This window comes from Dromaius novaehollandiae, chromosome 27 (assembly GCF_036370855.1).
Source record: "Dromaius novaehollandiae isolate bDroNov1 chromosome 27, bDroNov1.hap1, whole genome shotgun sequence".
NCBI lineage: Eukaryota > Metazoa > Chordata > Aves > Casuariiformes > Dromaiidae > Dromaius > Dromaius novaehollandiae.
The window spans coordinates 490,374-551,981 of NC_088124.1; the positions used below are offsets into that span (position 1 = coordinate 490,374).

A 61,608-nucleotide genomic window follows, 5' to 3' on the forward strand; every position below is an offset into this window, starting at 1 on the left:
CTGAGCAGGGATGGCCCAAACCCACTGCAGGCCAGGGCGGGGGGCGGGGTCAGATCACATCTGAGCTTTCTGTTCTCCGGTTTTCACTTTTCTCCCGCCCTGGGAAATGGGCTGCTGATGGGAAAGAGGCTGCTGCGGGCAGGCATAGCAATGCCTGCACTGTGCACCTCCTGCTCCGGGGAGAGAGAAGGGAAAGAGCCCTGGGGCCAGAGCCCACTGGCTTCAAGACCTTCCCTGCAAATGCCTCCTTATCTCTTTCAGGCTCTTGGGATGGACGGCGTGGTTGTCTTTGGCAACCCTCAGCCAATGGAGTGGCAGAGCTATGGCTGCACTGGCCAGGTATTTTCCCCAGCTGCCTGGCTGGGGACAGACGGGGGCTTGGTTTTCTGAGAGCAGCCAGAGAGGATCCTGGCAGAGGTGCCAGGGAGGTTTCCCGCCCATGGGAGTTTAGGCAAAGTTGGACGAGTGCGCAGGAGCAGTGAAGCCCTCGGCAGCTGGCTGGCTGAGCACCTCACCATGGCTGTGGGCTGCGGTCTGCACAGGAAGCCTCTGGCACTGTGGGACTGACAGCAGCTCTTGTAGGAAGGAGTCTGGGAAGCCAGGAGAAAGGGCGGTGGTACTGAAGGATACCCTGACCCCCAGCTGTGGCACTGAGACTCAATGACTGACAGGGGTGTTGTTAGAGGGAACGCTTCCTGTGCCCAGGTGCTTGGGGATAAGAAGTCAGCAATGCTTATGGGAGTCCATCAGGGCTGTGCCCTCCCAGCTGAGCCATAAGACCTCAGATGCTTGCCACTCTTGGAGAGGAGCTGGCCTTTCAGAAGACTGGGGGCAAGTGGGACAGCTCCTACAGCTGCAGCGGGGAAGGTGGAGACACCCGCCTGGGGCTAGGGCCCTGATGCCTCCCAGGCCCCCTCCCAGCTGCAGGGAAGCAATCGCAGGACCAAGCAAACCCCAGCGAACAACCACCTACATGTCCCTTGCAGCTAGTGACTCAGGCAAACTCTTCAGGGTAGTTCCTCGTGGAAACCTTTCCCATGCCTTCTGTGTCCACAGTCTTCTCCAGGCCTGCTGGTGGGAGAGAGCCCACTCCAGGCAGACAGCAATGCCTGCGCTGTGCACTGGGACAGAGAGGGAAAGAAGCCCTGGGGACAGAGGCCACTGGCTTTGTGGCTTTCCATGAAAATGTCTCCTTCTCTGTTTCAGGCTCTGGGGACCGACAGCCTGGCTGGCTGCAGCCAGCCTGAGCCCATGGAGTGGCAGAGCTATGGCAGCAGTGGCCAGGTACTCCTGCCGCAGCCAGCTGGACAGCCACAGATCGGGGCTTGGCCCTTCCTGTTCCTCCCAAGCATGTCATTTGAGGCAGGCCTGGAAGAATAAGCCAGGAGGCCTCCTCATGACACTGTGATGCCTTTGCCTGTAGATAACCAATCAGCCTCCTGCTGCAATCACTTCCTGGGCAGGAGCACTTGGGAACAAGCTCTCAGCAGTGCTTGCGGGTGTCCCTCATTGCTGTGACCTCCGGGGTGGGCAAAAAGGCCACAAGCACTAGCCACTCTCTTGGAGAGGAGCTGGCTGCTCAGAGGATTCAAGGGCAAGGGGCAGAGCTCCCATGGCTGGAGAGCTGAAGGTGCTGAAACGTGCCTGGGACAAGGGCCCTGCCACCTCCCAGCCCCTCTCCCAGCTGCAGGGAAGCAACTGAAGCAACTCATCGGCTGCCACACAGGACCCGGCTGTGGGCCAACAATAGCCGCGCCTGTGCTGTGCACCACTTGCCCTGGGCGGGGAGAGGAAAAGAGGCCCCGGGGCCAGAGGCCACTGGCTTTGTGGCTCTCTCTGCAAATGTCATCTTTTCTCTTTCAGGCTCTGGGGACCGATGGCCTGGCTGGCTGCAGCCAGCCTGAACCCATGGAGTGGCAGAGCTATGACTGCACTGGCCAGGTATTCCCCCTAGCTGGCTGGCCAGGGGCAGATGGGGGCTTCCCCCTTCCCAGTCCCATTGCTCCTGGGGCAGTTTCCATGAGCAGCCAGAGGGAATCCTGGCAGAGGTGTCAGGGAGGTCTCCCAGGCAGGGGGCAAAGCTGCCCAATGCGTAGGAGTGGCAAAGCCCTTGGTAGTTGGCTAGCTGAGTACCTCTCCCTGGCCATTGGCTCAGGTTTCCACGAGAAGCCTCTGGCACTGTGGAAGCAGGCTTCCAGCAGCTCTTGCAGGAAAGAGTCTGGGAAGCAGGGAAAGAGGCGCTGTTAAATGGGGCGCCCCCAAGCCAATCCTTTTCACTGCAAATGCTTTCTTTCCTGTTGCAGGCCACAATGTCCTTCACGCTGGCTGCTGCAAGGAAGTGCTGGCCTTCCCAAGGCATCCATCCATAGCTGTTTCTTCAGTTATGCAGTTACAGTTGTTTTTGTGAAGACCATGTATTTTTTTAAATATAGTTTTATGTGTAGTTCTTTAAGTGTTGTATGTTGTTTTGAAGTGAGCTCACAGTCCGTATGTTTTTTTGTGACTGAAATACGTCCCTTGAGCTTTGCTAAATAGCCCCATCATTTAAACCATCCTTTCAGATACCACGTGCCAGTTAGGTCCAGACACAAGGTATCTGTAGAACTTCACACTCATTTCCTAGGGCTGCGGTCTGGCTTTCCCATCCCTTGCCGGATCCGGGTTTCTCCCTCTCCTTCCTCCCGACTGCTGGTGGGTCTCGCTGGCTCTCCAGCCCGCGCCTCATTCCTGAGCCACCTCTGATTTCCTCTCCCAAAGAGCTTGAGGAAGGGACGAGCTCACAACTGCAGCCAAACGCCGGGCGAGGGGAGCTGGGGGTTGCGAAGAGGCAGCCCCTGTCCTGAGAGCTGTTGGCGGAAGGCAGGTTCGGGGAAGGGCGAGAAGATGAGGAGCTGCTAGCCAGGTCTGAGTTTCCCCCCGTGAACTACCCTCCCCAGGGCCAGGGGGAACCTTCCATCTCTCCAAGGGGCCAGGCAGGAGAAATGTCTCTGCAAGACCATCACAGCTGCACAGGCTGCAATGAGCTGGGCAGGTCTGAAGTGCCTTTCTGCCTCCTCCTCACGCTGGGCAGGGGCACGGGCACAGGCTGCAGCCTATGGGGCTTGCTTTGGGGAGCTCTCAGGACAGGGCAGTATGTCACCTCCCCAGGGCTGCAAGCCCTGACTGTGGGAGTCTGGCAGGATCCCGGACAGATGCAACCCAGACATGCTCCCCCCGCCCCATCTGCCCAGAGCCCTCTGCCTCCTGGGTCAGCGTGGGGAGCAGATGGCAGGTGGACGGAGGGGCCCAGCGTGCCAGCAGGTGGAGGGACCCTGCCAGCTCCCGCAGCACAGCCTGCTGCTGAGGCCACATCACAGCCAGCCAGCTCTGGGATGAGAAACATCCCTGCTCCTTCCCGGGACACAGAGACGGACACGCAGCACAAGAGGCTCCCCGGGCCGGTAAGCCCTGAACCAGAGGGGAGCGGGAGGGGGATCCTTGGCCCTCCCTTTCCTGGCCCGTGTCTCTCCCCACCTCCACCCAATCCCAACCTGCCCCCCACACCCAGTAAATACCCTGCCCCCAATTACTTTTTCCCCACTGGCCCCAGCTCTGCTACATCCATACCCAAACTGGGTATTTCCGATACAGTTCCCTAGGCAGCCTCAGCCGCCTAGGGGATTTCTCCCATGTCCTCTTTGAGTTTTTCACAGACTTTGGCACCACTTGGAGACATTCCTGGTGGATTCACCTCCTTGCGCAGGAGGCAGTGGGATGCGGGCAGCGCCCCAAAACGCCCAGGCTGGCTCCCCTGCCTGCTGTGGAGCCAAACCTGGCAGGTCCCCTGAGGCCTGCGTGTCCTTGCAGCCCCTCCACTGTCACAGGGCCTCCCCTAGGCACGCGAAGCACTGCGAAAGGGCCCTTGCCCTGCACGGCCTCGCCCACACTGCTCCATGCCGCCGGTGGCCCCGCAGGGCGCGGGGAAGGGAGTGCTCCCCCCGCCCGGCCACCAGCCGCGCCCCGCCGCCGCGCGCCGGGACTGCAGCTCCCAGCATGCCGCGGGGCCCCGCGCATGCTCCCCACCGCCGCGGCGCGGCGGGACTACAGCTCCCAGCATGCCGCGGGGCCCCGCGCATGCTCCCCACCGCCGCCGCGCGGCGGGACTACAGCTCCCAGCATGCCGCGGGGCCCCGCGCATGCTCCCCACCGCCGCGGCGCTTGGCCTGGCAGCGGCCGGGCGGTGGCGCAGGAAAGCGGCAAGGCAGCACTGCACAATTGTTCTGGTGGCACTGCTGGCTGGGAGACCGGCTGGGGCCGCCAGAGCTGGGTGCTGCTGGAGCGAGAGGTGCCAGCGGAGGGTCGCAGCTCCAGGAGGACTCTCGAAAGGAGCCATGGAGTACTATCTTGCTGCTGGCGCCCGAAATATAGATGGAGTGCTGAGCGCAAAGGAGAATAGGGGTGAGGTGCGTAGCGGGCAGATGGAGAGGGCTTAGCTTGGGAGGTGGCGGCCGTGCGGGCCTTCTCTGGGGCATCCAGTGTGTGTGGAGGAAACCAAGAGTGAGAGAAATAGGGTGAGGCCAGTGGAGGCGCTCAGGGAGTCCTGTCTGCCTGCCCATCCTGGATTCCAGCTCAGCAGGCAGGAGGGGTGGTGTGAAAGGACGTCAGGTTTGGTTTACAGGGTTTGGAGTTGCAGGGAAGGAGGTGACGTAGCAGAGAGCTGCTTTTGAATAGGCTGCTCTTTGCGCTCTCCCTGTTTGGAGTGTTCAAAGAGCATTTCTGGTAAGTGCTGCTGTTATGGAAAATTAGGCTCGCCAGCCACCGTAACAGGGTCCAACCCTAGGTTCCCGCTCAGGCAGAAGTCTGAAGCCAAATCAGAGTGAAATAAATTTTAGTGACACACATGCAGTAATTACATCTCGAGCTGGGTGCCTCTGAAGAGGGACCCGATTTGAACAAATCCCTGGGTAATTATACCCTTCCAGTCTAGTATCCACCCCATAGTTCTGAACCAATCATGGTATTAGAGTTCAGGGTCTTCCAGCTCCTGGCTGGTCCTTTCCGTAGTTTCCAGGTGTGTTCTTTACTTCTTATCTCGCTTCTGCATAGTTGTTGGTGGCTCTTTTACTCCCTTATCTTGTCCCTTGGAACCAGTCTTTGTGGTTACTTACTTCTGCGTAGCTGTCTGGCTCTTCTACTTCCTTATCTTGTCCTCCAGAATCAGTCTTGTGGTTCCTTTATTTCTTTCTTCTGTGTCCTAGGTTCAGATCCCTCTCCCTGCTGATGCTCATTCATGCTAAATTGCTTTTCTCTCTCTACAGCTGTGCAAGAAGGCTATTGAGATGGTGGCCTGAATGCCCATGAGCGTCTCTGTCTTTCTAGCTTGAGTGCAGAAGACAGCAGGTGTAGTAAGATGTACTGAGCTGCTGGACATCCCGCTCGGGGTCAAAATCCCTTTGTTGCCTGGCTCCCACCCTGTCTTCTGCCAGACCAAGCTGGGGGAAAAGGTAAAAGCAGTAGAAAGGGGAAGGAAAAGAGATGGGAGATAACCACAAGACTGAAGCTGTAGGCCCTGGGCTTTTCCTCAGCTGAAGAGTCTCTCAAGCAGAGAAATCTTTCCTTTGGGTAAAATAGGGAGCTGAGCTAAGTGCTGAGCCAGGAATTACTCTAAAGCTCAGAGGCCTGAAAAAGCTACCCTATGGGCTGAGGAAGCTCAGAAGTGTCTTTGCGTCTTTCCTGATTCCTTCCTACCCTGCTCATGCTGTGGACGATACATTTAACACTTCACCAGCCATCCGGTTATTTTGCTTTGGGAGATCCACACTGTCACTTGCTGAGCACCGAGTACAACAGTCTGCACGACCTGCAGTCATGGGCCTACTACAAATGCAAAGATAACCTCCAGACACTAAAGAGAGGAGGTTACTTCACCAGCGATGGCAAAGTAGGTTGGACATCAGAGTGTTTTTCTCACTCTGCCCTCAGGCAGACCCGCTCTGGGAATTCCCACACCTGCTCTTCCAAGGCTGTGCCGTGCTCTTTGAGCACTGGCATAGCAGCTGGTGGGTGGCCTGGCAGCAGAGTGAGGAGCACTGCTCCCCCTGGGTGGGTGGGAGCAAAGGCCCCAGCTGCTGGGGAGGGCAGGGTGTGCAGGGGAGCAGCTCTTGCTGGGTTATTGCTGTTTCTGGGAAGGCAAGCCACATAGTTAGCGTGACAAGTCTTGGTGATTTCTCCCCTTGTCTCTCCACAGGTGGTTTGCACTCTGTGGGAGTTCAACGAATACAGGCAGTATCTGATGACACTCAAAACAGAGGCTGACAAAATGTGCCAGCGAGAACAAGTAAGTAAAGTGCAGTGTTCATAGGCCTGCTTCATGGTGCAGAGGGTTGGGGCTTCACTTATTTTATCTCAGCACGGCATGAACTGAAGAAGCAGCGAGGCCTGTGCTGGCAGGCCGGGCGTTCAGCTGTAGAAACGACTACCTGGTCCGAGCTGCGATAGTGCAGGATGCTAGGGGTGGGGACAGGCAGGAAAGTCGTCCCTGAGTGCCCAGAGTGCCGAGGGAAGCCCTTCTCTTCTGCCCCGGGTGTATGGCTGAAGCGGAGCACTGCTCTGGGCCAGCATGAAGCCTCAGCATGCAGCGGTGTGAGAGCATTTCGTGGCAAAGGCGAGCTAAAACTTGGTGTCAACTTTCAGAAGGTGCTTCGATGACTGCTGGCAAAATTAAAGGATGTCCCCGAACCGCCAGAGGGGATGGACATTTCTCACCTCTGAGAGTGGCTGCTGCGGGAGCAAAGAGAGAGTTTGAGAGATGCTGAGAGGGAGATGAGGCACAGGTCAGAGACAGGACAAGCAAGGCTTGCTGTAGGAGCGGGCCTGTGGCCTGTCAGCGAGGTGCTGGCTGGAGCCTTGTCTTCCAGGAAACACCACCAGATTCCTGCGTGACCAGATGCTAATTGTGCCTACAGTGGCGCAGTCTGTGTTTGGAGCCTGGCAAAGCCAGCTGGAAGCTGTTTGGGGCACTTGAGCCAAGAACTCTGGAGCAGGATGATGGCAGTGGCTAAGCAGAAAAAGCTCTGGGCAAGACAGCTCCAGGTGCTCTGTTTCAGCCATCTTCATTTGTCTTTAAAGGTTTCTTGCCATGACTGTGCAGAGGATGGAGAAGCTTGAGGCCCTTGAAGAAGAGAAACGCCTCCTCCAGCAGGCTGAGCGAGACCAGGTGTGCCAGGTACTCTTCGTGGGCTCTTGTGCTCACGGACTCCCATGCTTAGCATAAATCCATTAGCTGCACTAAGTATTCCCAGGGTCCCTGTTGCTGCTTTCTTGTGTGGTGAGCAGCCAAACATGGAGCATCCCTGAAGGAGATAGTGCCAGTGCTTAGCCATTCATGGGTTGCTTTCCTGCTGCAGGAGATCAAAGATTAGCTTAGAGGAGAGCCTGCTGTTGCCTGATTCTCATTAGCGGAACACATTCAATGCTGCCTGGCTCCATCAGGTGGAATGGCCTCTCAGAAAGCACGACAACAGCTGGGTGCTCCAGGAACAAGGATTTTTCTTTTTTCTTGGTCTCACAACTAGCATTCTTCACATCAGTACTGGGAGAGGTGCAAACGAGCCTGCAATAAGAGGCAGAGGTGTCGTGAGAGCAGGCAGCACCCATGATGGGAGAGGAGTCCAGAGCAAAGTGTCCAGCACAATAACACAACCTCCGCCATCTCCTCTATCCATTTTGTTTGCCATTCACTCATCAGTTCCTCCTGGTTTCTGATACAGAAGTCTTTACGTGAAGAGCTGCATAGTGAAATCCGGACTACGCTGATAGGGACTACAAGGACAGAAGCCCAGGAGCTGGAAGAGGTGGCTGAGAGCATGCTGGAGGAAGTGCTGGAGAGGGTGAAAGAGCTGGATTGGCTAGTCCATGTTTTAAGGAGGGCTCCACTGGCAATCAGTGGAAGGTTGCTTGCTAGTGCTAGAAGGGCAGAGCCTTCTGAGACGACATCTCCAGATCTCCAGGAGGAAATTGGACTGGTGGCTAGAGAGATTGTAGCAACCGTTACTGATGCCTTAGGGAAGCATTTGGTATGCAGTGCATCAGATGCCTGTGAGCCCAGGCTGTCGGCCGGGCAGAGGGAGCCGTACGTAGCCGCACGAGCCAGGTGAGCTGGCAAACTGGAAGAAAGCAGGCTGAGGGCAGCTGAATTACCAGGCTATAACAGCAACTTCTCTGGCGTCTCTTGACAAAATCGCCAAAGATGCTGTTGAGAGGGTTGGATCCACCTTGGAATCTTTTGTGGCTTTGCAATTTGAACATCACTTGCACTGTCAATTTGCTGAAATCCTGAAGCTGCCCCTTGAGACTATTTCTAAGAGACAACTGCAGGCATGCCGGACACCTTTCTCAACCCGAGCGATGAAGGAAGTAGAAGCATCATGTAGAGCATCCAAACACTGGACAGCAGAAGCCACAAGGTTGCCCGTGTTGCAACCATTCCACAATGTTGCTGCCGTATCACGAGAGAGTAGCACGCTTGCAAGGCGTAGCATCCAAAATGCAATGTCCCAAGTTCAGCAAGTCCATTCAGAAGGAAATGTGTATGCTGCAATTGTTGTCCATGATGCTCTGGAAACCCTGAAGCAGCAGCAGCAGAAGTTAGAAAAAGACATGAATGCAAAGGCAAGATCCTTCAAGGACACTTCAGAAGAAAGCACCATGGAGAGTGGGCTAGTGGAGTTGCTGTTAGATCAATGCGGTCAACCTCTGACTGCTGTTGCTTCAGGAGTGAATTGTGGGAGGCAGGTCGCAAAGCAGCCCAGCCCAAGAGATGGGGATGAGAGCTATCCGAGGCTGGGCTTCCTAAGGCCAAGAGGAAAGAGAATTCCTGCTAGAAAATTAGAGAGGAGTGAGCCAAGAATGAAGCTCCCACCTATCTGCATCCCTGGAATGGTCATGCCTTCAGAGGCAGAAGCACACTTTGAAGAGGACCTGCCATGTAATCTCCTCCTGTCTGTTCTCCGAGGCTCTGAGCAAGATGCTCAGGGCCCACCAGAAGGCATTCAGAAGCCTCTGTGTTACCCCTCAGCACTCACATCGAGACCTTACACTCCTGTGTTGGAACCCCTACCTGAACCAAGGCCAGGAAGCATGTGAGACACCTTCCCGTCCGTGGGCCAACAGTTTTCCAGAAAGCCAAGCCCTCCATTGGCTCCAAAGCTCCCTTCCTGTAGAGGATCCTGGAAGAGACGCATGCGTGTGAAGCTTGTGCCGTGCAAGCTGGAGCAATGGGCGTCAGGAGCGAGGGCATTAGCTGGGAGGCTGATGCTGAGAAGTCACAGTCAGCAGGAGAAGTGAGGGAGATGCTCGGACTCTTGAACAGTCAGTGGGGAAAAGAACATGCAGGGAGCACATCGCAGAGGACTGTGCTGCACACCACTCCTGCTGCCTTTCCCAGGCAGAACTCTCGGCACCCTGTGCTGCTCATGCCCCTGTCGCTCCCTGGCTCCCTCTCAGCCACTGGGGCTGCTACCGGTACCAACTTGCATGTCAGCGGAGAACACGCCTCACTGTGTGGCACAGCCCCTCTGGCTGCCTGCCCAAGGGTCTTCCAACAGAGCTGCTGCCCACAGCCAGAGAGCCCCCAGGGAGGGCCTCCCCCCGGCCCCTCATCCCCACTGAGAGCTTGTCTGGCCTCCCAACTTCAGAGCCACCACCTCCTGCATAAGCGATGTGGAGAGTCTGGCCACCTGCTCCGTCTTCCACCTGTTGTGGGCACCGCAGAGGTTTGGCCACAGTGGGGGCAGGGACACCGGCATCCTCTGGGGCTGGCGCCATGCCCAGCAGCTGTGGCCACCTAAGCGATATTTTCATGTGGCTCACAGACCTGGGGAGTTTCATCTGGCAAGGGATGTCAAGGAGAACAAGAAGGGCTTCTTTAAATACATCGGTAACAAAAGGAAAAGTAGGGGGAAAGGTGGGCCTGCTGCTGAATGGGGAAGGGGCCTTCAGGACAGAGAATACAGAAAAGGCCGAGGTACTGAATGCCTTCCTTGCTTCAGTCTTTAACATTATGCACAGGCCAAGAAACCAAAACAACAAAGCTGTGCAATGCAGACCTACACAGAAACAGTGTACAGGGACACCGGGGAAAAAGACATGACCCCTGATGTGATCATGCAGCCCTTGGCCTCATGCTAGTGCAGAGCTGACCCCACAACACAGCGCTACTGCTCTGTTAAGGCACTACTGACATGCCCCAGATGAGCACAGTGTCCCTGTGGAGATGGTGACCCCCACACTGTCCCTTCAGAGGCATCCCCTCATGACCCTTTAGGACTCACAGCTGGAAACAGAGATGAGATGATCCTGGCCTCTGCTCCTCCTGGCATCTCTCCTGCCCCACAGCCTCACTCTTCAGTGCCGTCCGTAGCTCTAGCAGCAGTGTTTCTTCCAAACGCTCCCCTCTGGCCCCAGTCTCACCCAGGCCCTTTCTGCAGTTTCTCTCTTCCTCCCATCGCTAACTCCTCCCTCCATCCCTCTCTCTCTACACCTCTTTTTGCTGAAATCCCACAGAAAATTAATGGGGATGGGGGAGGGGGGGATGACTAGGACAGGAGATAGCACACACTCTCACCGCCCTCAGCTCTCCCTATGCCTCCTGAGGGAAAAGTTGACCAGGAAAACCTCAGGCAGAGAAGGCCCTGAGGGCCTCTGCCCTTTCCGTGGGGTTCAGTATACTGAATTATTAACAGATTTTGCCTTTCCATTTTTCATTTCTCTGCAGCAAAAAATAGTGCACTCAGCTTTACACACTGCATTTATGAGGCATCATCTCCTCTCTGAAGTCTGGTTTCAAAGCTAGAAGTTGTGAATGAATACCTTCCTTTTGGAAAAGCTCTGAAGCAGGGAGTGTTTGAGGTAGATTAATGCATGGGAGAGGAAGAGCTGCAAGTCACTGAACACTCTCAGGGTGGGAGAAATCTTCACAGCCCTTGACACGGTAAGATCTCTGGCTGCAGGGAAATGCTACTGAGGCTCCTGGAGGGATTTTCTAAACCCATTCCATCCCATGAATGATAGGATTTTTAGCTTCTCTCTCCTGGCTTCTCAGTGGAGAGGAGGAGGAGGAGTTGCTTCAGAGCAGGGATTCCCTGCCGCAGCTTCTCAGGGACAGGACAGGCTGTTGCCTTCTCCCAGGGAAGCTGCAGGGGTGAGAAGCTGGGGTGTGCACCTGGGTCATATATTTGCCATCAGACTCCTCCACTGAAGATCGTTTTCTAGAGAAAATGGGTAAAGTAGAAGGTAAAGAAGGTACGAAGGTAAAGCAGAAAGGAAACGTGGGGGGTTCTATGAGAAACAGAATGAGTTGGGCTCACAGAAGCCTGATCTAACTTGTCACTGTCTTTTCCTCCTTGGACAGTCTCTCAAGTCCAGAGGAAGCAAATGTCCAACAGCAGCTCCTTCAATGAGTTCCTCCTCCTGGCCTTCGCGGACATGCGGGAGCTGCAGCTCTTGCACTTCTCACTCTTCCCGGGCATCTACCTGGCTGCCCTCCTGGGAAATGGACTCATCATCACAGTCGTAGCCTGAGACCACCGCCTCCACTCCCTATGTACTTCTTCCTCCTCAATCTATCCCTCCTTGATCTTGGCTCCATCTCTACTACTGTCAGTGGGGATGTATGGAGCGCTGCCTGAGGAGAGGTGAGGGCTTAGCTGAGAGCAGGATTAGTGGACAGACCAGCAGGGGTGACATTGTAGTGGGTGTCTGCTGTTGACCACCTGGTCAGGAAGAAGAAGTAGCCGAGGCCTTCTTCAGAGAATTGGAAGAAGCTTCCTGTTTGCAAGCCCCGGTCCTCATGGGGACTTCAAGCCCCCTGATATATGCTGGAGACACCCCACAGCAGGGCACAAGCAATCCAGGAGGTTTCTGGAGTGCACTGATGACAACTTCCTAACACAGGTGATGGAGGAGCCAGTGAGGAGAGGTGCTCTGTTGGACCTCATACTTACAACAAAGGAAGAGCCGATTGGAGATGTGAAATTCAGGGGCAGTCTTGGCTGCAGCACCCATGAGATGGTGGAGTTCAGGGTCCTGTGAGGAGGAAGCAGGGCAAAAAGCAGGATCACCACCCTGGACTTCAGGAGAGCAGACTTCAGCCTGTTCAGGGAGCTGCTTTGGAGAATCTCTGGGAATACAGGAGGGAGGAGGGGTCCAAGAGCATCTACCGATATTCAAGGATCACCTCCTCCAGGCTCAAGCATGGTCTAGCCCAACAAGCAGGAAATCTAGCAAAGGCTTGATCGAGAAAGTACTTGAAAAGAACGGCTTAGAGCTGAACAGAAGATCGAACTCTTCTCCATGGCAATATTGATAATTTTTATATATGTAGAGTTACTGAAACAGTTTGTTTAAAGAGTAAGCTTCTCTTTTGTTACCTTTTCTTCACATGCTAATGGTCGCCTAAAACTGTCAGTGTTTACATGGCTCAAGATTACCAGTGAACCTTTTTATCTTGTGCTAAAATGGGAAAGTAAGATTTATTTAAAGTGACTTTGGCCTGGAACATTTATGATGAAGCCTGTACCTCATGCTACCCTGATTATTCTATTGAAATTTGTTATGAGGGCATCAATGAGTCAGTGAGTCATCAAGCTCTAATGCCTTCCTCAGTGAACAAAGAAACTGTGTCTGGCAGAAGACAGGGCTGTGACTGAGGACATGATGGAAAGAGGAAGTTTTGCATTAGTTTTGTCACTTTGGTGTGTCTCCCTTGGGACACTATTGTCCTTTACCCGTGTACCTAGTTCATCAGATTTTAAGATGAAACAATTCTGCCAAATGGAGTTGTCTCTTTGTGCTAGCACAGATGTCTGCTCTGGAGCTTTCTTCTAGGCTCTAAGGAGACAAGAGATGTGCTAGGGACATGCAGCGTTATAGGGAACACATTCTCATGATTCATTTATTTTACCTTCATGTGAGCCATAGTTTCTGGTACTGGGAATCATGCCAGGGCTGCTAGGGAAGACACCAATCCTAGACAAAGGTGCAAAGGCCTGAAGAGGTTGCTTTTTAGGGATTTAATCTCTTTGGAGGCTTACATGCTCACATTTCTATTCATTCCTGGTTCTGAAACAACTTTTCAAATGAGCTTAATGGTCAGATGATAAAGTATTTGAATAGTTTTTCTTCCTATTGTGAAATGTTTTTTCTCCAGCTGTCATGAACAGAATTTAAGACTGAAGTTACCACCCTTGGGTGGTTTCTGAAGTTATGTTTCAATATTTAACATCTGTGAAATGCTCTGTCCATGCTCTGCGATGCAAACATGGTCAGCAAGGAAGCATCTTTGGCTTGATATGAACTCACTAAGCATGTCTGCCTGAGCCTTGCACAGCTCCGTTTTGCTGTGAACATCCTGACTTTCTTGTAAGAGGGGTCTGTGGAAGTGAACTTCATATTAGCTCTCTGGCATTGACTGCTATGGTGCTAATTATGGGAGAGAGTCAGCTGCTGCTGCCAACTATAAATGCTCCCTGCTATAACCAATGAAGATCTGATTAGGCATTGAGATAGCCCTAGATAAATATGCAGGACCATCAGGGAAAGAGTACTGTGACAACTCCCAGAGAGATTATTTAGAATACTGTCTAAAAGTGACAGAAAGACTTTTTTCCACTACTGAACAGATTTCTTTCTCTCTCTCCTGTAAGTGGTTTGTGTCTCGACCCCTTCCCCTCAAACTTGTTTCCAGCTTGACTTGATTAAAGTCAAACTGGGCTTGGAGCATTTGGTTATGACAGATCCCTGGGCAGTGCCGTGTGAGAGCTGGTGGGTATTTGAGGCACCTCAGCAGAGCAGGCAGATGCAGTGCAGCACTGATGTCGGCCTGCTCTGCTCTCCAGTGGCAGCGGCAGCTGTAGGCCGGGTGAAACTCATGGCAGTGCCCCAGGTGACCCTGCAGGGCCCGATTTTTTTTCTTTCTTTCTTTCTTCTTGTTTTCTTTCGATGCTGTGTGGCATTGGAGGTGCCCTGTATGTCCCACTCAACTGACCCTGCAGGGTGGGTGCATTCCCAGTCCCCTGTCCCATCGCCGTGTCCCGGTGGGCAGTGGCGTGCCAGAGAGGGTCTGTGAGGCACCAGCCGGGCGGTAGAAAAGGTGCTGCTGATGCAAAGAGAAGGGACCTCTTCATCAGCAAATCAGAGCTGAAGTGGAAGTGGCCTCAGCTGGAAGCAGTGCCTCCGTGCACGAGAGGTGAGGGCAGGGAGGTGCCATCCAATGCAAGGGCCCCGTACCAAGGCACGAGTGCTGCTCCAGCCCCCGTGGGCCCCACTGCCTGATAGACCTGCCCTCTCCTGCCCAGGAGCCATGGAGACCCCCAGCCTCAGACACAGACCCGGTGCTTGGAAAGTCCCTTTAAAACCCCACTGGAATTGTGTTGGTGACCTAGACAGGTTTTTCTGCCAAAGAGAAGAGCGACTGCTACCCCTTCCCCACACTCTGAATACACATGATCTGAATTGAGGAGCTGGTTGGGGGGAGGGGGGCGGTTGCTGGCGGTTGTCTGTGTTTTTCAAAAAACATCACTTGGCAAGCATCTGGGCCTGTATTTGACAGCAGTGGAAAAAAATCAAGCACCTGCTTAGGCAATGCCATCTGTGCCCAGACGGACGCAGCACCTTAGATCTCAGAAGACAACGCTCCAGCGGCATTGCCTGCCGTGCTGGCTCCAGGGAAAGAGCTGCCGTGCTCTAGACATCCTCTTCTGCAGACATCAGGTCCTGGAAAAGACGGAGAAGGAAAGCTTATGACAGCATCACGGAGCAGGCCCTGAGAACCAGGCTGCATTGCAAACTCTACACGCACCTTCTGGCCTGCCCTGCAAACAAGCCCGCACTGGGCCCAGTGCAGTCCTAGCAGGAGGGCACAGTCCCCCAACCCTGCTCAACGAGGTGGGCAGGGGCAGGGAGGTCTGCAGGGCCAGCGGGTTGCCTGGCACAGGGTCTCTGCAGGCTCCCAGCACTCCTGCTGGGAGTGCTTTGTCAGGCCAGTCTGGGTGGCTCCACACACCCCTGCTGGCTCCCTGGGGCTGCTCTGTCCTGCAGACCCTGCTCCCAGGGCTCGGCCCTCACAGAGCTGTCTTGCCCACTCGGGCCCTTTCACAGCCACTTAGCCATGTGGCTCTTTGGCTTGGGAAGGTCCCTGCTGCCCACTCTCCCCAGCTCACAGCCCTCTGTGCTGAAATGTGAGCATGTCCACAGCACTCAGGAGCCCCTTGGGCAAGACTTGCCAGAGCAGAAGCAGCGGCTGGAAGAGATGAGGTTCCCAGCTCCAGCAAGCTGGCTGCCCGCTGTGGGTGCTGGGTCCGGAGGCAGCTTAGCAGGACAAAGCTGCTCCTGCCTGAATAAAATCTGTATTTAAACCTAATCATGGGCATTACGTGTACTGACTTTATCAGTCTCTGGGGCACAGGGCAAAAAAAGGAACTTGCCCAGACTGGCTGGCAGAAACTCCATCCCCGGTGAGAAGGCTGATTATTGGAGCTTGCACCCCTTGCAGAGTTAGGAGCCTGGTGCATAGGTAATAGCAGCTCCTAGTCCAGCTGCTCCTTGTGGCTTTTGGAAAACATCATTGCTACGCTTCTCTCTTCGCCTGTGTGCAATGCATCGAGTTCTCCTTCCCCCCAAAGGCTTTTTTCTCTGCTGGGCAATTAAAAGTCAAGGCGTGTAGCAAGGGTGGAGAGAGGTCCTAAAGACAGCACATTGTTACCAGCAGCAGCAGAGGCTGGTCCCTGTGCAGCAGCTCTGTTGCCCTGGCCCTCTCCCTGGGCACTGAAGGGCCGTGGGCATCTCCCTGAGGCAACAGGAATTGAAGCCCCTCTCCTGCAGGTGAGGGGTGCCAGGGAAGAAGTGCCACAGCCCTCTGTCCTCCTTGCAGTCCCTAGGCACCACGGACAGCACGCTGCAGGTGGTGGCCCTCACACATCCCACCTCGCGCCTCCTGGAGCTGCCAAACAACTTGCAGGTCTGGCGTTTGCCAAGAGTGGGGTTCACAGGGTCAGGTCTTCCCCCGCAGTGGGAAGTGCTTCTCTCGAGTGGACACCACTGCCTAGCATAAGGCGCAGAGACCCTGCTGTGAGGAGCGGTGTACTGTGCAGCAGTGTTGGGCTGCAGTGGGGCCAGAGCTGGGCCATAGGCACAACTATGTGGCCCCTGGTGGGACGGGTCCAGGACTGCCACCTGCCCAGGAGCCCGAGGCCAGGAGCGCTCAGGGATGTGATGAGGTTGTCCCACTGCCCAGCTCCCACAGAGGTGTTTGCTGCAGCCGTGCTGACCAGTGTCCACCAGCTGGGAGACCCTGACAAGCGCCTGCTGGCTCCACCACTGGGGCCTGGCAAGTGGCAGGGGGGTCTCCGCAGCCCTCAGCATTGACCCCCAGCTCCCACACTGCTGGGATGGCTCCATTGCCAGCTGAAAGTGGCTTTGGGAAAGCAGCCCTTACAGCGCTAGGAGACCTCATTCCCACCCAGCAAGCCCAACCCCGAGAATTTGTCTCTGCCGTCATGGTCATCAGTGCTAGGGTAAGTCCAACATATGACCACTCTTCCTCACTGCATCCCCGCTGCCCTCCCCAGCCCTGTCCCCCCATTCCGATCACAGCAGAACCAGTGTTGCCATGGGAACACAGATGCTTCCAAGGGCTCAGTCCCAACAGCAACTCCACCACTGGCCGCAGGGAGACAAGGGCAGGTGTGGAGCAGGGCCGGCCAGTACCAGGGGCCAGCTTGGGAGAGGACGCGGGGGAGCTGGGGTGGTACAGGAGGGCCTGAGTGATGGCTGAGCAGGGATGGCCCAAACCCACTGCAGGCCAGGGCGGGGAGCGGGGTCAGATCACATCTGAGCTTTCTGTTCTCCGGTTTTCACTTTTCTCCCGCCCTGGGAAATGGGCTGCTGATGGGAAAGAGGCTGCTGCGGGCAGGCATAGCAATGCCTGCACTGTGCACCTCCTGCTCCGGGGAGAGAGAAGGGAAAGAGCCCTGGGGCCAGAGCCCACTGGCTTCAAGACCTTCCCTGCAAATGCCTCCTTATCTCTTTCAGGCTCTTGGGATGGACGGCGTGGTTGTCTTTGGCAACCCTCAACCAATGGAGTGGCAGAGCTATGGCTGCACTGGCCAGGTATTTTCCCCAGCTGCCTGGCTGGGGACAGACGGGGGCTTGGTTTTCTGAGAGCAGCCAGAGAGGATCCTGGCAGAGGTGTCAGGGAGGGATCCCAGGCATGGGCGCTGGGGAAAAGCTGCCCAACATGCAGGAGCAGCAAAGCCCTTGGGAGCTTGCTGACTGAGTAGCTCTCCCTGGCCATAAGCTCAGCTTTGCACAAGAAGCCTCTGGCACCGCAAGACTGACAGCAGCGCTTGCAGGAAAGAGTCTGAGAAGTGGGGAAAGGGGCTCTCTACAAGGGGATGCCCCCAACCCATGGCTTTTGTACTGAGACTTGATAGGCCTACACAGTTTGGCCAAGAGGCATCCTCATGGCCCTCAGATGCTTTTGGTTGTTGATCAGTGATCAGCCTCCTCAGGTACTTGAGGACTGGGGGCAAGTGGGACAGCTCCTACAGCTGCAGCGGGGAAGGTGGAGACACCCGCCTGGGGCCAGGGCCCTGACACCTGCCAGGCCCCCTCCCAGCTGCAGGGAAGCAATCGCAGGACCAAGCAAACCCCAGCAAACAACCATCCACACGTCCCTTGCAGCTAGTGACACGGGCAAACTCTTCAGGGTAGTTCCTCGTGGAAACCTTTCCCACAGCCTTCTCCTGCCCTGGAAAACTGACTGCTGGTAGCGGGGTGCCCGCTGTGGGCCGGCAATAGCAATGCCTGCACTGTGCACCACCTGCCCCAGGGAGGAAGAGGGAAAGAGACCCCGGGGCCAGAGCCTGCTGGCTTTATGGCCTTCCTTGTAAATGCCTCCTTCTTTGTTTCAGGCTCTGGGGATAGACGTCCTGGCTGGCTGCAGCCAGCCTGAGCCCATGGAGTGGCAGAGCTATGGCAGCAGTGGCCAGGTACTCCTGCCGCAGCCAGCTGGACAGCCACAGATCGGGGCTTGGCCCTTCCTGTTCCTCCCAAGCATGTCATTTGAGGCAGGCCTGGAAGAATAGGCCAGGAGGCCTCCTCATGACACTGTGATGCCTTTGCCTGTAGATAACCAATCAGCCTCCTGCTGCAATCACTTCCTGGGCAGGAGCACTTGGGAACAAGCTCTCAGCAGTGCTTGCGGGTGTCCCTCATTGCTGTGACCTCCGGGGTGGGCAAAAAGGCCACAAGCACTAGCCACTCTCTTGGAGAGGAGCTGGCTGCTCAGAGGATTCAAGGGCAAGGGGCAGAGCTCCCATGGCTGGAGAGCTGAAGGTGCTGAAACGTGCCTGGGACAAGGGCCCTGCCACCTCCCAGCCCCTCTCCCAGCTGCAGGGAAGCAACTGAAGCAACTCATCGGCTGCCACACAGGACCCGGCTGTGGGCCAACAATAGCCGCGCCTGTGCTGTGCACCACTTGCCCTGGGCGGGGAGAGGAAAAGAGGCCCCGGGGCCAGAGGCCACTGGCTTTGTGGCTCTCTCTGCAAATCTCATCTTTTCTCTTTCAGGCTCTGGGGACCGATGGCCTGGCTGGCTGCAGCCAGCCTGAACCCATGGAGTGGCAGAGCTATGACTGCACTGGCCAGGTATTCCCCCTAGCTGGCTGGCCAGGGGCAGATGGGGGCTTCCCCCTTCCCAGTCCCATTGCTCCTGGGGCAGTTTCCATGAGCAGCCAGAGGGAATCCTGGCAGAGGTGTCAGGGAGGTCTCCCAGGCAGGGGGCAAAGCTGCCCAACGCGTAGGAGTGGCGAAGCCCTTGGTAGTTGGCTAGCTGAGTACCTCTCCCTGGCCATTGGCTCAGGTTTCCACGAGAAGCCTCTGGCACTGTGGAAGCAGGCTTCCAGCAGCTCTTGCAGGAAAGAGTCTGGGAAGCAGGGAAAGAAGCGCTGTTAAATGGGGCGCCCCCAAGCCAATCCTTTTCACTGCAAATGCTTTCTTTCCTGTTGCAGGCCACAATGTCCTTCACGCTGGCTGCTGCAAGGAAGTGCTGGCCTTCCCAAGGCATCCATCCATAGCTGTTTCTTCAGTTATGCAGTTACAGTTGTTTTTGTGAAGACCATGTATTTTTTTAAATATAGTTTTATGTGTAGTTCTTTAAGTGTTGTATGTTGTTTTGAAGTGAGCTCACAGTCCGTATGTTTTTTTGTGACTGAAATACGTCCCTTGAGCTTTGCTAAATAGCCCCATCATTTAAACCATCCTTTCAGATACCACGTGCCAGTTAGGTCCAGACACAAGGTATCTGTAGAACTTCACACTCATTTCCTAGGGCTGCGGTCTGGCTTTCCCATCCCTTGCCGGATCCGGGTTTCTCCCTCTCCTTCCTCCCGACTGCTGGTGGGTCTCGCTGGCTCTCCAGCCCGCGCCTCATTCCTGAGCCACCTCTGATTTCCTCTCCCAAAGAGCTTGAGGAAGGGACGAGCTCACAACTGCAGCCAAACGCTGGGCGAGGGGAGCTGGGGGTTGCGAAGAGGCAGCCCCTGTCCTGAGAGCTGTTGGCGGAAGGCAGGTTCGGGGAAGGGCGAGAAGATGAGGAGCTGCTAGCCAGGTCTGAGTTTCCCCCCGTGAACTACCCTCCCCAGGGCCAGGGGGAACCTTCCATCTCTCCAAGGGGCCAGGCAGGAGAAATGTCTCTGCAAGACCATCACAGCTGCACAGGCTGCAATGAGCTGGGCAGGTCTGAAGTGCCTTTCTGCCTCCTCCTCACGCCGGGCAGGGGCACGGGCACAGGCTGCAGCCTATGGGGCTTGCTTTGGGGAGCTCTCAGGACAGGGCAGTATGTCACCTCCCCAGGGCTGCAAGCCCTGACTGTGGGAGTCTGGCAGGATCCCGGACAGATGCAACCCAGACATGCTCCCCCCGCCCCATCTGCCCAGAGCCCTCTGCCTCCTGGGTCAGCGTGGGGAGCAGATGGCAGGTGGACGGAGGGGCCCAGCGTGCCAGCAGGTGGAGGGACCCTGCCAGCTCCCGCAGCACAGCCTGCTGCTGAGGCCACATCACAGCCAGCCAGCTCTGGGATGAGAAACGTCCCTGCTCCTTCCCGGGACACAGAGACGGACACGCAGCACAAGAGGCTCCCCGGGCCGGTAAGCCCTGAACCAGAGGGGAGCGGGAGGGGGATCCTTGGCCCTCCCTTTCCTGGCCCGTGTCTCTCCCCACCTCCACCCAATCCCAACCTGCCCCCCACACCCAGTAAATACCCTGCCCCCAATTACTTTTTCCACACTGGCCCCAGCTCTGCTACATCCATACCCAAACCGGGTATTTCCGATACAGTTCCCTAGGCAGCCTCAGCCGCCTAGGGGATTTCTCCCATGTCCTCTTTGAGTTTTTCACAGACTTTGGCACCACTTGGAGACATTCCTGGTGGATTCACCTCCTTGCGCAGGAGGCAGTGGGATGCGGGCAGCGCCCCAAAACGCCCAGGCTGGCTCCCCTGCCTGCTGTGGAGCCAAACCTGGCCGGTCCCCTGAGGCCTGCGTGTCCTTGCAGCCCCTCCACTGTCACAGGGCCTCCCCTAGGCACGCGAAGCACTGCGAAAGGGCCCTTGCCCTGCACGGCCTCGCCCACACTGCTCCATGCCGCCGGTGGCCCCGCAGTGCGGGGAAGGGAGTGCTCCCCCCGCCCGGCCACCAGCCGGGCCCCGCCGCCGCGCGCCGGGACTGCAGCTCCCAGCATGCCGCCGGGCCCCGCGCATGCTCCCCACCGCCGCGGCGCGGCGGGACTACAGCTCCCAGCATGCCGCGGGGCCCCGCGCATGCTCCCCACCGCCGCGGCGCTTGGCCTGGCAGCGGCCGGGCGGTGGCGCAGGAAAGCGGCAAGGCAGCACTGCACAATTGTTCTGGTGGCACTGCTGGCTGGGAGACCGGCTGGGGCCGCCAGAGCTGGGTGCTGCTGGAGCGAGAGGTGCCAGCGGAGGGTCGCAGCTCCAGGAGGACTCTCGAAAGGAGCCATGGAGTACTATCTTGCTGCTGGCGCCCGAAATATAGATGGAGTGCTGAGCGCAAAGGAGAATAGGGGTGAGGTGCGTAGCGGGCAGATGGAGAGGGCTTAGCTTGGGAGGTGGCAGCCGTGCGGGCCTTCTCTGGGGCATCCAGTGTGTGTGGAGGAAACCAAGAGTGAGAGAAATAGGGTGAGGCCAGTGGAGGCGCTCAGGGAGTCCTGTCTGCCTGCCCATCCTGGATTCCAGCTCAGCAGGCAGGAGGGGTGGTGTGAAAGGACGTCAGGTTTGGTTTACAGGGTTTGGAGTTGCAGGGAAGGAGGTGACGTAGCAGAGAGCTGCTTTTGAATAGGCTGCTCTTTGCGCTCTCCCTGTTTGGAGTGTTCAAAGAGCATTTCTGGTAAGTGCTGCTGTTATGGAAAATTAGGCTCGCCAGTCACCGTAACAGGGTCCAACCCTAGGTTCCCGCTCAGGCAGAAGTTTGAAGCCAAATCAGAGTGAAATAAATTTTAATGGCACACATGCAGTAATTACATCTCGAGCTGGGTGCCTCTGAAGAGGGACCCGATTTGAACAAATCCCTGGGTAATTATACCCTTCCAGTCTAGTATCCACCCCATAGTTCTGAACCAATCATGGTATTAGAGTTCAGGGTCTTCCAGCTCCTGGCTGGTCCTTTCCGTAGTTTCCAGGTGTGTTCTTTACTTCTTATCTCGCTTCTGCATAGTTGTTGGTGGCTCTTTTACTCCCTTATCTTGTCCCTTGGAACCAGTCTTTGTGGTTACTTACTTCTGCGTAGCTGTCTGGCTCTTCTACTTCCTTATCTTGTCCTCCGGAATCAGTCTTGTGGTTCCTTTATTTCTTTCTTCTGTGTCCTAGGTTCAGATCCCTCTCCCTGCTGATGCTCATTCATGCTAAATTGCTTTTCTCTCTCTACAGCTGTGCAAGAAGGCTATTGAGATGGTGGCCTGAATGCCCATGAGCGTCTCTGTCTTTCTAGCTTGAGTGCAGAAGACAGCAGGTGTAGTAAGATGTACTGAGCTGCTGGACATCCCGCTCGGGGTCAAAATCCCTTTGTTGCCTGGCTCCCACCCTGTCTTTTGCCAGACCGAGCTGGGGGAAAAGGTAAAAGCAGTAGAAAGGGGAAGGAAAAGTCCCTTCTTGTTCATCATCTCCCTGCCCACACACACTGAGAGAGCTAGCAAAGAGATGGGAGATAACCACAAGACTGAAGCTGTAGGCCCTGGGCTTTTCCTCAGCTGAAGAGTCTCTCAAGCAGAGAAATCTTTCCTTTGGGTAAAATAGGGAGCTGAGCTAAGTGCTGAGCCAGGAATTACTCTAAAGCTCAGAGGCCTGAAAAAGCTACCCTATGGGCTGAGGAAGCTCAGAAGTGTCTTTGCGTCTTTCCTGATTCCTTCCTACCCTGCTCATGCTGTGGACGATACATTTAACACTTCACCAGCCATCCGGTTATTTTGCTTTGGGAGATCCACACTGTCACTTGCTGAGCACCGAGTACAACAGTCTGCACGACCTGCAGTCATGGGCCTACTACAAATGCAAAGATAACCTCCAGACACTAAAGAGAGGAGGTTACTTCACCAGCGATGGCAAAGTAGGTTGGACATCAGAGTGTTTTTCTCACTCTGCCCTCAGGCAGACCCGCTCTGGGAATTCCCACACCTGCTCTTCCAAGGCTGTGCCGTGCTCTTTGAGCACTGGCATAGCAGCTGGTGGGTGGCCTGGCAGCAGAGTGAGGAGCACTGCTCCCCCTGGGTGGGTGGGAGCAAAGGCCCCAGCTGCTGGGGAGGGCAGGGTGTGCAGGGGAGCAGCTCTTGCTGGGTTATTGCTGTTTCTGGGAAGGCAAGCCACATAGTTAGCGTGACAAGTCTTGGTGATTTCTCCCCTTGTCTCTCCACAGGTGGTTTGCACTCTGTGGGAGTTCAACGAATACAGGCAGTATCTGATGACACTCAAAACAGAGGCTGACAAAATGTGCCAGCGAGAACAAGTAAGTAAAGTGCAGTGTTCATAGGCCTGCTTCATGGTGCAGAGGGCTGGGGCTTCACTTATTTTATCTCAGCACGGCATGAACTGAAGAAGCAGCGAGGCCTGTGCTGGCAGGCCGGGCGTTCAGCTGTAGAAACGACTACCTGGTCCGAGCTGCGATAGTGCAGGATGCTAGGGATGGGGTGGGGTGGGGACAGGCAGGAAAGTCGTCCCTGAGTGCCCAGAGTGCCGAGGGAAGCCCTTCTCTTCTGCCCCGGGTGTATGGCTGAAGCGGAGCACTGCTCTGGGCCAGCATGAAGCCTCAGCATGCAGCGGTGTGAGAGCATTTCGTGGCAAAGGCGAGCTAAAACCTGGTGTCAACTTTCAGAAGGTGCTTCGATGACTGCTGGCAAAATTAAAGGATGTCCCCGAACCGCCAGAGGGGATGGACATTTCTCACCTCTGAGAGTGGCTGCTGCGGGAGCAAAGAGAGAGTTTGAGAGATGCTGAGAGGGAGATGAGGCACAGGTCAGAGACAGGACAAGCAAGGCTTGCTGTAGGAGCGGGCCTGTGGCCTGTCAGCGAGGTGCTGGCTGGAGCCTTGTCTTCCAGGAAACACCACCAGATTCCTGCGTGACCAGATGCTAATTGTGCCTACAGTGGCGCAGTCTGTGTTTGGAGCCTGGCAAAGCCAGCTGGAAGCTGTTTGGGGCACTTGAGCCAAGAACTCTGGAGCAGGATGATGGCAGTGGCTAAGCAGAAAAAGCTCTGGGCAAGACAGCTCCAGGTGCTCTGTTTCAGCCATCTTTATTTGTCTTTAAAGGTTTCTTGCCATGACTGTGCAGAGGATGGAGAAGCTTGAGGCCCTTAAAGAAGAGAAACGCCTCCTCCAGCAGGCTGAGCGAGACCAGGTGTGCCGGGTACTCTTCGTGGGCTCTTGTGCTCACGGACTCCCATGCTTAGCATAAATCCATTAGCTGCACTAAGTATTCCCAGGGTCCCTGTTGCTGCTTTCTCGTGTGGTGAGCAGCCAAACATGGAGCATCCCTGAAGGCGATAGTGCCAGTGCTTAGCCATTCATGGGTTACCTTCCTGCTGCAGGAGATCAAAGATTAGCTTAGAGGAGAGCCTGCTGTTGCCCGATTCTCATTAGCGGAACACATTCAATGCTGCCTGGCTCCATCAGGTGGAATGGCCTCTCAGAAAGCACGACAACAGCTGGGTGCTCCAGGAACAAGGATTTTTTTTTTTCTTGGTCTCACAACTAGCATTCTTCACATCAGTACTGGGAGAGGTGCAAACGAGCCTGCAATAAGAGGCAGAGGTGTCGTGAGAGCAGGCAGCACCCATGATGGGAGAGGAGTCCAGAGCAAAGTGTCCAGCACAATAACACAACCTCCTCCATCTCCTCTATCCATTTTGTTTGCCATTCACTCATCAGTTCCTCCTGGTTTCTGATACAGAAGTCTTTACGTGAAGAGCTGCATAGTGAAATCCGGACTACGCTGATAGGGACTACAAGGACAGAAGCCCAGGAGCTGGAAGAGGTGTCTGAGAGCATGCTGGAGGAAGTGCTGGAGAGGGTGAAAGAGCTGGATTGGTTGGTCCATGTTTTAAGGAGGGCTCCACTGGCAATCAGTGGAAGGTTGCTTGCTAGTGCTAGAAGGGCAGAGCCTTCTGAGACGACATCTCCAGATCTCCAGGAGGAAATTGGACTGGTGGCTAGAGAGATTGTAGCAACCGTTACTGATGCCTTAGGGAAGCATTTGGTATGCAGTGCATCAGATGCCTGTGAGCCCAGGCTGTCGGCCGGGCAGAGGGAGCCGTACGTAGCCGCACGAGCCAGGTGAGCTGGCAAACTGGAAGAAAGCAGGCTGAGGGCAGCTGAATTACCAGGCTATAACAGCAACTTCTCTGGCGTCTCTTGACAAAATCGCCAAAGATGCTGTTGAGAGGGTTGGATCCACCTTGGAATCGTTTGTAGCTTTGCAATTTGAACATCACTTGCACTGTCAATGTGCTGAAATCCTGAAGCTGCCCCTTGAGACTATTTCTAAGAGACAACTGCAGGCATGCCGGACACCTTTCTCAACCCGAGCGATGAAGGAAGTAGAAGCATCATGTAGAGCATCCAAACACTGGACAGCAGAAGCCACAAGGTTGCCCGTGTTGCAACCATTCCACAATGTTGCTGCCGTATCACGAGAGAGTAGCACGCTTGCAAGGCGTAGCATCCAAAATGCAATGTCCCAAGTTCAGCAAGTCCATTCAGAAGGAAATGTGTATGCTGCAATTGTTGTCCATGATGCTCTGGAAACCCTGAAGCAGCAGCAGCAGAAGTTAGAAAAAGACATGAATGCAAAGGCAAGATCCTTCAAGGACACTTCAGAAGAAAGCACCATGGAGAGTGGGCTAGTGGAGTTGCTGTTAGATCAATGCGGTCAACCTCTGACTGCTGTTGCTTCAGGAGTGAATTGTGGGAGGCAGGTCGCAAAGCAGCCCAGCCCAAGAGATGGGGATGAGAGCTATCCGAGACTGGGCTTCCTAAGGCCAAGAGGAAAGAGAATTCCTGCTAGAAAATTAGAGAGGAGTGAGCCAAGAATGAAGCTCCCACCTGTCTGCATCCCTGGAATGGTCATGCCTTCAGAGGCAGAAGCACACTTTGAAGAGGACCTGCCATGTAATCTCCTCCTGTCTGTTCTCCGAGGCTCTGAGCAAGATGCTCAGGGCCCACCAGAAGGCATTCAGAAGCCTCTGTGTTACCCCTCAGCACTCACATCGAGACCTTACACTCCTGTGTTGGAACCCCTACCTGAACCAAGGCCAGGAAGCCTGTGAGACACCTTCCTGTCCGTGGGCCAACAGTTTTCCAGAAAGCCAAGCCCTCCGTTGGCTCCAAAGCTCCCTTCCTGTAGAGGATCCTGGAAGAGACGCATGCGTGTGAAGCTTGTGCCGTGCAAGCTGGAGCAACGGGCGTCAGGAGCGAGGGCATTAGCTGGGAGGCTGATGCTGAGAAGTCACAGTCAGCAGGAGAAGTGAGGGAGATGCTCGGACTCTTGAACAGTCAGTGGGGAAAAGAACATGCAGGGAGCACATCGCAGAGGACTGTGCTGCACACCACTCCTGCTGCCTTTCCCAGGCAGAACTCTCGGCACCCTGTGCTGCTCATGCCCCTGTCGCTCCCTGGCTCCCTCTCAGCCACTGGGGCTGCTACCGGTACCAACTTGCATGTCAGCGGAGAACACGCCTCACTGTGTGGCACAGCCCCTCTGGCTGCCTGCCCAAGGGTCTTCCAACAGAGCTGCTGCCCACAGCCAGAGAGCCCCCAGGGAGGGCCTCCCCCCGGCCCCTCATCCCCACTGAGAGCTTGTCTGGCCTCCCAACTTCAGAGCCACCACCTCCTGCATAAGCGATGTGGAGAGTCTGGCCACCTGCTCCGTCTTCCACCTGTTGTGGGCACCGCAGAGGTTTGGCCACAGTGGGGGCAGGGACACCGGCATCCTCTGGGGCTGGCGCCATGCCCAGCAGCTGTGGCCACCTAAGCGATATTTTCATGTGGCTCACAGACCTGGGGAGTTTCATCTGGCAAGGGATGTCAAGGAGAACAAGAAGGGCTTCTTTAAATACATCGGTAACAAAAGGAAAAGTAGGGAGAAATGTGGGCCTGCTGCTGAATGGGGAAGGGGCCTTCAGGACAGAGAATACAGAAAAGGCCGAGGTACTGAATGCCTTCCTTGCTTCAGTCTTTAACATTATGCACAGGCCAAGAAACCAAAACAACAAAGCTGTGCAATGCAGACCTACACAGAAACAGTGTACAGGGACACCGGGGAAAAAGACATGACCCCTGATGTGATCATGCAGCCCTTGGCCTCATGCTAGTGCAGAGCTGACCCCACAACACAGCGCTACTGCTCTGTTAAGGCACTACTGACATGCCCCAGATGAGCACAGTGTCCCTGTGGAGATGGTGACCCCCACACTGTCCCTTCAGAGGCATCCCCTCATGACCCTTTAGGACTCACAGCTGGAAACAGAGATGAGATGATCCCGGCCTCTGCTCCTCCTGGCATCTCTCCTGCCCCACAGCCTCACTCTTCAGTGCCGTCCGTAGCTCTAGCAGCAGTGTTTCTTCCAAACGCTCCCCTCTGGCCCCAGTCTCACCCAGGCCCTTTCTGCAGTTTCTCTCTTCCTCCCATCGCTAACTCCTCCCTCCATCCCTCTCTCTCTACACCTCTTTTTGCTGAAATCCCACAGAAAATTAATGGGGATGGGGGAGGGGGGGATGACTAGGACAGGAGATAGCACACACTCTCACCGCCCTCAGCTCTCCCTATGCCTCCTGAGGGAAAAGTTGACCAGGAAAACCTCAGGCAGAGAAGGCCCTGAGGGCCTCTGCCCTTTCCGTGGGGTTCAGTATACTGAATTATTAACAGATTTTGCCTTTCCATTTTTCATTTCTCTGCAGCAAAAATTAGTGCACTCAACTTTACACACTGCATTTATGAGGCATCATCTCCTCTCTGAAGTCTGGTTTCAAAGCTAGAAGTTGTGAATGAATACCTTCCTTTTGGAAAAGCTCTGAAGCAGGGAGTGTTTGAGGTAGATTAATGCATGGGAGAGGAAGAGCTGCAAGTCACTGAACACTCTCAGGGTGGGAGAAATCTTCACAGCCCTTGACACGGTAAGATCTCTGGCTGCAGGGAAATGCTACTGAGGCTCCTGGAGGGATTTTCTAAACCCATTCCATCCCATGAATGATAGGATTTTTAGCTTCTCTCTCCTGGCTTCTCAGTGGAGAGGAGGAGGAGGAGTTGCTTCAGAGCAGGGATTCCCTGCCGCAGCTTCTCAGGGACAGGACAGGCTGTTGCCTTCTCCCAGGGAAGCTGCAGGGGTGAGAAGCTGGGGTGTGCACCTGGGTCATATATTTGCCATCAGACTCCTCCACTGAAGATCGTTTTCTAGAGAAAATGGGTAAAGTAGAAGGTAAAGAAGGTACGAAGGTAAAGCAGAAAGGAAACGTGGGGGGTTCTATGAGAAACAGAATGAGTTGGGCTCACAGAAGCCTGATCTAACTTGTCACTGTCTTTTCCTCCTTGGACAGTCTCTCAAGTCCAGAGGAAGCAAATGTCCAACAGCAGCTCCTTCAATGAGTTCCTCCTCCTGGCCTTCGCGGACATGCGGGAGCTGCAGCTCTTGCACTTCTCACTCTTCCCAGGCATCTACCTGGCTGCCCTCCTGGGAAATGGACTCATCATCACAGCCGTAGCCTGAGACCACCGCCTCCACTCCCTATGTACTTCTTCCTCCTCAATCTATCCCTCCTTGATCTTGGCTCCATCTCTACTACTGTCAGTGGGGATGTATGGAGCGCTGCCTGAGGAGAGGTGAGGGCTTAGCTGAGAGCAGGATTAGTAGACAGACCAGCATGGGTGACATTGTAGTGGGTGTCTGCTGTTGACCACCTGGTCAGGAAGAAGAAGTAGCCGAGGCCTTCTTCAGAGAATTGGAAGAAGCTTCCTGTTTGCAAGCCCCGGTCCTCATGGGGACTTCAAGCCCCCTGATATATGCTGGAGACACCCCACAGCAGGGCACAAGCAATCCAGGAGGTTTCTGGAGTGCACTGATGACAACTTCCTAACACAGGTGATGGAGGAGCCAGTGAGGAGAGGTGCTCTGTTGGACCTCATACTTACAACAAAGGAAGAGCCGATTGGAGATGTGAAATTCAGGGGCAGTCTTGGCTGCAGCACCCATGAGATGGTGGAGTTCAGGGTCCTGTGAGGAGGAAGCAGGGCAAAAAGCAGGATCACCACCCTGGACTTCAGGAGAGCAGACTTCAGCCTGTTCAGGGAGCTGCTTTGGAGAATCTCTGGGAATACAGGAGGGAGGAGGGGTCCAAGAGCATCTACCGATATTCAAGGATCACCTCCTCCAGGCTCAAGCATGGTCTAGCCCAACAAGCAGGAAATCTAGCAAAGGCTTGATCGAGAAAGTACTTGAAAAGAACGGCTTAGAGCTGAACAGAAGATCGAACTCTTCTCCATGGCAATATTGATAATTTTTATATATGTAGAGTTACTGAAACAGTTTGTTTAAAGAGTAAGCTTCTCTTTTGTTACCTTTTCTTCACATGCTAATGGTCACCTGAAACTGTCAGTGTTTACATGGCTCAAGATTACCAGTGAACCTTTTTATCTTGTGCTAAAATGGGAAAGTAAGATTTATTTAAAGTGACTTTGGCCTGGAACATTTATGATGAAGCCTGTACCTCATGCTACCCTGATTATTCTATTGAAATTTGTTATGAGGGCCTGGTGGTCTTCTAATGAGAACAGGTTATTCTTCATTGTCATGCTTTTGACTTCAAGAGAAGCACAGCAGATATGAATAAATCTCCAGCTTGTTCAGCAGTTTGAACTTCCTACCTGATATTTCAGGCACTCTGCAGTTTATGCATCAGAGGGTTTTTTTCCATTTTAGAACTTGCTGTCCTACAGTGAGTCATCAAGCTCTAATGCCTTCCTCAGTGAACAAAGAAACTGTGTCTGGCAGAAGACAGGGCTGTGACTGAGGACATGATGGAAAGAGGAAGTTTTGCATTAGTTTTGTCACTTTGGTGTGTCTCCCTTGGGACACTATTGTCCTTTACCCGTGTACCTAGTTCATCAGATTTTAAGATGAAACAATTCTGCCAAATGGAGTTGTCTCTTTGTGCTAGCACAGATGTCTGCTCTGGAGCTTTCTTCTAGGCTCTAAGGAGACAAGAGATGTGCTAGGGACATGCAGCGTTATAGGGAACACATTCTCATGATTCATTTATTTTACCTTCATATGAGCCATAGTTTCTGGTACTGGGAATCATGCCAGGGCTGCTAGGGAAGACACCAATCCTAGACAAAGGTGCAAAGGCCTGAAGAGGTTGCTTTTTAGGGATTTAATCTCTTTGGAGGCTTACATGCTCACATTTCTATTCATTCCTGGTTCTGAAACAACTTTTCAAATGAGCTTAATGGTCAGATGATAAAGTATTTGAATAGTTTTTCTTCCTATTGTGAAATGTTTTTTTCTCCAGCTGTCATGAACAGAATTTAAGACTGAAGTTACCACCCTTGGGTGGTTTCTGAAGTTATGTTTCAATATTTAACATCTGTGAAATGCTCTGTCCATGCTCTGCGATGCAAACATGGTCAGCAAGGAAGCATCTTTGGCTTGATATGAACTCACTAAGCATGTCTGCCTGAGCCTTGCACAGCTCCGTTTTGCTGTGAACATCCTGACTTTCTTGTAAGAGGGGTCTGTGGAAGTGAACTTCATATTAGCTCTCTGGCATTGACTGCTATGGTGCTAATTATGGGAGAGAGTCAGCTGCTGCTGCCAACTATAAATGCTCCCTGCTATAACCAATGAAGATCTGATTAGGCATTGAGATAGCCCTAGATAAATATGCAGGACCATCAGGGAAAGAGTACTGTGACAACTCCCAGAGAGATTATTTAGAATACTGTCTAAAAGTGACAGAAAGACTTTTTTCCACTACTGAACAGATTTCTTTCTCTCTCTCCTGTAAGTGGTTTGTGTCTCGACCCCTTCCCCTCAAACTTGTTTCCAGCTTGACTTGATTAAAGTCAAACTGGGCTTGGAGCATTTGGTTATGACAGATCCCTGGGCAGTGCCGTGTGAGAGCTGGTGGGTATTTGAGGCACCTCAGCAGAGCAGGCAGATGCAGTGCAGCACTGAAGTCGGCCTGCTCTGCTCTCCAGTGGCAGCGGCAGCTGTAGGCTGGGTGAAACTCATGGCAGTGCCCCAGGTGACCCTGCAGGGCCCGTTGGTTTTTTTTTTTTCTTTCTTTCTTCTTGTTTTCTTTCGATGCTGTGTGGCATTGGAGGTGCCCTGTATGTCCCACTCAACTGACCCTGCAGGGTGGGTGCATTCCCAGTCCCCTGTCCCATCGCCGTGTCCCGGTGGGCAGTGGCGTGCCAGAGAGGGTCTGTGAGGCACCAGCCGGGCGGTAGAAAAGGTGCTGCTGATGCAAAGAGAAGGGACCTCTTCATCAGCAAATCAGAGCTGAAGTGGAAGTGGCCTCAGCTGGAAGCAGTGCCTCCGTGCACAAGAGAGGTGAGGGCAGGGAGGTGCCATCCAATGCAAGGGCCCCGTACCAAGGCACGAGTGCTGCTCCAGCCCCCGTGGGCCCCACTGCCTGGTAGACCTGCCCTCTCCTGCCCAGGAGCCATGGAGACCCCCAGCCTCAGACACAGACCCGGTGCTTGGAAAGTCCCTTTAAAACCCCACTGGAATTGTTTTGGTGACCTAGACAGGTTTTTCTGCCAAAGAGAAGAGCAACTGCTGCCCCTTCCCCACACTCTGAATACACATGATCTGAATTGAGGAGCTGGTTGGGGGGAGGGGGGCGGTTGCTGGCGGTTGTCTGTGTTTTTCAAAAAACATCACTTGGCAAGCATCTGGGCCTGTATTTGACAGCAGTGGAAAAAAATCAAGCACCTGCTTAGGCAATGCCGCCTGTGCCCAGACGGACGCGGCGGCTTAGATCTCAGAAGACAACGCTCCAGCAGCATTGCCTGCCGTGCTGGCTCCAGGGAAAGAGCTGCCGTTGGCTCCAAAGCTCCCTTCCTGTAGAGGATCCTGGAAGAGACGCATGCGTGTGAAGCTTGTGCCGTGCAAGCTGGAGCAATGGGCGTCAGGAGCGAGGGCATTAGCTGGGAGGCTGATGCTGAGAAGTCACAGTCAGCAGGAGAAGTGAGGGAGATGCTCGGACTCTTGAACAGTCAGTGGGGAAAAGAACATGCAGGGAGCACATCGCAGAGGACTGTGCTGCACACCACTCCTGCTGCCTTTCCCAGGCAGAACTCTCGGCACCCTGTGCTGCTCATGCCCCTGTCGCTCCCTGGCTCCCTCTCAGCCACTGGGGCTGCTACCGGTACCAACTTGCATGTCAGCGGAGAACACGCCTCACTGTGTGGCACAGCCCCTCTGGCTGCCTGCCCAAGGGTCTTCCAACAGAGCTGCTGCCCACAGCCAGAGAGCCCCCAGGGAGGGCCTCCCCCCGGCCCCTCATCCCCACTGAGAGCTTGTCTGGCCTCCCAACTTCAGAGCCACCACCTCCTGCATAAGCGATGCGGACAGTCTGGCCACCTGCTCCGTCTTCCACCTTCCCACCGGAAAGGGCTGCCGTGCTCTAGACATCCTCTTCTGCAGACATCAGGTCCCGGAAAAGACAGAGAAGGAAAGCTTATGACAGCATCACGGAGCGGGCCCTGAGAGCCAGGCTGCATTGCAAACTCTACGCGCACCTTCTGGCCTGCCCTACAAACAAGCCCGCACTGGGCCCAGTGCAGTCCTAGCAGGAGGGCACAGTCCCCCAACCCTGCTCAACGAGGTGGGCAGGGGCAGGGAGGTCTGCAGGGCCAGCGGGTTGCCTGGCACAGGGTCTCTGCAGGCTCCCAGCACTCCTGCTGGGAGTGCTTTGTCAGGCCAGTCTGGGTGGCTCCACACACCCCTGCTGGCTCCCTGGGGCTGCTCTGTCCTGCAGACCCTGCTCCCAGGGCTCGGCCCTCACAGAGCTGTCTTGCCCACTCGGGCCCTTTCACAGCCACTTAGCCATGTGGCTCTTTGGCTTGGGAAGGTCCCTGCTGCCCACTCTCCCCAGCTCACAGCCCTCCGTGCTGAAATGTGAGCATGTCCACAGCACTCAGGAGCCCCTTGGGCAAGACTTGCCAGAGCAGAAGCCGCAGCTGGAAGAGATGAGGTTCCCAGCTCCAGCAAGCTGGCTGCCCGCTGTGGGTGCTGGGTCCGGAGGCAGCTTAGCAGGACAAAGCTGCTCCTGCCTGAATAAAATCTGTATTTAAACCTAATCATGGGCATTACGTGTACTGACTTTATCAGTCTCTGGGGCACAGGGCAAAAAAAGGAACTTGCCCAGACTGGCTGGCAGAAACTCCATCCCCGGTGAGAAGGCTGATTATTGGAGCTTGCACCCCTTGCAGAGTTAGGAGCCTGGTGCATGGGTAATAGCAGCTCCTAGTCCAGCTGCTCCTTGTGGCTTTTGGAAAACATCATTGCTACGCTTCTCTCTTCGCCTGTGTGCAATGCATCGAGTTCTCCTTCCCCCAAAAGGCTTTTTTCTCTGCTGGGCAATTAAAAGTCAAGGCGTGTAGCAAGGGTGGAGAGAGGTCCTAAAGACAGCACATTGTTACCAGCAGCAGCAGAGGCTGGTCCCTGTGCAGCAGCTCTGTTGCCCTGGCCCTCTCCCTGGGCACTGAAGGGCCGTGGGCATCTGCCTGAGGCAGCAGGAATTGAAGCCCCTCTCCTGCAGGTGAGGGGTGCCAGGGAAGAAGTGCCACAGCCCTCTGTCCTCCTTGCAGTCCCTAGGCACCACGGACAGCACGCTGCAGGTGGTGGCCCTCACACATCCCACCTCGCGCCTCCTGGAGCTGCCAAACAACTTGCAGGTCTGGCGTTTGCCAAGAGTGGGGTTCACAGGGTCAGGTCTTCCCCCGCAGTGGGAAGTGCTTCTCTCGAGTGGACACCACTGCCTAGCATAAGGCGCAGAGACCCTGCTGTGAGGAGCGGTGTACTGTGCAGCAGTGTTGGGCTGCAGTGGGGCCAGAGCTGGGCCATAGGCACAACTATGTGGCCCCTGGTGGGACGGGTCCAGGACTGCCACCTGCCCAGGAGCCCGAGGCCAGGAGCGCTCAGGGATGTGATGAGGTTGTCCCACTGCCCAGCTCCCACAGAGGTGTTTGCTGCAGCCGTGCTGACCAGTGTCCACCAGCTGGGAGACCCTGACAAGCGCCTGCTGGCTCCACCACTGGGGCCTGGCAAGTGGCAGGGGGGTCTCCGCAGCCCTCAGCATTGACCCCCAGCTCCCACACTGCTGGGATGGCTCCATTGCCAGCTGAAAGTGGCTTTGGGAAAGCAGCCCTTACAGCGCTAGGAGACCTCATTCCCACCCAGCAAGCCCAACCCCGAGAATTTGTCTCTGCCGTCATGGTCATCAGTGCTAGGGTAAGTCCAACATATGACCACTCTTCCTCACTGCATCCCCGCTGCCCTCCCCAGCCCTGTCCCCCCATTCCGATCACAGCAGAACCAGTGTTGCCATGGGAACACAGATGCTTCCAAGGGCTCAGTCCCAACAGCAACTCCACCACTGGCCGCAGGGAGACAAGGGCAGGTGTGGAGCAGGGCCGGCCAGTACCAGGGGCCAGCTTGGGAGAGGACGCGGGGGAGCTGGGGTGGTACAGGAGGGCCTGAGTGATGGCTGAGCAGGGATGGCCCAAACCCACTGCAGGCCAGGGCGGGGGGCGGGGTCAGATCACATCTGAGCTTTCTGTTCTCCGGTTTTCACTTTTCTCCCGCCCTGGGAAATGGGCTGCTGATGGGAAAGAGGCTGCTGCGGGCAGGCATAGCAATGCCTGCACTGTGCACCTCCTGCTCCGGGGAGAGAGAAGGGAAAGAGCCCTGGGGCCAGAGCCCACTGGCTTCAAGACCTTCCCTGCAAATGCCTCCTTATCTCTTTCAGGCTCTTGGGATGGACGGCGTGGTTGTCTTTGGCAACCCTCAGCCAATGGAGTGGCAGAGCTATGGCTGCACTGGCCAGGTATTTTCCCCAGCTGCCTGGCTGGGGACAGACGGGGGCTTGGTTTTCTGAGAGCAGCCAGAGAGGATCCTGGCAGAGGTGTCAGGGAGGAATCCCAGGCATGGGCGCTGGGGAAAAGCTGCCCAACATGCAGGAGCAGCAAAGCCCTTGGGAGCTTGCTGACTGAGTAGCTCTCCCTGGCCATAAGCTCAGCTTTGCACAAGAAGCCTCTGGCACCGCAAGACTGACAGCAGCGCTTGCAGGAAAGAGTCTGAGAAGTGGGGAAAGGGGCTCTCTACAAGGGGATGCCCCCAACCCATGGCTTTTGTACTGAGACTTGATAGGCCTACACAGTTTGGCCAAGAGGCATCCTCATGGCCCTCAGATGCTTTTGGTTGTTGATCAGTGATCAGCCTCCTCAGGTACTTGAGGACTGGGGGCAAGTGGGACAGCTCCTACAGCTGCAGCGGGGAAGGTGGAGACACCCGCCTGGGGCCAGGGCCCTGACACCTGCCAGGCCCCCTCCCAGCTGCAGGGAAGCAATCGCAGGACCAAGCAAACCCCAGCAAACAACCATCCACACGTCCCTTGCAGCTAGTGACACAGGCAAACTCTTCAGGGTAGTTCCTAGTGGAAACCTTTCCCACAGCCTTCTCCTGCCCTGGAAAACTGACTGCTGGTAGCGGGGTGCCCGCTGTGGGCCGGCAATAGCAATGCCTGCACTGTGCACCACCTGCCCCAGGGAGGAGGAGGGAAAGAGACCCCGGGGCCAGAGCCTGCTGGCTTTATGGCCTTCCTTGTAAATGCCTCCTTCTTTGTTTCAGGCTCTGGGGATAGACGTCCTGGCTGGCTGCAGCCAGCCTGAGCCCATGGAGTGGCAGAGCTATGACTGCACTGGCCAGGTATTTCCCCCTGCTCCCAGTGGGATGGGGAAAGATGGGGGCTTCCCCCTTCCCACTCTCATTGCTCCTGGGGTGGTTTCCATGAGCAGCCAGAGGGGATCCTGGCAGAGGTGCCAGGGAGGTTTCCCGCCCATGGGTGTTTAGGCAAAGCTGGACGAGTGCGCAGGAGCAGCGAAGCCCTCGGCAGCTGGCTGGCTGAGCACCTCACCATGGCTGTGGGCTGTGGTCTGCACAGGAAGCCTCTGGCACTGTGGGACTGACAGCAGCTCTTGTAGGAAGGAGTCTGGGAAGCCAGGAGAAAGGGCGGTGGTACTGAAGGATACCCTGACCCCCAGCTGTGGCACTGAGACTCAATGACTGACAGGGGTGTTGTTAGAGGGAACGCTTCCTGTGCCCAGGTGCTTGGGGATAAGAAGTCAGCAATGCTTATGGGAGTCCATCAGGGCTGTGCCCTCCCAGCTGAGCCATAAGACCTCAGATGCTTGCCACTCTTGGAGAGGAGCTGGCCTTTCAGAAGACTGGGGGCAAGTGGGACAGCTCCTACAGCTGCAGCGGGGAAGGTGGAGACACCCGCCTGGGGCTAGGGCCCTGATGCCTCCCAGGCCCCCTCCCAGCTGCAGGGAAGCAATCGCAGGACCAAGCAAACCCCAGCGAACAACCACCTACATGTCCCTTGCAGCTAGTGACTCAGGCAAACTCTTCAGGGTAGTTCCTCGTGGAAACCTTTCCCATGCCTTCTGTGTCCACAGTCTTCTCCAGGCCTGCTGGTGGGAGAGAGCCCACTCCAGGCAGACAGCAATGCCTGCGCTGTGCACTGGGACAGAGAGGGAAAGAAGCCCTGGAGACAGAGGCCACTGGCTTTGTGGCTTTCCATGAAAATGTCTCCTTCTCTGTTTCAGGCTCTGGGGACCGACAGCCTGGCTGGCTGCAGCCAGCCTGAGCCCATGGAGTGGCAGAGCTATGGCAGCAGTGGCCAGGTACTCCTGCCGCAGCCAGCTGGACAGCCACAGATCGGGGCTTGGCCCTTCCTGTTCCTCCCAAGCATGTCATTTGAGGCAGGCCTGGAAGAATAGGCCAGGAGGCCTCCTCATGACACTGTGATGCCTTTGCCTGTAGATAACCAATCAGCCTCCTGCTGCAATCACTTCCTGGGCAGGAGCACTTGGGAACAAGCTCTCAGCAGTGCTTGCGGGTGTCCCTCATTGCTGTGACCTCCGGGGTGGGCAAAAAGGCCACAAGCACTAGCCACTCTCTTGGAGAGGAGCTGGCTGCTCAGAGGATTCAAGGGCAAGGGGCAGAGCTCCCATGGCTGGAGAGCTGAAGGTGCTGAAACGTGCCTGGGACAAGGGCCCTGCCACCTCCCAGCCCCTCTCCCAGCTGCAGGGAAGCAACTGAAGCAACTCATCGGCTGCCACACAGGACCCGGCTGTGGGCCAACAATAGCCGCGCCTGTGCTGTGCACCACTTGCCCTGGGTGGGGAGAGGAAAAGAGGCCCCGGGGCCAGAGGCCACTGGCTTTGTGGCTCTCTGTGCAAATGTCATCTTTTCTCTTTCAGGCTCTGGGGACCGATGGCCTGGCTGGCTGCAGCCAGCCTGAACCCATGGAGTGGCAGAGCTATGACTGCACTGGCCAGGTATTCCCCCTAGCTGGCTGGCCAGGGGCAGATGGGGGCTTCCCCCTTCCCAGTCCCATTGCTCCTGGGGCGGTTTCCAGAGCAGCCAGAGGGAATCCTGGCAGAGGTGTCAGGGAGGTCTCCCAGGCAGGGGGCAAAGCTGCCCAACGCGTAGGAGTGGCGAAGCCCTTGGTAGTTGGCTAGCTGAGTACCTCTCCCTGGCCATTGGCTCAGGTTTCCACGAGAAGCCTCTGGCACTGTGGAAGCAGGCTTCCAGCAGCTCTTGCAGGAAAGAGTCTGGGAAGCAGGGAAAGAGGCGCTGTTAAATGGGGCGCCCCCAAGCCAATCCTTTTCACTGCAAATGCTTTCTTTCCTGTTGCAGGCCACAATGTCCTTCACGCTGGCTGCTGCAAGGAAGTGCTGGCCTTCCCAAGGCATCCATCCATAGCTGTTTCTTCAGTTATGCAGTTACAGTTGTTTTTGTGAAGACCATGTATTTTTTTAAATATAGTTTTATGTGTAGTTCTTTAAGTGTTGTATGTTGTTTTGAAGTGAGCTCACAGTCCGTATGTTTTTTTGTGACTGAAATACGTCCCTTGAGCTTTGCTAAATTGCCCCATCATTTAAACCATCCTTTCAGATACCACGTGCCAGTTAGGTCCAGACACAAGGTATCTGGAGAACTTCACACTCATTTCCTAGGGCTGCGGTCTGGCTTTCCCATCCCTTGCCGGATCCGGGTTTCTCCCTCTCCTTCCTCCCGACTGCTGGTGGGTCTCGCTGGCTCTCCAGCCCGCGCCTCATTCCTGAGCCACCTCTGATTTCCTCTCCCAAAGAGCTTGAGGAAGGGACGAGCTCACAACTGCATCCAAACGCTGGGCAAGGGGAGCTGGGGGTTGCGAAGAGGCAGCCCCTGTCCTGAGAGCTGTTGGGGGAAGGCAGGTTCGGGGAAGGGCGAGAAGATGAGGAGCTGCTAGCCAGGTCTGAGTTTCCCCCCATGAACTACCCTCCCCAGGGCCAGGGGGAACCTTCCATCTCTCCAAGGGGCCAGGCAGGAGAAATGTCTCTGCAAGACCATCACAGCTGCACAGGCTGCAATGAGCTGGGCAGGTCTGAAGTGCCTTTCTGCCTCCTCCTCACGCTGGGCAGGGGCACGGGCACAGGCTGCAGCCTATGGGGCTTGCTTTGGGGAGCTCTCAGGACAGGGCAGTATGTCACCTCCCCAGGGCTGCAAGCCCTGACTGTGGGAGTCTGGCAGGATCCCGGACAGATGCAACCCAGACATGCTCCCCCCGCCCCATCTGCCCAGAGCCCTCTGCCTCCTGGGTCAGCGTGGGGAGCAGATGGCAGGTGGACGGAGGGGCCCAGCGTGCCAGCAGGTGGAGGGACCCTGCCAGCTCCCGCAGCACAGCCCGCTGCTGAGGCCACATCACAGCCAGCCAGCTCTGGGATGAGAAACGTCCCTGCTCCTTCCCGGGACACAGAGACAGACACGCAGCACAAGAGGCTCCCCGGGCCGGTAAGCCCTGAACCAGAGGGGAGCGGGAGGGGGATCCTTGGCCCTCCCTTTCCTGGCCCGTGTCTCTGCCCACCTCCACCCAATCCCAACCTGCCCCCCACACCCAGTAAATACCCTGCCCCCAATTACTTTTTCCACACTGGCCCCAGCTCTGCTACATCCATACCCAAACTGGGTATTTCCGATACAGTTCCCTAGGCAGCCTCAGCCGCCTAGGGGATTTCTCCCATGTCCTCTTTGAGTTTTTCACAGACTTTGGCACCACTTGGAGACATTCCTGGTGGATTCACCTCCTTGCGCAGGAGGCAGTGGGATGCGGGCAGCGCCCCAAAACGCCCAGGCTGGCTCCCCTGCCTGCTGTGGAGCCAAACCTGGCAGGTCCCCTGAGGCCTGCGTGTCCTTGCAGCCCCTCCACTGTCACAGGGCCTCCCCTAGGCACGCGAAGCACTGCGAAAGGGCCCTTGCCCTGCACGGCCTCGCCCACACTGCTCCATGCCGCCGGTGGCCCCGCAGGGCGCGGGGAAGGGAGTGCTCCCCCCGCCCGGCCACCAGCCGCGCCCCGCCGCCGCGCGCCGGGACTGCAGCTCCCAGCATGCCGCGGGGCCCCGCGCATGCTCCCCACCGCCGCGGCGCGGCGGGACTACAGCTCCCAGCATGCCGCGGGGCCCCGCGCATGCTCCCCACCGCCGCCGCGCGGCGGGACTACAGCTCCCAGCATGCCGCGGGGCCCCGCGCATGCTCCCCACCGCCGCGGCGCTTGGCCTGGCAGCGGCCGGGCGGTGGCGCAGGAAAGCGGCAAGGCAGCACTGCACAATTGTTCTGGTGGCACTGCTGGCTGGGAGACCGGCTGGGGCCGCCAGAGCTGGGTGCTGCTGGAGCGAGAGGTGCCAGCGGAGGGTCGCAGCTCCAGGAGGACTCTCGAAAGGAGCCATGGAGTACTATCTTGCTGCTGGCGCCCGAAATATAGATGGAGTGCTGAGCGCAAAGGAGAATAGGGGTGAGGTGCGTAGCGGGCAGATGGAGAGGGCTTAGCTTGGGAGGTGGCGGCCGTGCGGGCCTTCTCTGGGGCATCCAGTGTGTGTGGAGGAAACCAAGAGTGAGAGAAATAGGGTGAGGCCAGTGGAGGCGCTCAGGGAGTCCTGTCTGCCTGCCCATCCTGGATTCCAGCTCAGCAGGCAGGAGGGGTGGTGTGAAAGGACGTCAGGTTTGGTTTACAGGGTTTGGAGTTGCAGGGAAGGAGGTGACGTAGCAGAGAGCTGCTTTTGAATAGGCTGCTCTTTGCGCTCTCCCTGTTTGGAGTGTTCAAAGAGCATTTCTGGTAAGTGCTGCTGTTATGGAAAATTAGGCTCGCCAGCCACCGTAACAGGGTCCAACCCTAGGTTCCCGCTCAGGCAGAAGTCTGAAGCCAAATCAGAGTGAAATAAATTTTAGTGACACACATGCAGTAATTACATCTCGAGCTGGGTGCCTCTGAAGAGGGACCCGATTTGAACAAATCCCTGGGTAATTATACCCTTCCAGTCTAGTATCCACCCCATAGTTCTGAACCAATCATGGTATTAGAGTTCAGGGTCTTCCAGCTCCTGGCTGGTCCTTTCCGTAGTTTCCAGGTGTGTTCTTTACTTCTTATCTCGCTTCTGCATAGTTGTTGGTGGCTCTTTTACTCCCTTATCTTGTCCCTTGGAACCAGTCTTTGTGGTTACTTACTTCTGCGTAGCTGTCTGGCTCTTCTACTTCCTTATCTTGTCCTCCAGAATCAGTCTTGTGGTTCCTTTATTTCTTTCTTCTGTGTCCTAGGTTCAGATCCCTCTCCCTGCTGATGCTCATTCATGCTAAATTGCTTTTCTCTCTCTACAGCTGTGCAAGAAGGCTATTGAGATGGTGGCCTGAATGCCCATGAGCGTCTCTGTCTTTCTAGCTTGAGTGCAGAAGACAGCAGGTGTAGTAAGATGTACTGAGCTGCTGGACATCCCGCTCGGGGTCAAAATCCCTTTGTTGCCTGGCTCCCACCCTGTCTTCTGCCAGACCAAGCTGGGGGAAAAGGTAAAAGCAGTAGAAAGGGGAAGGAAAAGAGATGGGAGATAACCACAAGACTGAAGCTGTAGGCCCTGGGCTTTTCCTCAGCTGAAGAGTCTCTCAAGCAGAGAAATCTTTCCTTTGGGTAAAATAGGGAGCTGAGCTAAGTGCTGAGCCAGGAATTACTCTAAAGCTCAGAGGCCTGAAAAAGCTACCCTATGGGCTGAGGAAGCTCAGAAGTGTCTTTGCGTCTTTCCTGATTCCTTCCTACCCTGCTCATGCTGTGGACGATACATTTAACACTTCACCAGCCATCCGGTTATTTTGCTTTGGGAGATCCACACTGTCACTTGCTGAGCACCGAGTACAACAGTCTGCACGACCTGCAGTCATGGGCCTACTACAAATGCAAAGATAACCTCCAGACACTAAAGAGAGGAGGTTACTTCACCAGCGATGGCAAAGTAGGTTGGACATCAGAGTGTTTTTCTCACTCTGCCCTCAGGCAGACCCGCTCTGGGAATTCCCACACCTGCTCTTCCAAGGCTGTGCCGTGCTCTTTGAGCACTGGCATAGCAGCTGGTGGGTGGCCTGGCAGCAGAGTGAGGAGCACTGCTCCCCCTGGGTGGGTGGGAGCAAAGGCCCCAGCTGCTGGGGAGGGCAGGGTGTGCAGGGGAGCAGCTCTTGCTGGGTTATTGCTGTTTCTGGGAAGGCAAGCCACATAGTTAGCGTGACAAGTCTTGGTGATTTCTCCCCTTGTCTCTCCACAGGTGGTTTGCACTCTGTGGGAGTTCAACGAATACAGGCAGTATCTGATGACACTCAAAACAGAGGCTGACAAAATGTGCCAGCGAGAACAAGTAAGTAAAGTGCAGTGTTCATAGGCCTGCTTCATGGTGCAGAGGGTTGGGGCTTCACTTATTTTATCTCAGCACGGCATGAACTGAAGAAGCAGCGAGGCCTGTGCTGGCAGGCCGGGCGTTCAGCTGTAGAAACGACTACCTGGTCCGAGCTGCGATAGTGCAGGATGCTAGGGGTGGGGACAGGCAGGAAAGTCGTCCCTGAGTGCCCAGAGTGCCGAGGGAAGCCCTTCTCTTCTGCCCCGGGTGTATGGCTGAAGCGGAGCACTGCTCTGGGCCAGCATGAAGCCTCAGCATGCAGCGGTGTGAGAGCATTTCGTGGCAAAGGCGAGCTAAAACTTGGTGTCAACTTTCAGAAGGTGCTTCGATGACTGCTGGCAAAATTAAAGGATGTCCCCGAACCGCCAGAGGGGATGGACATTTCTCACCTCTGAGAGTGGCTGCTGCGGGAGCAAAGAGAGAGTTTGAGAGATGCTGAGAGGGAGATGAGGCACAGGTCAGAGACAGGACAAGCAAGGCTTGCTGTAGGAGCGGGCCTGTGGCCTGTCAGCGAGGTGCTGGCTGGAGCCTTGTCTTCCAGGAAACACCACCAGATTCCTGCGTGACCAGATGCTAATTGTGCCTACAGTGGCGCAGTCTGTGTTTGGAGCCTGGCAAAGCCAGCTGGAAGCTGTTTGGGGCACTTGAGCCAAGAACTCTGGAGCAGGATGATGGCAGTGGCTAAGCAGAAAAAGCTCTGGGCAAGACAGCTCCAGGTGCTCTGTTTCAGCCATCTTCATTTGTCTTTAAAGGTTTCTTGCCATGACTGTGCAGAGGATGGAGAAGCTTGAGGCCCTTGAAGAAGAGAAACGCCTCCTCCAGCAGGCTGAGCGAGACCAGGTGTGCCAGGTACTCTTCGTGGGCTCTTGTGCTCACGGACTCCCATGCTTAGCATAAATCCATTAGCTGCACTAAGTATTCCCAGGGTCCCTGTTGCTGCTTTCTTGTGTGGTGAGCAGCCAAACATGGAGCATCCCTGAAGGAGATAGTGCCAGTGCTTAGCCATTCATGGGTTGCTTTCCTGCTGCAGGAGATCAAAGATTAGCTTAGAGGAGAGCCTGCTGTTGCCTGATTCTCATTAGCGGAACACATTCAATGCTGCCTGGCTCCATCAGGTGGAATGGCCTCTCAGAAAGCACGACAACAGCTGGGTGCTCCAGGAACAAGGATTTTTCTTTTTTCTTGGTCTCACAACTAGCATTCTTCACATCAGTACTGGGAGAGGTGCAAACGAGCCTGCAATAAGAGGCAGAGGTGTCGTGAGAGCAGGCAGCACCCATGATGGGAGAGGAGTCCAGAGCAAAGTGTCCAGCACAATAACACAACCTCCGCCATCTCCTCTATCCATTTTGTTTGCCATTCACTCATCAGTTCCTCCTGGTTTCTGATACAGAAGTCTTTACGTGAAGAGCTGCATAGTGAAATCCGGACTACGCTGATAGGGACTACAAGGACAGAAGCCCAGGAGCTGGAAGAGGTGGCTGAGAGCATGCTGGAGGAAGTGCTGGAGAGGGTGAAAGAGCTGGATTGGCTAGTCCATGTTTTAAGGAGGGCTCCACTGGCAATCAGTGGAAGGTTGCTTGCTAGTGCTAGAAGGGCAGAGCCTTCTGAGACGACATCTCCAGATCTCCAGGAGGAAATTGGACTGGTGGCTAGAGAGATTGTAGCAACCGTTACTGATGCCTTAGGGAAGCATTTGGTATGCAGTGCATCAGATGCCTGTGAGCCCAGGCTGTCGGCCGGGCAGAGGGAGCCGTACGTAGCCGCACGAGCCAGGTGAGCTGGCAAACTGGAAGAAAGCAGGCTGAGGGCAGCTGAATTACCAGGCTATAACAGCAACTTCTCTGGCGTCTCTTGACAAAATCGCCAAAGATGCTGTTGAGAGGGTTGGATCCACCTTGGAATCTTTTGTGGCTTTGCAATTTGAACATCACTTGCACTGTCAATTTGCTGAAATCCTGAAGCTGCCCCTTGAGACTATTTCTAAGAGACAACTGCAGGCATGCCGGACACCTTTCTCAACCCGAGCGATGAAGGAAGTAGAAGCATCATGTAGAGCATCCAAACACTGGACAGCAGAAGCCACAAGGTTGCCCGTGTTGCAACCATTCCACAATGTTGCTGCCGTATCACGAGAGAGTAGCACGCTTGCAAGGCGTAGCATCCAAAATGCAATGTCCCAAGTTCAGCAAGTCCATTCAGAAGGAAATGTGTATGCTGCAATTGTTGTCCATGATGCTCTGGAAACCCTGAAGCAGCAGCAGCAGAAGTTAGAAAAAGACATGAATGCAAAGGCAAGATCCTTCAAGGACACTTCAGAAGAAAGCACCATGGAGAGTGGGCTAGTGGAGTTGCTGTTAGATCAATGCGGTCAACCTCTGACTGCTGTTGCTTCAGGAGTGAATTGTGGGAGGCAGGTCGCAAAGCAGCCCAGCCCAAGAGATGGGGATGAGAGCTATCCGAGGCTGGGCTTCCTAAGGCCAAGAGGAAAGAGAATTCCTGCTAGAAAATTAGAGAGGAGTGAGCCAAGAATGAAGCTCCCACCTATCTGCATCCCTGGAATGGTCATGCCTTCAGAGGCAGAAGCACACTTTGAAGAGGACCTGCCATGTAATCTCCTCCTGTCTGTTCTCCGAGGCTCTGAGCAAGATGCTCAGGGCCCACCAGAAGGCATTCAGAAGCCTCTGTGTTACCCCTCAGCACTCACATCGAGACCTTACACTCCTGTGTTGGAACCCCTACCTGAACCAAGGCCAGGAAGCATGTGAGACACCTTCCCGTCCGTGGGCCAACAGTTTTCCAGAAAGCCAAGCCCTCCATTGGCTCCAAAGCTCCCTTCCTGTAGAGGATCCTGGAAGAGACGCATGCGTGTGAAGCTTGTGCCGTGCAAGCTGGAGCAATGGGCGTCAGGAGCGAGGGCATTAGCTGGGAGGCTGATGCTGAGAAGTCACAGTCAGCAGGAGAAGTGAGGGAGATGCTCGGACTCTTGAACAGTCAGTGGGGAAAAGAACATGCAGGGAGCACATCGCAGAGGACTGTGCTGCACACCACTCCTGCTGCCTTTCCCAGGCAGAACTCTCGGCACCCTGTGCTGCTCATGCCCCTGTCGCTCCCTGGCTCCCTCTCAGCCACTGGGGCTGCTACCGGTACCAACTTGCATGTCAGCGGAGAACACGCCTCACTGTGTGGCACAGCCCCTCTGGCTGCCTGCCCAAGGGTCTTCCAACAGAGCTGCTGCCCACAGCCAGAGAGCCCCCAGGGAGGGCCTCCCCCCGGCCCCTCATCCCCACTGAGAGCTTGTCTGGCCTCCCAACTTCAGAGCCACCACCTCCTGCATAAGCGATGTGGAGAGTCTGGCCACCTGCTCCGTCTTCCACCTGTTGTGGGCACCGCAGAGGTTTGGCCACAGTGGGGGCAGGGACACCGGCATCCTCTGGGGCTGGCGCCATGCCCAGCAGCTGTGGCCACCTAAGCGATATTTTCATGTGGCTCACAGACCTGGGGAGTTTCATCTGGCAAGGGATGTCAAGGAGAACAAGAAGGGCTTCTTTAAATACATCGGTAACAAAAGGAAAAGTAGGGGGAAAGGTGGGCCTGCTGCTGAATGGGGAAGGGGCCTTCAGGACAGAGAATACAGAAAAGGCCGAGGTACTGAATGCCTTCCTTGCTTCAGTCTTTAACATTATGCACAGGCCAAGAAACCAAAACAACAAAGCTGTGCAATGCAGACCTACACAGAAACAGTGTACAGGGACACCGGGGAAAAAGACATGACCCCTGATGTGATCATGCAGCCCTTGGCCTCATGCTAGTGCAGAGCTGACCCCACAACACAGCGCTACTGCTCTGTTAAGGCACTACTGACATGCCCCAGATGAGCACAGTGTCCCTGTGGAGATGGTGACCCCCACACTGTCCCTTCAGAGGCATCCCCTCATGACCCTTTAGGACTCACAGCTGGAAACAGAGATGAGATGATCCTGGCCTCTGCTCCTCCTGGCATCTCTCCTGCCCCACAGCCTCACTCTTCAGTGCCGTCCGTAGCTCTAGCAGCAGTGTTTCTTCCAAACGCTCCCCTCTGGCCCCAGTCTCACCCAGGCCCTTTCTGCAGTTTCTCTCTTCCTCCCATCGCTAACTCCTCCCTCCATCCCTCTCTCTCTACACCTCTTTTTGCTGAAATCCCACAGAAAATTAATGGGGATGGGGGAGGGGGGGATGACTAGGACAGGAGATAGCACACACTCTCACCGCCCTCAGCTCTCCCTATGCCTCCTGAGGGAAAAGTTGACCAGGAAAACCTCAGGCAGAGAAGGCCCTGAGGGCCTCTGCCCTTTCCGTGGGGTTCAGTATACTGAATTATTAACAGATTTTGCCTTTCCATTTTTCATTTCTCTGCAGCAAAAAATAGTGCACTCAGCTTTACACACTGCATTTATGAGGCATCATCTCCTCTCTGAAGTCTGGTTTCAAAGCTAGAAGTTGTGAATGAATACCTTCCTTTTGGAAAAGCTCTGAAGCAGGGAGTGTTTGAGGTAGATTAATGCATGGGAGAGGAAGAGCTGCAAGTCACTGAACACTCTCAGGGTGGGAGAAATCTTCACAGCCCTTGACACGGTAAGATCTCTGGCTGCAGGGAAATGCTACTGAGGCTCCTGGAGGGATTTTCTAAACCCATTCCATCCCATGAATGATAGGATTTTTAGCTTCTCTCTCCTGGCTTCTCAGTGGAGAGGAGGAGGAGGAGTTGCTTCAGAGCAGGGATTCCCTGCCGCAGCTTCTCAGGGACAGGACAGGCTGTTGCCTTCTCCCAGGGAAGCTGCAGGGGTGAGAAGCTGGGGTGTGCACCTGGGTCATATATTTGCCATCAGACTCCTCCACTGAAGATCGTTTTCTAGAGAAAATGGGTAAAGTAGAAGGTAAAGAAGGTACGAAGGTAAAGCAGAAAGGAAACGTGGGGGGTTCTATGAGAAACAGAATGAGTTGGGCTCACAGAAGCCTGATCTAACTTGTCACTGTCTTTTCCTCCTTGGACAGTCTCTCAAGTCCAGAGGAAGCAAATGTCCAACAGCAGCTCCTTCAATGAGTTCCTCCTCCTGGCCTTCGCGGACATGCGGGAGCTGCAGCTCTTGCACTTCTCACTCTTCCCGGGCATCTACCTGGCTGCCCTCCTGGGAAATGGACTCATCATCACAGTCGTAGCCTGAGACCACCGCCTCCACTCCCTATGTACTTCTTCCTCCTCAATCTATCCCTCCTTGATCTTGGCTCCATCTCTACTACTGTCAGTGGGGATGTATGGAGCGCTGCCTGAGGAGAGGTGAGGGCTTAGCTGAGAGCAGGATTAGTGGACAGACCAGCAGGGGTGACATTGTAGTGGGTGTCTGCTGTTGACCACCTGGTCAGGAAGAAGAAGTAGCCGAGGCCTTCTTCAGAGAATTGGAAGAAGCTTCCTGTTTGCAAGCCCCGGTCCTCATGGGGACTTCAAGCCCCCTGATATATGCTGGAGACACCCCACAGCAGGGCACAAGCAATCCAGGAGGTTTCTGGAGTGCACTGATGACAACTTCCTAACACAGGTGATGGAGGAGCCAGTGAGGAGAGGTGCTCTGTTGGACCTCATACTTACAACAAAGGAAGAGCCGATTGGAGATGTGAAATTCAGGGGCAGTCTTGGCTGCAGCACCCATGAGATGGTGGAGTTCAGGGTCCTGTGAGGAGGAAGCAGGGCAAAAAGCAGGATCACCACCCTGGACTTCAGGAGAGCAGACTTCAGCCTGTTCAGGGAGCTGCTTTGGAGAATCTCTGGGAATACAGGAGGGAGGAGGGGTCCAAGAGCATCTACCGATATTCAAGGATCACCTCCTCCAGGCTCAAGCATGGTCTAGCCCAACAAGCAGGAAATCTAGCAAAGGCTTGATCGAGAAAGTACTTGAAAAGAACGGCTTAGAGCTGAACAGAAGATCGAACTCTTCTCCATGGCAATATTGATAATTTTTATATATGTAGAGTTACTGAAACAGTTTGTTTAAAGAGTAAGCTTCTCTTTTGTTACCTTTTCTTCACATGCTAATGGTCGCCTAAAACTGTCAGTGTTTACATGGCTCAAGATTACCAGTGAACCTTTTTATCTTGTGCTAAAATGGGAAAGTAAGATTTATTTAAAGTGACTTTGGCCTGGAACATTTATGATGAAGCCTGTACCTCATGCTACCCTGATTATTCTATTGAAATTTGTTATGAGGGCATCAATGAGTCAGTGAGTCATCAAGCTCTAATGCCTTCCTCAGTGAACAAAGAAACTGTGTCTGGCAGAAGACAGGGCTGTGACTGAGGACATGATGGAAAGAGGAAGTTTTGCATTAGTTTTGTCACTTTGGTGTGTCTCCCTTGGGACACTATTGTCCTTTACCCGTGTACCTAGTTCATCAGATTTTAAGATGAAACAATTCTGCCAAATGGAGTTGTCTCTTTGTGCTAGCACAGATGTCTGCTCTGGAGCTTTCTTCTAGGCTCTAAGGAGACAAGAGATGTGCTAGGGACATGCAGCGTTATAGGGAACACATTCTCATGATTCATTTATTTTACCTTCATGTGAGCCATAGTTTCTGGTACTGGGAATCATGCCAGGGCTGCTAGGGAAGACACCAATCCTAGACAAAGGTGCAAAGGCCTGAAGAGGTTGCTTTTTAGGGATTTAATCTCTTTGGAGGCTTACATGCTCACATTTCTATTCATTCCTGGTTCTGAAACAACTTTTCAAATGAGCTTAATGGTCAGATGATAAAGTATTTGAATAGTTTTTCTTCCTATTGTGAAATGTTTTTTCTCCAGCTGTCATGAACAGAATTTAAGACTGAAGTTACCACCCTTGGGTGGTTTCTGAAGTTATGTTTCAATATTTAACATCTGTGAAATGCTCTGTCCATGCTCTGCGATGCAAACATGGTCAGCAAGGAAGCATCTTTGGCTTGATATGAACTCACTAAGCATGTCTGCCTGAGCCTTGCACAGCTCCGTTTTGCTGTGAACATCCTGACTTTCTTGTAAGAGGGGTCTGTGGAAGTGAACTTCATATTAGCTCTCTGGCATTGACTGCTATGGTGCTAATTATGGGAGAGAGTCAGCTGCTGCTGCCAACTATAAATGCTCCCTGCTATAACCAATGAAGATCTGATTAGGCATTGAGATAGCCCTAGATAAATATGCAGGACCATCAGGGAAAGAGTACTGTGACAACTCCCAGAGAGATTATTTAGAATACTGTCTAAAAGTGACAGAAAGACTTTTTTCCACTACTGAACAGATTTCTTTCTCTCTCTCCTGTAAGTGGTTTGTGTCTCGACCCCTTCCCCTCAAACTTGTTTCCAGCTTGACTTGATTAAAGTCAAACTGGGCTTGGAGCATTTGGTTATGACAGATCCCTGGGCAGTGCCGTGTGAGAGCTGGTGGGTATTTGAGGCACCTCAGCAGAGCAGGCAGATGCAGTGCAGCACTGATGTCGGCCTGCTCTGCTCTCCAGTGGCAGCGGCAGCTGTAGGCCGGGTGAAACTCATGGCAGTGCCCCAGGTGACCCTGCAGGGCCCGATTTTTTTTCTTTCTTTCTTTCTTCTTGTTTTCTTTCGATGCTGTGTGGCATTGGAGGTGCCCTGTATGTCCCACTCAACTGACCCTGCAGGGTGGGTGCATTCCCAGTCCCCTGTCCCATCGCCGTGTCCCGGTGGGCAGTGGCGTGCCAGAGAGGGTCTGTGAGGCACCAGCCGGGCGGTAGAAAAGGTGCTGCTGATGCAAAGAGAAGGGACCTCTTCATCAGCAAATCAGAGCTGAAGTGGAAGTGGCCTCAGCTGGAAGCAGTGCCTCCGTGCACGAGAGGTGAGGGCAGGGAGGTGCCATCCAATGCAAGGGCCCCGTACCAAGGCACGAGTGCTGCTCCAGCCCCCGTGGGCCCCACTGCCTGATAGACCTGCCCTCTCCTGCCCAGGAGCCATGGAGACCCCCAGCCTCAGACACAGACCCGGTGCTTGGAAAGTCCCTTTAAAACCCCACTGGAATTGTGTTGGTGACCTAGACAGGTTTTTCTGCCAAAGAGAAGAGCGACTGCTACCCCTTCCCCACACTCTGAATACACATGATCTGAATTGAGGAGCTGGTTGGGGGGAGGGGGGCGGTTGCTGGCGGTTGTCTGTGTTTTTCAAAAAACATCACTTGGCAAGCATCTGGGCCTGTATTTGACAGCAGTGGAAAAAAATCAAGCACCTGCTTAGGCAATGCCATCTGTGCCCAGACGGACGCAGCACCTTAGATCTCAGAAGACAACGCTCCAGCGGCATTGCCTGCCGTGCTGGCTCCAGGGAAAGAGCTGCCGTGCTCTAGACATCCTCTTCTGCAGACATCAGGTCCTGGAAAAGACGGAGAAGGAAAGCTTATGACAGCATCACGGAGCAGGCCCTGAGAACCAGGCTGCATTGCAAACTCTACACGCACCTTCTGGCCTGCCCTGCAAACAAGCCCGCACTGGGCCCAGTGCAGTCCTAGCAGGAGGGCACAGTCCCCCAACCCTGCTCAACGAGGTGGGCAGGGGCAGGGAGGTCTGCAGGGCCAGCGGGTTGCCTGGCACAGGGTCTCTGCAGGCTCCCAGCACTCCTGCTGGGAGTGCTTTGTCAGGCCAGTCTGGGTGGCTCCACACACCCCTGCTGGCTCCCTGGGGCTGCTCTGTCCTGCAGACCCTGCTCCCAGGGCTCGGCCCTCACAGAGCTGTCTTGCCCACTCGGGCCCTTTCACAGCCACTTAGCCATGTGGCTCTTTGGCTTGGGAAGGTCCCTGCTGCCCACTCTCCCCAGCTCACAGCCCTCTGTGCTGAAATGTGAGCATGTCCACAGCACTCAGGAGCCCCTTGGGCAAGACTTGCCAGAGCAGAAGCAGCGGCTGGAAGAGATGAGGTTCCCAGCTCCAGCAAGCTGGCTGCCCGCTGTGGGTGCTGGGTCCGGAGGCAGCTTAGCAGGACAAAGCTGCTCCTGCCTGAATAAAATCTGTATTTAAACCTAATCATGGGCATTACGTGTACTGACTTTATCAGTCTCTGGGGCACAGGGCAAAAAAAGGAACTTGCCCAGACTGGCTGGCAGAAACTCCATCCCCGGTGAGAAGGCTGATTATTGGAGCTTGCACCCCTTGCAGAGTTAGGAGCCTGGTGCATAGGTAATAGCAGCTCCTAGTCCAGCTGCTCCTTGTGGCTTTTGGAAAACATCATTGCTACGCTTCTCTCTTCGCCTGTGTGCAATGCATCGAGTTCTCCTTCCCCCCAAAGGCTTTTTTCTCTGCTGGGCAATTAAAAGTCAAGGCGTGTAGCAAGGGTGGAGAGAGGTCCTAAAGACAGCACATTGTTACCAGCAGCAGCAGAGGCTGGTCCCTGTGCAGCAGCTCTGTTGCCCTGGCCCTCTCCCTGGGCACTGAAGGGCCGTGGGCATCTCCCTGAGGCAACAGGAATTGAAGCCCCTCTCCTGCAGGTGAGGGGTGCCAGGGAAGAAGTGCCACAGCCCTCTGTCCTCCTTGCAGTCCCTAGGCACCACGGACAGCACGCTGCAGGTGGTGGCCCTCACACATCCCACCTCGCGCCTCCTGGAGCTGCCAAACAACTTGCAGGTCTGGCGTTTGCCAAGAGTGGGGTTCACAGGGTCAGGTCTTCCCCCGCAGTGGGAAGTGCTTCTCTCGAGTGGACACCACTGCCTAGCATAAGGCGCAGAGACCCTGCTGTGAGGAGCGGTGTACTGTGCAGCAGTGTTGGGCTGCAGTGGGGCCAGAGCTGGGCCATAGGCACAACTATGTGGCCCCTGGTGGGACGGGTCCAGGACTGCCACCTGCCCAGGAGCCCGAGGCCAGGAGCGCTCAGGGATGTGATGAGGTTGTCCCACTGCCCAGCTCCCACAGAGGTGTTTGCTGCAGCCGTGCTGACCAGTGTCCACCAGCTGGGAGACCCTGACAAGCGCCTGCTGGCTCCACCACTGGGGCCTGGCAAGTGGCAGGGGGGTCTCCGCAGCCCTCAGCATTGACCCCCAGCTCCCACACTGCTGGGATGGCTCCATTGCCAGCTGAAAGTGGCTTTGGGAAAGCAGCCCTTACAGCGCTAGGAGACCTCATTCCCACCCAGCAAGCCCAACCCCGAGAATTTGTCTCTGCCGTCATGGTCATCAGTGCTAGGGTAAGTCCAACATATGACCACTCTTCCTCACTGCATCCCCGCTGCCCTCCCCAGCCCTGTCCCCCCATTCCGATCACAGCAGAACCAGTGTTGCCATGGGAACACAGATGCTTCCAAGGGCTCAGTCCCAACAGCAACTCCACCACTGGCCGCAGGGAGACAAGGGCAGGTGTGGAGCAGGGCCGGCCAGTACCAGGGGCCAGCTTGGGAGAGGACGCGGGGGAGCTGGGGTGGTACAGGAGGGCCTGAGTGATGGCTGAGCAGGGATGGCCCAAACCCACTGCAGGCCAGGGCGGGGAGCGGGGTCAGATCACATCTGAGCTTTCTGTTCTCCGGTTTTCACTTTTCTCCCGCCCTGGGAAATGGGCTGCTGATGGGAAAGAGGCTGCTGCGGGCAGGCATAGCAATGCCTGCACTGTGCACCTCCTGCTCCGGGGAGAGAGAAGGGAAAGAGCCCTGGGGCCAGAGCCCACTGGCTTCAAGACCTTCCCTGCAAATGCCTCCTTATCTCTTTCAGGCTCTTGGGATGGACGGCGTGGTTGTCTTTGGCAACCCTCAACCAATGGAGTGGCAGAGCTATGGCTGCACTGGCCAGGTATTTTCCCCAGCTGCCTGGCTGGGGACAGACGGGGGCTTGGTTTTCTGAGAGCAGCCAGAGAGGATCCTGGCAGAGGTGTCAGGGAGGGATCCCAGGCATGGGCGCTGGGGAAAAGCTGCCCAACATGCAGGAGCAGCAAAGCCCTTGGGAGCTTGCTGACTGAGTAGCTCTCCCTGGCCATAAGCTCAGCTTTGCACAAGAAGCCTCTGGCACCGCAAGACTGACAGCAGCGCTTGCAGGAAAGAGTCTGAGAAGTGGGGAAAGGGGCTCTCTACAAGGGGATGCCCCCAACCCATGGCTTTTGTACTGAGACTTGATAGGCCTACACAGTTTGGCCAAGAGGCATCCTCATGGCCCTCAGATGCTTTTGGTTGTTGATCAGTGATCAGCCTCCTCAGGTACTTGAGGACTGGGGGCAAGTGGGACAGCTCCTACAGCTGCAGCGGGGAAGGTGGAGACACCCGCCTGGGGCCAGGGCCCTGACACCTGCCAGGCCCCCTCCCAGCTGCAGGGAAGCAATCGCAGGACCAAGCAAACCCCAGCAAACAACCATCCACACGTCCCTTGCAGCTAGTGACACGGGCAAACTCTTCAGGGTAGTTCCTCGTGGAAACCTTTCCCACAGCCTTCTCCTGCCCTGGAAAACTGACTGCTGGTAGCGGGGTGCCCGCTGTGGGCCGGCAATAGCAATGCCTGCACTGTGCACCACCTGCCCCAGGGAGGAAGAGGGAAAGAGACCCCGGGGCCAGAGCCTGCTGGCTTTATGGCCTTCCTTGTAAATGCCTCCTTCTTTGTTTCAGGCTCTGGGGATAGACGTCCTGGCTGGCTGCAGCCAGCCTGAGCCCATGGAGTGGCAGAGCTATGGCAGCAGTGGCCAGGTACTCCTGCCGCAGCCAGCTGGACAGCCACAGATCGGGGCTTGGCCCTTCCTGTTCCTCCCAAGCATGTCATTTGAGGCAGGCCTGGAAGAATAGGCCAGGAGGCCTCCTCATGACACTGTGATGCCTTTGCCTGTAGATAACCAATCAGCCTCCTGCTGCAATCACTTCCTGGGCAGGAGCACTTGGGAACAAGCTCTCAGCAGTGCTTGCGGGTGTCCCTCATTGCTGTGACCTCCGGGGTGGGCAAAAAGGCCACAAGCACTAGCCACTCTCTTGGAGAGGAGCTGGCTGCTCAGAGGATTCAAGGGCAAGGGGCAGAGCTCCCATGGCTGGAGAGCTGAAGGTGCTGAAACGTGCCTGGGACAAGGGCCCTGCCACCTCCCAGCCCCTCTCCCAGCTGCAGGGAAGCAACTGAAGCAACTCATCGGCTGCCACACAGGACCCGGCTGTGGGCCAACAATAGCCGCGCCTGTGCTGTGCACCACTTGCCCTGGGCGGGGAGAGGAAAAGAGGCCCCGGGGCCAGAGGCCACTGGCTTTGTGGCTCTCTCTGCAAATCTCATCTTTTCTCTTTCAGGCTCTGGGGACCGATGGCCTGGCTGGCTGCAGCCAGCCTGAACCCATGGAGTGGCAGAGCTATGACTGCACTGGCCAGGTATTCCCCCTAGCTGGCTGGCCAGGGGCAGATGGGGGCTTCCCCCTTCCCAGTCCCATTGCTCCTGGGGCAGTTTCCATGAGCAGCCAGAGGGAATCCTGGCAGAGGTGTCAGGGAGGTCTCCCAGGCAGGGGGCAAAGCTGCCCAACGCGTAGGAGTGGCGAAGCCCTTGGTAGTTGGCTAGCTGAGTACCTCTCCCTGGCCATTGGCTCAGGTTTCCACGAGAAGCCTCTGGCACTGTGGAAGCAGGCTTCCAGCAGCTCTTGCAGGAAAGAGTCTGGGAAGCAGGGAAAGAAGCGCTGTTAAATGGGGCGCCCCCAAGCCAATCCTTTTCACTGCAAATGCTTTCTTTCCTGTTGCAGGCCACAATGTCCTTCACGCTGGCTGCTGCAAGGAAGTGCTGGCCTTCCCAAGGCATCCATCCATAGCTGTTTCTTCAGTTATGCAGTTACAGTTGTTTTTGTGAAGACCATGTATTTTTTTAAATATAGTTTTATGTGTAGTTCTTTAAGTGTTGTATGTTGTTTTGAAGTGAGCTCACAGTCCGTATGTTTTTTTGTGACTGAAATACGTCCCTTGAGCTTTGCTAAATAGCCCCATCATTTAAACCATCCTTTCAGATACCACGTGCCAGTTAGGTCCAGACACAAGGTATCTGTAGAACTTCACACTCATTTCCTAGGGCTGCGGTCTGGCTTTCCCATCCCTTGCCGGATCCGGGTTTCTCCCTCTCCTTCCTCCCGACTGCTGGTGGGTCTCGCTGGCTCTCCAGCCCGCGCCTCATTCCTGAGCCACCTCTGATTTCCTCTCCCAAAGAGCTTGAGGAAGGGACGAGCTCACAACTGCAGCCAAACGCTGGGCGAGGGGAGCTGGGGGTTGCGAAGAGGCAGCCCCTGTCCTGAGAGCTGTTGGCGGAAGGCAGGTTCGGGGAAGGGCGAGAAGATGAGGAGCTGCTAGCCAGGTCTGAGTTTCCCCCCGTGAACTACCCTCCCCAGGGCCAGGGGGAACCTTCCATCTCTCCAAGGGGCCAGGCAGGAGAAATGTCTCTGCAAGACCATCACAGCTGCACAGGCTGCAATGAGCTGGGCAGGTCTGAAGTGCCTTTCTGCCTCCTCCTCACGCCGGGCAGGGGCACGGGCACAGGCTGCAGCCTATGGGGCTTGCTTTGGGGAGCTCTCAGGACAGGGCAGTATGTCACCTCCCCAGGGCTGCAAGCCCTGACTGTGGGAGTCTGGCAGGATCCCGGACAGATGCAACCCAGACATGCTCCCCCCGCCCCATCTGCCCAGAGCCCTCTGCCTCCTGGGTCAGCGTGGGGAGCAGATGGCAGGTGGACGGAGGGGCCCAGCGTGCCAGCAGGTGGAGGGACCCTGCCAGCTCCCGCAGCACAGCCTGCTGCTGAGGCCACATCACAGCCAGCCAGCTCTGGGATGAGAAACGTCCCTGCTCCTTCCCGGGACACAGAGACGGACACGCAGCACAAGAGGCTCCCCGGGCCGGTAAGCCCTGAACCAGAGGGGAGCGGGAGGGGGATCCTTGGCCCTCCCTTTCCTGGCCCGTGTCTCTCCCCACCTCCACCCAATCCCAACCTGCCCCCCACACCCAGTAAATACCCTGCCCCCAATTACTTTTTCCACACTGGCCCCAGCTCTGCTACATCCATACCCAAACCGGGTATTTCCGATACAGTTCCCTAGGCAGCCTCAGCCGCCTAGGGGATTTCTCCCATGTCCTCTTTGAGTTTTTCACAGACTTTGGCACCACTTGGAGACATTCCTGGTGGATTCACCTCCTTGCGCAGGAGGCAGTGGGATGCGGGCAGCGCCCCAAAACGCCCAGGCTGGCTCCCCTGCCTGCTGTGGAGCCAAACCTGGCCGGTCCCCTGAGGCCTGCGTGTCCTTGCAGCCCCTCCACTGTCACAGGGCCTCCCCTAGGCACGCGAAGCACTGCGAAAGGGCCCTTGCCCTGCACGGCCTCGCCCACACTGCTCCATGCCGCCGGTGGCCCCGCAGTGCGGGGAAGGGAGTGCTCCCCCCGCCCGGCCACCAGCCGGGCCCCGCCGCCGCGCGCCGGGACTGCAGCTCCCAGCATGCCGCCGGGCCCCGCGCATGCTCCCCACCGCCGCGGCGCGGCGGGACTACAGCTCCCAGCATGCCGCGGGGCCCCGCGCATGCTCCCCACCGCCGCGGCGCTTGGCCTGGCAGCGGCCGGGCGGTGGCGCAGGAAAGCGGCAAGGCAGCACTGCACAATTGTTCTGGTGGCACTGCTGGCTGGGAGACCGGCTGGGGCCGCCAGAGCTGGGTGCTGCTGGAGCGAGAGGTGCCAGCGGAGGGTCGCAGCTCCAGGAGGACTCTCGAAAGGAGCCATGGAGTACTATCTTGCTGCTGGCGCCCGAAATATAGATGGAGTGCTGAGCGCAAAGGAGAATAGGGGTGAGGTGCGTAGCGGGCAGATGGAGAGGGCTTAGCTTGGGAGGTGGCAGCCGTGCGGGCCTTCTCTGGGGCATCCAGTGTGTGTGGAGGAAACCAAGAGTGAGAGAAATAGGGTGAGGCCAGTGGAGGCGCTCAGGGAGTCCTGTCTGCCTGCCCATCCTGGATTCCAGCTCAGCAGGCAGGAGGGGTGGTGTGAAAGGACGTCAGGTTTGGTTTACAGGGTTTGGAGTTGCAGGGAAGGAGGTGACGTAGCAGAGAGCTGCTTTTGAATAGGCTGCTCTTTGCGCTCTCCCTGTTTGGAGTGTTCAAAGAGCATTTCTGGTAAGTGCTGCTGTTATGGAAAATTAGGCTCGCCAGTCACCGTAACAGGGTCCAACCCTAGGTTCCCGCTCAGGCAGAAGTTTGAAGCCAAATCAGAGTGAAATAAATTTTAATGGCACACATGCAGTAATTACATCTCGAGCTGGGTGCCTCTGAAGAGGGACCCCATTTGAACAAATCCCTGGGTAATTATACCCTTCCAGTCTAGTATCCACCCCATAGTTCTGAACCAATCATGGTATTAGAGTTCAGGGTCTTCCAGCTCCTGGCTGGTCCTTTCCGTAGTTTCCAGGTGTGTTCTTTACTTCTTATCTCGCTTCTGCATAGTTGTTGGTGGCTCTTTTACTCCCTTATCTTGTCCCTTGGAACCAGTCTTTGTGGTTACTTACTTCTGCGTAGCTGTCTGGCTCTTCTACTTCCTTATCTTGTCCTCCGGAATCAGTCTTGTGGTTCCTTTATTTCTTTCTTCTGTGTCCTAGGTTCAGATCCCTCTCCCTGCTGATGCTCATTCATGCTAAATTGCTTTTCTCTCTCTACAGCTGTGCAAGAAGGCTATTGAGATGGTGGCCTGAATGCCCATGAGCGTCTCTGTCTTTCTAGCTTGAGTGCAGAAGACAGCAGGTGTAGTAAGATGTACTGAGCTGCTGGACATCCCGCTCGGGGTCAAAATCCCTTTGTTGCCTGGCTCCCACCCTGTCTTTTGCCAGACCGAGCTGGGGGAAAAGGTAAAAGCAGTAGAAAGGGGAAGGAAAAGTCCCTTCTTGTTCATCATCTCCCTGCCCACACACACTGAGAGAGCTAGCAAAGAGATGGGAGATAACCACAAGACTGAAGCTGTAGGCCCTGGGCTTTTCCTCAGCTGAAGAGTCTCTCAAGCAGAGAAATCTTTCCTTTGGGTAAAATAGGGAGCTGAGCTAAGTGCTGAGCCAGGAATTACTCTAAAGCTCAGAGGCCTGAAAAAGCTACCCTATGGGCTGAGGAAGCTCAGAAGTGTCTTTGCGTCTTTCCTGATTCCTTCCTACCCTGCTCATGCTGTGGACGATACATTTAACACTTCACCAGCCATCCGGTTATTTTGCTTTGGGAGATCCACACTGTCACTTGCTGAGCACCGAGTACAACAGTCTGCACGACCTGCAGTCATGGGCCTACTACAAATGCAAAGATAACCTCCAGACACTAAAGAGAGGAGGTTACTTCACCAGCGATGGCAAAGTAGGTTGGACATCAGAGTGTTTTTCTCACTCTGCCCTCAGGCAGACCCGCTCTGGGAATTCCCACACCTGCTCTTCCAAGGCTGTGCCGTGCTCTTTGAGCACTGGCATAGCAGCTGGTGGGTGGCCTGGCAGCAGAGTGAGGAGCACTGCTCCCCCTGGGTGGGTGGGAGCAAAGGCCCCAGCTGCTGGGGAGGGCAGGGTGTGCAGGGGAGCAGCTCTTGCTGGGTTATTGCTGTTTCTGGGAAGGCAAGCCACATAGTTAGCGTGACAAGTCTTGGTGATTTCTCCCCTTGTCTCTCCACAGGTGGTTTGCACTCTGTGGGAGTTCAACGAATACAGGCAGTATCTGATGACACTCAAAACAGAGGCTGACAAAATGTGCCAGCGAGAACAAGTAAGTAAAGTGCAGTGTTCATAGGCCTGCTTCATGGTGCAGAGGGCTGGGGCTTCACTTATTTTATCTCAGCACGGCATGAACTGAAGAAGCAGCGAGGCCTGTGCTGGCAGGCCGGGCGTTCAGCTGTAGAAACGACTACCTGGTCCGAGCTGCGATAGTGCAGGATGCTAGGGATGGGGTGGGGTGGGGACAGGCAGGAAAGTCGTCCCTGAGTGCCCAGAGTGCCGAGGGAAGCCCTTCTCTTCTGCCCCGGGTGTATGGCTGAAGCGGAGCACTGCTCTGGGCCAGCATGAAGCCTCAGCATGCAGCGGTGTGAGAGCATTTCGTGGCAAAGGCGAGCTAAAACCTGGTGTCAACTTTCAGAAGGTGCTTCGATGACTGCTGGCAAAATTAAAGGATGTCCCCGAACCGCCAGAGGGGATGGACATTTCTCACCTCTGAGAGTGGCTGCTGCGGGAGCAAAGAGAGAGTTTGAGAGATGCTGAGAGGGAGATGAGGCACAGGTCAGAGACAGGACAAGCAAGGCTTGCTGTAGGAGCGGGCCTGTGGCCTGTCAGCGAGGTGCTGGCTGGAGCCTTGTCTTCCAGGAAACACCACCAGATTCCTGCGTGACCAGATGCTAATTGTGCCTACAGTGGCGCAGTCTGTGTTTGGAGCCTGGCAAAGCCAGCTGGAAGCTGTTTGGGGCACTTGAGCCAAGAACTCTGGAGCAGGATGATGGCAGTGGCTAAGCAGAAAAAGCTCTGGGCAAGACAGCTCCAGGTGCTCTGTTTCAGCCATCTTTATTTGTCTTTAAAGGTTTCTTGCCATGACTGTGCAGAGGATGGAGAAGCTTGAGGCCCTTAAAGAAGAGAAACGCCTCCTCCAGCAGGCTGAGCGAGACCAGGTGTGCCGGGTACTCTTCGTGGGCTCTTGTGCTCACGGACTCCCATGCTTAGCATAAATCCATTAGCTGCACTAAGTATTCCCAGGGTCCCTGTTGCTGCTTTCTCGTGTGGTGAGCAGCCAAACATGGAGCATCCCTGAAGGCGATAGTGCCAGTGCTTAGCCATTCATGGGTTACCTTCCTGCTGCAGGAGATCAAAGATTAGCTTAGAGGAGAGCCTGCTGTTGCCCGATTCTCATTAGCGGAACACATTCAATGCTGCCTGGCTCCATCAGGTGGAATGGCCTCTCAGAAAGCACGACAACAGCTGGGTGCTCCAGGAACAAGGATTTTTTTTTTTCTTGGTCTCACAACTAGCATTCTTCACATCAGTACTGGGAGAGGTGCAAACGAGCCTGCAATAAGAGGCAGAGGTGTCGTGAGAGCAGGCAGCACCCATGATGGGAGAGGAGTCCAGAGCAAAGTGTCCAGCACAATAACACAACCTCCTCCATCTCCTCTATCCATTTTGTTTGCCATTCACTCATCAGTTCCTCCTGGTTTCTGATACAGAAGTCTTTACGTGAAGAGCTGCATAGTGAAATCCGGACTACGCTGATAGGGACTACAAGGACAGAAGCCCAGGAGCTGGAAGAGGTGTCTGAGAGCATGCTGGAGGAAGTGCTGGAGAGGGTGAAAGAGCTGGATTGGTTGGTCCATGTTTTAAGGAGGGCTCCACTGGCAATCAGTGGAAGGTTGCTTGCTAGTGCTAGAAGGGCAGAGCCTTCTGAGACGACATCTCCAGATCTCCAGGAGGAAATTGGACTGGTGGCTAGAGAGATTGTAGCAACCGTTACTGATGCCTTAGGGAAGCATTTGGTATGCAGTGCATCAGATGCCTGTGAGCCCAGGCTGTCGGCCGGGCAGAGGGAGCCGTACGTAGCCGCACGAGCCAGGTGAGCTGGCAAACTGGAAGAAAGCAGGCTGAGGGCAGCTGAATTACCAGGCTATAACAGCAACTTCTCTGGCGTCTCTTGACAAAATCGCCAAAGATGCTGTTGAGAGGGTTGGATCCACCTTGGAATCGTTTGTAGCTTTGCAATTTGAACATCACTTGCACTGTCAATGTGCTGAAATCCTGAAGCTGCCCCTTGAGACTATTTCTAAGAGACAACTGCAGGCATGCCGGACACCTTTCTCAACCCGAGCGATGAAGGAAGTAGAAGCATCATGTAGAGCATCCAAACACTGGACAGCAGAAGCCACAAGGTTGCCCGTGTTGCAACCATTCCACAATGTTGCTGCCGTATCACGAGAGAGTAGCACGCTTGCAAGGCGTAGCATCCAAAATGCAATGTCCCAAGTTCAGCAAGTCCATTCAGAAGGAAATGTGTATGCTGCAATTGTTGTCCATGATGCTCTGGAAACCCTGAAGCAGCAGCAGCAGAAGTTAGAAAAAGACATGAATGCAAAGGCAAGATCCTTCAAGGACACTTCAGAAGAAAGCACCATGGAGAGTGGGCTAGTGGAGTTGCTGTTAGATCAATGCGGTCAACCTCTGACTGCTGTTGCTTCAGGAGTGAATTGTGGGAGGCAGGTCGCAAAGCAGCCCAGCCCAAGAGATGGGGATGAGAGCTATCCGAGACTGGGCTTCCTAAGGCCAAGAGGAAAGAGAATTCCTGCTAGAAAATTAGAGAGGAGTGAGCCAAGAATGAAGCTCCCACCTGTCTGCATCCCTGGAATGGTCATGCCTTCAGAGGCAGAAGCACACTTTGAAGAGGACCTGCCATGTAATCTCCTCCTGTCTGTTCTCCGAGGCTCTGAGCAAGATGCTCAGGGCCCACCAGAAGGCATTCAGAAGCCTCTGTGTTACCCCTCAGCACTCACATCGAGACCTTACACTCCTGTGTTGGAACCCCTACCTGAACCAAGGCCAGGAAGCCTGTGAGACACCTTCCTGTCCGTGGGCCAACAGTTTTCCAGAAAGCCAAGCCCTCCGTTGGCTCCAAAGCTCCCTTCCTGTAGAGGATCCTGGAAGAGACGCATGCGTGTGAAGCTTGTGCCGTGCAAGCTGGAGCAACGGGCGTCAGGAGCGAGGGCATTAGCTGGGAGGCTGATGCTGAGAAGTCACAGTCAGCAGGAGAAGTGAGGGAGATGCTCGGACTCTTGAACAGTCAGTGGGGAAAAGAACATGCAGGGAGCACATCGCAGAGGACTGTGCTGCACACCACTCCTGCTGCCTTTCCCAGGCAGAACTCTCGGCACCCTGTGCTGCTCATGCCCCTGTCGCTCCCTGGCTCCCTCTCAGCCACTGGGGCTGCTACCGGTACCAACTTGCATGTCAGCGGAGAACACGCCTCACTGTGTGGCACAGCCCCTCTGGCTGCCTGCCCAAGGGTCTTCCAACAGAGCTGCTGCCCACAGCCAGAGAGCCCCCAGGGAGGGCCTCCCCCCGGCCCCTCATCCCCACTGAGA

The 61,608-nt window shown here is 55.3% G+C and overlaps 7 long non-coding RNA genes across 7 annotated transcripts; all 7 read left to right on the plus strand.

Moving 5' to 3' along the window:
- Positions 1–4,181: 4,181 nt before the first annotated feature.
- LOC135323759 (uncharacterized) lies at positions 4,182–8,236 on the plus strand. Its single transcript, XR_010385281.1, has 5 exons — positions 4,182–4,442; positions 5,298–5,483; positions 6,227–6,316; positions 7,108–7,195; positions 7,749–8,236. It is a non-coding gene; the product is annotated as an uncharacterized LOC135323759 (long non-coding RNA).
- Positions 8,237–9,778: 1,542 nt separating this feature from the next.
- Positions 9,779–13,154, plus strand: LOC135323752 (uncharacterized). Its single transcript, XR_010385272.1, has 2 exons — positions 9,779–10,969; positions 11,390–13,154. It is a non-coding gene; the product is annotated as an uncharacterized LOC135323752 (long non-coding RNA).
- A 7,705-nt stretch (positions 13,155–20,859) lies between these two features.
- On the plus strand, positions 20,860–23,936 carry LOC135323757 (uncharacterized). The gene is made up of 4 exons (XR_010385279.1): positions 20,860–21,120; positions 21,976–22,161; positions 22,958–23,047; positions 23,849–23,936. It is a non-coding gene; the product is annotated as an uncharacterized LOC135323757 (long non-coding RNA).
- A 2,702-nt stretch (positions 23,937–26,638) lies between these two features.
- Positions 26,639–30,067, plus strand: LOC135323750 (uncharacterized). Its single transcript, XR_010385270.1, has 2 exons — positions 26,639–27,709; positions 28,130–30,067. It is a non-coding gene; the product is annotated as an uncharacterized LOC135323750 (long non-coding RNA).
- A 9,332-nt stretch (positions 30,068–39,399) lies between these two features.
- On the plus strand, positions 39,400–43,454 carry LOC135323758 (uncharacterized). The gene is made up of 5 exons (XR_010385280.1): positions 39,400–39,660; positions 40,516–40,701; positions 41,445–41,534; positions 42,326–42,413; positions 42,967–43,454. It is a non-coding gene; the product is annotated as an uncharacterized LOC135323758 (long non-coding RNA).
- Positions 43,455–44,935: 1,481 nt separating this feature from the next.
- On the plus strand, positions 44,936–48,372 carry LOC135323751 (uncharacterized). The gene is made up of 2 exons (XR_010385271.1): positions 44,936–46,187; positions 46,608–48,372. It is a non-coding gene; the product is annotated as an uncharacterized LOC135323751 (long non-coding RNA).
- Positions 48,373–56,077: 7,705 nt separating this feature from the next.
- LOC135323756 (uncharacterized) lies at positions 56,078–59,154 on the plus strand. The gene is made up of 4 exons (XR_010385278.1): positions 56,078–56,338; positions 57,194–57,379; positions 58,176–58,265; positions 59,067–59,154. It is a non-coding gene; the product is annotated as an uncharacterized LOC135323756 (long non-coding RNA).
- Positions 59,155–61,608: the final 2,454 nt, after the last annotated feature.